The following is a 58,301-nucleotide window of genomic DNA, read 5'->3' as shown; positions in this document are numbered from 1 at the left end:
ACAGGATGGAGGCAACACAGCCAATAGAACTAGGTTCAGCCAGACCTATGTTGTCTGATTCTGGAATCTCAGCCACAAAGTTTTTTGGTTTTTGTTTTTTTAAATAAATTTATTTATTTATTTATTTTTGGCTGCATTAGGTCTTTGTTGCTGCACATGGGCTTTCTCTAGTTGCAGTGAGCAGGGGCTACTCTTCATTGCCATGCACGGTCTTCTCATTGCAGTGGCTTCTCTTGTCGTGGAGCATGGGCTCTAGGAGCATGGGCTTCACTAGTTGTGGCACAAGGGCTCAGTAATTGCGGCTCGCGGGCTCTAGAGAGCAGGCTCAGTAGTTGTGGGGCACGGGCTTAGTTGCTCCGCCGCATGTGGGATCTTCCCGGACCAGGGCTCGAACCCGTGTCCCCTGCCTTGGCAGGTGGATTCTTAACCACTGTGCCACCAGAGAAGTCCAGCCCCAAAGTTTTTGACTAAGTTGAGAACACAGAAGTTTTACTTCATATGCCTGAACTCCTAAAGCTAACCGGCTTCATCCCCCGACGTGGGGGTCTGCTCTGTCTAGTCACCTGCCCCCAGGGACATCTAGTTCAGAAGCTGGCATCCTCAGCACCAGCGCTCGGTGCCTCAGTGCCCTCTGGATGAGGCAGTCCTGCCCACCTGGATTCCCATCACCCTGTCCTGCCAGCTGGCTGGACCCACACCCTTGTCGTTCCCCCAGATACTGGCTCTTCGGGATTGCCGTTTGTCCTACGCAGGAGCTGCATGGCAACATAGTCAGGAACTACTGTGGAGTTAGAATGCCTGGATAAGAAACCCTAATCTACCACTCACTGGACAAAAGTTTAGCTTCTCTGAGCTTCAGTTTCCTTATCAGCTCTAATTCACAGGGTTATTTTGAAAATTCAAATGCTCAGTGCATGTTCACTACTATATTTTCTGCCCTGGCTTTTCCATGTCCTGGTCTTGGAACTGCAGTTTCTTCCTTAGCTGAGTCCAGCCTCCAGCACACTTCCTCCCCAGAGGACAGAGCTCGGCCCTTCCCAGGCTGCCCAGGAAGCCAGGCTGGGTTGTCTGCTGAGGGATGGAAGGTTAGGGCTCTGAAATAGGAGGAGAAGTATTCTGTCAGCTGTGGATGGTCTGTTTGTCTGTGGAGTGTCAGACAAACTCCAGAGGGGGCAACAGTGCCCACCGTGGAGGCGATCTGGCCATGAGAGAAAGGACACAGCTTGCCCCTCTCTCCGTCACCCATTTGCTCCCTCGCTTCCTCAACTGCTTGGCACTTATCTGTGGCGCTTCTCCTCCTTGCCAGGCACTGCGCTAGGCATGGGGGCAGAGCCAAGAAGAGCCAGCGGTGGCCTTGAGTGGCTCGCAGCCAGGATGGAGAGGCAAACATAAACCAGGCCTGGGACAACAATGCAGAGTGGAAAACGCCATCAAAGGGCTGAGGACAGGTGCTGTGGGAGCAGGGGAGGGCATGTCAGCATCAGGACCCCCGGCCCGCTCCCCCCACAGGGTGAGCTCCTTCACCCTCACCATCCTCTCTGTTTCTTTGTTTTTGTAGTCTTTATTTCTGGCTTTGTTTTCCCTTCTCTTTTCCAACAGAGAGTCTTTGGAAAAATTCCACCCTTGTTTCAGTTGGACTAGGGAAAAGGGCATTTGTCTACTCTTTGGCCAGGAGAACCAAGGGGTGCCAGGTTCCTGGAGAGTCCAGGTGTGGACAGTGGGGTGCCGGGGCTGCGGGAAGGGAGGCTTGGAGTGCACGAAGCACCAGGGCAGGGAATGGTGACAAGCAGGGACTGCATGCTCCCATACCCTCTTCCCAGAGCTTGCCTCATATCCCCCGTCCTCTGTCCTGATTGGAGGGGAGAGTTAAGGCCCCCATCCATCTCAGGGAGCCCTGTGAACCCCGCTTTCAGTCCTCTTTTCCCACGCAGGGTGCTTGGAAGGGCTGGGGCCCCAGGGGTAGAAGTGAGCCTTTGATATCGACAGCTCTAGAGGGCTGTGTATGTGTGCGTGTGTGCACGTGTGTGAAATTCCTTTCGCCCATTTCTCCCCCCACCCCACCCTCCATACCACACACACACACACACACACACACACACACACTCCTCTTATTGATTCCTCTTTTCCTGAGCCTCAGCACTGCATGCATTCATTGAACAAATATTTATTAAACATCCATTATGTGCCAGGAGCTGGAGATACACTCGTGGGAAAAGACTGTTATTTCAAAAGGTTGCATAGGCACCAGGAGTGCGTGTGTGTGTGTGTGCGTGCACGTGTGTGTATATGAGCAAGTGTGTGAGGGTGAGGGGAGCAGGAGGGTGAAGAATGTTAGCAGCTTAAGTTCAGGAGACAAACGGCTTGCACTTGCATTCGGATGCTACCATGTGCTGGCCTGGCGGCCTTGGGTGGGGGATATACCCTCTCCAGGCCTCCCGCTCCCATCTGCAAAGCAGGTGGCAACAGGACTCAGCCCTCGTAGTTGTTGTGAGGACCGGGCGGAGGGAGTGAGTGTGTGAGCGCAGGCCGTGCAGAGCAGCGCCTGGCGCGCAGCAGGTGTTCAGGAAGCATTAGCAATCGCCCGTGCCTCCTCCTCACCTTGCTCAGAGCTGGGTGTGGGCAAACTTGCGAACGACCTGTTCTCCAAACCTGTCTCCCGCTCACTGACTCAGAGGCAGTCACCAGGCGCTTACCACCTCCTGCCCCCGGAGGCTCATCTACAACACGCAGCCCACAGACCTCTGTCTAGCCATACCTCTGCCATCTTCTGCCCTTGATCGGTCCCACTGCCCCACCCCGGCTGCTTGTGATGGGGGAGAAGTGACGTCACACAATGGGAGCTGCCTCAGCCCCATGCCACCCTCCAGACATAGGTCTGCACCGGCAGCTCCCTCTCAGCTAGCTGGGAATGGAGGAGAGAGATGTGGGAGCACCTGCGGTGGAGCCCAGGCTCCCAGCCTTATGGGACTGGGGACCAAGGGACTTGTGGGGGGGTGGAGGGGCTTCCAGCGGAGAGGGATCTATCCACGGCCTTCCAAAGTGGGCAGCCGCTGGCACTAATCCTGGCTTTAGAAATGGCAGGGCTTCCTCCGGAGTCAGGTCTAGGCCAGCAATGGCGTTTTGGGTTCTCTGTTCTTTTTCTTCTTCTTCTTCATCTTCTCCTCTTTTTGGCCACACCACGTGGCATGCAGGATCTTAGTTTCCCGACCAGGGACCAAACCTGCACCCCCTGCAGTGGAAGCTCGGAGTCTTCAACACCGTACTGCCAGGGAAGTCCGTGGTTTCCCTGCTCCTGAGGAGCTGTGCAGCACCCTTGGCATAGGGTTTGAGAACTGGGGGAGGAGTGTGGGCTCAGCCAGGGCTAGAGAAGGGTTCAGGGAGTAGATACACACACACACACACACACACACGATCCCCCATGAGGGTGCAGATGCCTGGCTAGGAAGGAAGGAGGGAGAGGGTCTGGTGTGAACGTGTGTGGGTGTGGGAGGTAGCTTTGTGGTTGTGTGAGTGGGTCTGGGTGTGCATGCTGCCTGTGTGTTTCTCTTTTGGTGCACCCAGGTCCCTGTGTCTGCATCTCTGTTTCAGTGTGTCTCTGCATGAGTTGGATGTCAGGGTAAAGGTAGGTTTTTTGCTCCATCTCTGTCTTGTCTCTTTACTTGAGCCTCTCAGCAAGTCAGCAGAGAGAATTTCCCCTTTTGGGAGGGTGGGAAAATCTGGCTCATCGGGGCAGTATGGGTCAAGGCTTCCATAAACACACACAAATCACAGGACATTCTTGTGTGTGATCCTGAGCTCCCACCAAACTGGGATTTATACACATTTAAGAGAAAGGAAGCCAAGGACTGCGAGTGTGTCTGTGGCTCTGCTGCATGTCTAATGTCTGGTGGGTATGTGTGCTCGCTTCTGGATATGTTTGTCACTCTGTCCCCAAGGCACGGTCCGTATCCATAGAGGGGTGTCTGCACACACATGCTGGTCCACGTTTGCCTCTCAGAAGCCATTTAACAGAAGAAGCACCGGCTCCTCACTCAGACAACCCGAGGTTCAAGTCTGAGTTTGGACAGTAACTAATCCATTAACTTTGGACACGTTCCTAAACTCCTGTAAGCCTCAGCCTCCCCACAGGGGTGATAATAGCACTCACCTCACGAGGTGCTGGGAGGATTAAATGAGATCATGTTACACACCTGGCACAGGTGAGAATATGTCAACAGCCCCATCTGTGAATGTGCCTCTCTGAGAAAAATGTCTCCACGGTTGTGACTCGTAAAGTGTGACATCTCAGCCAGATTATCCATTCCTTTAGGGCGCAGCGTGGGTCTTATCTTCAAGGACTCAGGACACCACCTCAGTGCCTTGTATATATTTCATCTTAGGGGAAGTGAGTTAAATAAGCCTGGGAAACATAGGCCTGGTGTCTGATGTATGCCCACCCCTGGTGGTACAAGGAGGGCGAGTTGGCTGGTGATGGCATAGTGACAACAGCCCCCCATGATCACTACCGCCCGCTTCACTCACATCTCTGCAACCCCAGGCTCCCTCCCTTATGGCTGATGAGGCTGGCCCAAGACTCACGGAAAGGCCGCCTTCCTCCTTTCTCTGCTCACCCCACCGCAGGCATCAGCCTCGGTTCTGGGTAAGCCTGGGTGGAGTTTTTAGGGACCAGATCAGGAGGGTACAGGAGAGCTCTCCCCTCCCAATGATATATCCCTCCTCTGCAGCATGTGGGTGTGCTGTGTGTCTGTGCATCGCTCTGTTGGGGGTGTGACGCCTTTCTGTATGAAGCTTCTCTGTGTTATTGTAGGTACGTGCGTGTGCTACTGTGTGACGCGCCTCTGCCTGGGGTTTGTTCTCCTCCCCCAGTTTTCCCAGTTACATAAGCAGCTGAGGGGCTACTCAGGCCTGGGCAATGGGCTCCCCCTGCTGGCAGCCTCTGGAACTCACAACCTGGGGAGGGACACGTGCAAGAGCGGGTCTCCCAGGGCCTCATTCCCACTGGAGAGGCCAGCGCAGCCCTCAACAGCTGCCTGCCCTCGGCTCCCTCCCAGCCCCAAGCCCTAGGGTGTTCTCTGCTCCCTGAGTGGCCCTCTCATGACACTCATTCTGGGAGTTGGTTATTACTTGCTTATGGTACAACTCTCTGGCACGACTGTATGTTCCCTGAAGGAAATATTTCTGCATGTTTACCACTGCATCTCCAGTGCCCTGCACGAGGTGTGGCCCAGTCGGTATTTTTGTGTGTGCGTGTGTGCTTCCACAGCATGTCCATTTTTTGGAAAAATTTTTATTGGAGTATAATTGATTTAAAATGTTGTGTTAGTTTCTGCTGCACAGCAAAGTGAATCAGTTATACACATACATATATCTACTCTTTTTTAGACTCTTTTCCCATATAGGTCATTACGGAGTATTGAGTAGCGTTCCCTGTGCTATACAGTAGGTCCTCATTAGTCATCTATTTCCAGTCGGTATTTGTTCAATGAAAAGTTTATAGGGTGAAGAGGCTTGGGAAGAGAGACAGTGGGGTGAGGGAAGATTTGGAGTTTTGGGGACAGATAGGTCTGAGCTCGTCATACCTTGGCCACTTAAAAGCTGTGTGGCCTTGGGCAAAATGCTTAACCCCTCTGAACCTCAAGTTTCTCATCTGTTAAATGACACCATTTGGCACAATATGCTGCAAAGACTGGAAGTAATGTCCAAAAAGGCCTTATTGTACAGGCATCTGTGAAATTGAACAAAGGAAACCTAAATCAAAATGGAGTCAGGAAGTCATGAAGGGAGGTCTCTCATGCACTCATTGCTCACCACAGATTACAGATTCCAGCAGGAAGAAGGAAGGCTTCCTTTTGACCCAGCAACAAGCTGCCCACCACTTGCAGCCAATAAAAATTCCCTGCCACGGCCTGCCCTCCTCTCCTCCCATTTCTTCCTAAAACCTAGTAAAACTTGACCTTCCCTTTGTCTCCTTGGACTTGCCTGTGGTTCACCATAGTTTGCTTGTCCTGAATTGCAATTCCTGTGCTATTCATGAATAAACTTATTTTGGTTGGCTTAAGACCTTGTTTCATTTTTGTTTTATTTTTTAACATCTTTATTGGAGTATAATTGCTTTGCAATGGTGTGTTAGTTTCTGCTTTATAACAAAGTGAATCAGCTATACATATACATATATCCCCATATCTCCTCCCTCTTGCATCTCCCTCCCACCCTCCCTATCCCACCCCTCTAGGTGGTCACAAAACGCCGAGCTGATCTCCCTGTGCTACATGCAGCTGCTTCCCACTAGCTATCTGTTTTACATTTGGTAGTGTATATAAGTCCATGCCGCTCTCTCACTTCGTCCCAGCTTACCCTTCTCCCTCCCCACATCCTCAAGTCCATTTTCTACATCTGCGTCTTTATTTCTGTCCTGCCCCTAGGTTCTTCATAACCTTATTATTTTTTTTTAGATTCCATATATATGTGTTAGCATACGGTATTTGTTTTTCTCTTTCTGACTTACTTCACTCTGTATGACAGACTCTAGGTCCATCCACCTCACTACAAATAACTCAATTTCGTTTCTTTTTATGGCTGAGTAATATTCCATTGTATATATGTGCCACATCTTTATCCATTCATCTGTCGATGGACACTTAGGTTGCTTCCATGTCCTGGTTATTGTAAATACTGTTTCATCCTTAAGGGTGACACTTCATCACAACCATTAAGGGATCCGAAGGAGATGAACCCCCTGGAACTGCATGCCCTCCGCTCCTGTGAGATGTCTTCTTCTTAGAGGTTCACAAGCCTCCTCTCAGATTCGAGCTCCCTCTTTTTGGTTGAGTTCTCTGACTTTATTCAGGATCTGTTTTCCTGAAGGCATTGTCCTTTTGGTGAGTACTTGTTTGTTTTTCTGAACTTCTAAGTTAACATTATGGGATCCCATAAACACTCTCAGGATGGCCCTTCCTTTGGGACCCTGGCCCATTCTGTGTTTAAAAACCATGGTCCCTCCTCACTTGCATTTTTAATGAAATGGACTGACCTAACCAAAGATCATTTAGAACTTCAATGGCCATTATGGCGAAGCTTCAATCTCCCCAAATTTGTTTCTCTCAGAACTAAACTTGAGGACCACAACTCTAAAATACAACAAATTGAATAGGATACCTATTTCAGTTGACATCTTGAGGCTTTACAAAAAAACCTTTCTAAATTGACAGAGGTGAATAAACCATTACAAGAAGATTAAAATGCATTGGAAGACTCTTCATCCTCTTCCCCTACTGCACATACTCCACCTCCTTTGTACCCACCACATCCTCATTCCAGCCCTCCCAGTGAATTTCCCCTTTTCTCCAAACCTTTCCCAACTTTCTCTTCATCCGAACCTCTTAGAACCTGCTCCTTTAAAATCAGTCCCTCTGGGACTTCCCTGGTGGTCCAGTGGTAAAGAATCTGCCTTCCAATGAGGGGACATGGGTTCGATCCCTGGTTGGGGAACTAAGATCCCACATGCTGCGGGGCAACTATGCTCGTGTGCTACAACAAAAGAACCCACAACGAAGATCCGGCATGTTGCAACTAAGACCTGACCCAGCGAAAAGTAAATAAATAAAATTTAAAAATATTAAAAAATGTTTTTATATCAGTCCCTCTGAGGATCCTATTGCTAAGCCCCTAATTTCCTATGTCCTCTAGACTAAGGCCAAACTAAAAGCCATAGTCAAGGATTTTCCTAGAGCTACTGAAGATCCTTACAGATTTTGCAGAGGCATTTAATACAGTTACCCAGACTTACCAGTCAGGTTCCTCAGATTTATACCAGCTAGTTCACATGCTTGTTGGCAAAGGCCAAGCCCAACATTGAATGAAAACAGCTAATTGGGATAATCCTGAAAAATCTCTAGAACTGCAAATGAGAGACCTACCCCCTGCCTTGTTACAGGATCAGGCTATTACAGTCAACTCCAAATGTTTTTGAGATTTCTGGTTTCCCTCTGGATGTCCAATCCAATTGGGTAGGCTTCAAATCTGTGTTCATCAATGGGCTAAACCAGGACTTTTCTCTCTTGGTTAAGAGAACCAGAATAGAATGGGAAACCATGTCCATTGCAGACTTAGTTTGGCAAACTAATTAGCCTGCACCTTAGATGATTACACTAAGAAAAAGACCATTAAAATCCTTAATCTCTAGCTTCAGCAGATGGAAGCCTCTAAGCAAAATCCCCCCAACCTGTTGTTACTGTAAGAAGTCAGGACACTGAAAAAAAGGCTGCTATAAACTAAATGGTCCAGGAGTCTTCAGTCACCCAACCAATCTTTCCAATGTCCTTCCACATCCCAATGATGGGACCCCGAGGAATCACAGGGGCTTTCCCCAACCCTTCTCCAGGCTGGGAATGACATTCCACTGGAGCTACTATTAAACAGCCCCTGCTTCAGAATACTAAAATGGTTCATATAGTGGGGATATCTGATAAACTTCAACAAGTCAAGAGAAAAAAACCATTGCATCAAAAATGCTTAGTGCCCTTTGAACAAGAGTGAACAGACTGGTGATGAAAAAGTGAGGGAGCAGGTTGACACACTGGTTAAAGTGTTGCATATCGTGAATTTTAACACCAGGGTGCAGACTTTAATGTTGCTTTCCCAAGTATTGAATTCTCAGCAGATGATATCAGACCAGTATTATGCAGCATTGCATAGGAAGATGTTGGATCCAGGGATGATGTTTATTCCTAAAATACAACCCAGAAAAATCTGTCCTCACTGTTTCTAGGCACTTTACATTGCTTGATGGACCATGTGAGCCTTGGCAGATGGATTTCAAACAGCTTCCCCCACCTCACGGGCGTAAGTATGTCTCGGCAACGATTTGCATGTTTTCTTTCTGGACTGAAGCTTCTCCGTGTAGACAGGCTACTGACTCCTCTGTGGCTAAGAACCTATTGGAAAAGATCATTCCTACCTGAGGGGACCACCTCCAAACTTCATAGTGATAGGGGAACCCACTTTACTGGTCACGTGTGACAAGAAGTCTGTGCCATATGGCCAGTTCCACAACATTTTCACCGCAGTTATCATCCCCAGTCTCCAGGACTAGTCGAATGTACCAATGGCATCATCAAAACCCAACGGGAAAAATCTGTAGAGACCCTTCAAATACCCTGTCCAAAAGCATTGCCATTGGTCCTTCTGAACCTTAGGGCCACTCCTTTCGGAGCCCACAAACTATGCTTAACCATATATTAGAACAATCTTTCCATGGCATGCTCCCAGGACATGAAGACCTTAAGCACCGTACCTTACAACCTGGAGAGTTGTCTATTGGAAAAGACATCTCCAGAAAGACTCTCTTCAACCCCATTGGAAAGGTCACTATCAGGTACTGTTAACCAATCCTTGTGCCACGAAACTCCAAGGAATAGGCTCTTGGATCCATATATCACATCTAAAGAAAGCACCAAACCCTGACTGGACCTACACCCCAACTGGTGACCTAAAAGTAAAGATTTGCAAGAATTGAAGCATACAGTAGCTTAAGGAAACAGCTTTCCCATGATGACCGGCCTGTATATCTTTTCCCTACTCTTACTTCTTGCCTTATCTTCTCCCTCTCTTTCTTGGAAAGACCATGCTCTTACCCATATTTCCTAATCCATTGCCAAAGGGGGAAACCTTCTGACTGTTGAATATGTTACCAGAAACCTCGATATGTCCATGACAGTGGTGACCCTCTGGTATTAAGTCTGCTTGATGTAACGAAATAACCCCTCTGTTTGCAGCCTTGAGGGACAAAATCCACAGAACAGGATGGTTTCTTCTTAAATATTCCCCAAACATCATTGACTCTTGGCTCTAAAGGACCAACTGGTAAATTCCAGATAGTGGTACTGTTAATAAGTCGTATGTGCACCACCTGGCTTTAGCCTTGTCTGTGGCAAATGAAACTCTCAATGAACTTATGTATGTTTCGACAGCTGGTAAATGGAAGGCCAGTGTTTACTGGGATATTTAACCATCCCTGTTAATATCTATAATAAATCTGAAGCTTCCCACTGATCTTCCCCATTAAATCTTCGTATGGGAATTACCTGGGGCGTACATGACTCCAGGCTTGCCTCCATAGCGAGAGGCTTTCCCCCTTGGGTCAAAGTGCCAATGAGAATATGAACATAAATCTCTCCCTAACATTAGAAGAGCTAGCTGATTCTGCAGCCTAACAATGATCACTTGATTCCTTGGCTAAAGTAGTTGTTGACAATCAATAGCCTTGATTTTGAACAAGGTGGCATTAGCATATACCACCTGTTGCATATGGGTAAACGCCTCTGGAGAAGTAGGAACTCAGTTATACAAGATCAGGGAACAAGTGCACTTGCTATTTGTTCAGTTGACTACTTTAGGATCATGATTTAAAGCCATCATAGAAACAAAGTCATATTACTTTTAATTTGCTTTGTATAATCTTAAAATTTTGCACCTGTTGCCTACCCAACCTCTGCAGAAACTATACACCAAACGGAATGTTGACTCAACACGATGTTTTCAAGGACAGATTTTGATCAAAAGGGGAAAATGTGAAAATGAACAAAGGAAACTAAATCAAAATGGAGTCAGGAAGCCATGAAGAGAGGGCTCTCACACACATATCACTCACTGCAGCTTACAGATCACAGCAGGAAGAAGGGTTTCCTTCTGACTCAGCAACAACAAGCTGCTCACCAGTTGCAGCTAACGAAAAAGAAAACTGCCACAGCCCTATCCAGTTTCCTCCTAAAACCTAATGAAAGCTGACCTTCCCTTTGTCTCCTCCGACATGCCTATGGTTCACCATAGTTTGTTTCTCTCAAATTGTAATTCCTCTGCTATTCCTGAATAAACTCATTTTGGCTAGCTTAAGACCTTGTTATTTTTAAGATCAACACGTCCCATAAATTGCATCTATGATGATGATGATGATGATGATGATGATGATATTTGGCAACATCTCTCATCTCTCAAGCATCAGGAAGGCATCATGTTCACTCCAATCCCCAATAAAGGGAGAGTGGCTTTCCTCCAAAAGCTTCCCTATACATTTCAGTTTTCACACAGCTCAGTCTGGCCTGTGGATGAATTTAGATGGAATGAATCTGGAGATATCAGGCTGTAGATATGACAAAGTAGGAGGAAGAAAGCACCCTGCTGTCCTGTTCCTGGGCCAGAACTGGAAGTATTGAGAGGGGAGGGCTGGACCTCTGATTCCCTCAACTGTCCCCAGCATTCTGTCTCAGAATTTCTCCAGTTTCTTCAGGGTTCCTGAATGTGGCTTCAACTGAGCACCTCCTCTGATCTAGCCACTGTGCCAGGCTCTGGAAAGACAAAGTCAAGAAATATCTGGTCTGGCCTGTGTCACTTCCCCTCTCTGGGCCTCCATTTTCTCCTCTGTAAAAGGGAGTGAGGAGTGAGTGGGAGGGTTGGGGGAATGAGTGGGGACTGATGGAAGTTTGAGGATGAAGGTGCTAGATGAGCTCTGGGGTCACCTCCTACGGATGGCCACTTTGACAGCCTTAGCTTTGCAGACCCGGCTGTCCCTTTTCCTGGTTCTGGCTCACCCTTTCAGCTCCTCCCCACTCCCCACATTCTCCATAGTTGAGAAAGAAACAGAGTGCCTAGGAAAGATGACTTTTCCTGTCTCCAACCTCCAGGGCATGCCCCACCCCTCCGAGTGCAGAGTGTTGTCCGCTTCTCCTCACTGGAACTAGAGACTCCTTCACCTAAACCCAGGCTCACCCTTTCCTTAGGTCCTAACTAAACCTCTTAGCAAAGAGTTTAAATAACTTATCCCCCGGCCCCATCTCCTATTTAGTGTATTCTGTGCCGAGCACCTTCTGTACATTATCTCAATTAACGTCACAAAAATCCTTTGGGATAGATGTCATCCACCTCGATTTGCCAACAAGAAAACAGGTTGGAGGAGGTTAAGCAAGTTGACCAGGATCGCCAACCAGGAAGTGACAGCATCCAAACGGCCCAGGCTTCCTCTTCTTCTGGTTCTGCCCCGAGGGGGTGGCAAACAGGTCTCCAGTGACCTTGCAGAGCCCTGAAGCGCCCTTCAGACCAGATCCTCCTCGTTTCTTAACTCCTAGATCCCGCCCTTTCCCACCAGCAGGGTTTGCGGCGAGGCCTAGAGGCCCAGAGCAAATGGCTGGACTCAAAGTGAGAAGCCACAGTCACCTCGCCGACCCCAGGGCCCCTGCATCCAACTCTCAGGGAAAAGCCGGACGGTGCAGGGTACCTGTGCGCTCTGCGGAGCTGCCGGGGATTTGGCCAAGACCAGGTGCAGCCCGCCCCCGGACTGGGGTCGGGGCGGAGACAGGGCTGAGGGGGGCGGGCCTGGGTGAGGGTCGGGGCGGAGCCGGGTACTGAAGAGGGGGCGGGGCTAGGGCTGGAGTCCGGGCGGAGCCTGGAACAGGGGCGGGGGGAGCTGGGGCCAAGGTCCAGGACCCCGTCGGGGCACACCCGGGGACCTGAGCGGGGCCAAGGTCTGGAGGGGTCAGGGCGGAGTTGGGGACCGGAGTGGGGCCGGGGCCGGGGCCGGGGCCGGGAGCCCAGGGCGGGGGCGGGGCCCGGGTAAGGCGGGGCGGGAATGGTCTTCCGAGTTGCCAAGGCGGGAGGGAAAGCAGTAGGCGGAGGAGAGGAGGAGGGGAGAAGGGAGGAGGGAGGAGGGCAGAGGGAAGAGGGCAGAGGGAAGAGGGCCGTGACTTGGCAGCTCCAGCTTCGCTCAGCTTCGCTCCGCGCACCCACGCCTCGCTGCTCCGCTTCGTGCCCCCCACCCGGGCATGCGCCCCCCGAACCCCCGGCCACCCAGAGCCCGTGCCGCCCCCCAGAGCCTTCGCAGAGCCGGCTGCGCAGGATGGGCGCCCTCGGTCCCAAGCCGCCGCCGCCGCTGCTGCTGTTAATCCTGGGTAAGCCCGGCTCTGGCTCCCAGCCCCGCCCGGCAGGTGCCTGCCACCTGGTGACCAGCCCTGCCCGCCTCCCCAGCACTTCGGAGCCCCTCGCACCCCCTTCTCCGTCAGGGGCTCCCCCAGCCTCCCCGGGCCTGGCACCCAGCTGCTCTCTGTGGCCGCGCTCCGAGCCAGTCTTGGGGCGGGCGGGGGTGGGGTAGCGGTGAAGGCTCCCGAGTTCTAGGCCCCGGGCTGGGGCACAGTGAGGACCCACCGAGGTGTCGCCCCCAGGAACCGCCAGGCCCCACTTCTCAGCCGGCACACTCAGGTCCTGAGGTCGCTGCGCACAAATTCTGCGACTCCTCTCTGCCTCACTCAGCTTCAGGCCCAGCCTTGGGTGCTCGCCCTGGTGGGCAGTGCCTGTCCATCTTTATAATTGCCTAAGTTGGCTGGAGGCCCAGGGGCCGGTTCTGCCCACAATCTTTGAAGTACATCTCCCCTAATTGCACCCCCCCTACCCCCCTTCATCATCTGAAGTTGGAGGCAGTTCCATCTCCATCCTGGGCTGGGTCTTTCCCCCACTTTCCCTCTCCCAGATAGCAGCACTTGGCTCTGTAGCCTCCCACTGGTTGTCACACTCCCTTAGTCCCAGCTTCCCTGCCTCAGGAGAAACCAGGCTCCATGGAGACTGATGCTGAGATCTCCAAGCACCCTGTATCTGTTGTGGTGGGTGTTCATGGTGGGATGTTCTGGGCCACCGCTGCATGGATGCATGAGGACAGTGACAGTGGAAATGTTTTTGGCGTGAATGGGAGGGTTCCTTGTAGGGATGGTCTGGGGAGGAGTATGGTATCGAGGCAGTGAGACTGCCTGTACAGATGTTCAGGAAACTGAAACCCTTGAAATAAGAATACAGGGTGGTGAGGGGGTGGCTTTGGTGCCAGGATTTGGAGCTGCCATAGTTAAGGCAGAGGCTGACGTAGCCCCAGCCGCCTGTTTCTAGACCAGAGCTCCATCGCAGTGCCAAGGAGCCTCCATGTGTTGCATAGGTCCCTGGGCCCTGTGAGACTAGAATGAGTCCTCTCCTTGGGGCCCTGGGTGGGAGGCAGGAGGATATACAGAGGAAGGAGCTGTGAGGCCTAGCTGCCTAGTACTTGGCCCTTTTTCCCCAGTGGGCAGCATGGAGCAGAGAGGAGCCCAGGGTAAATGTGGTGCAAAGAGATAGAAGAGCTTGCCGAGATGTGAGCGCCCTGGGTGTAGGCACTTAGTTTCATTTTGAAGATGAGGAAAATGAAGTCACTTGCCCCAGAGAACATATCTAGTGAGTGTTGGGGCTTGGATTTGAAACCACTCCCATCTGACTCCAAAGCAGGTCTCCTTGCTCTCCTTTCCCTCTCCACTAACACAGAGGAGGGGACCTGGCTGGAGAGAGAGCTGCCTGGCAGCTGGTTTCCCCAGGCGGTGGGGATGACTTTCCCATGGGGATCTCCAAGCATCAGCAGTTGTGGAGCCAGGAAGATGGGAGGGGGCCCTCCTGAGCAGAGTCTGTCCAGAGCCCAGGGAAAGTGTCAGCTCGCTTGTCTCCACCATCGCTCTGATTATGAAACATCCTCGGGCAGAGCCCTGCTGAGACAGGCTCACTCACTGTCAGGGTGGAAGCTCTTAGCTGTCTTCCAGAAACTGAGGCCTGGGAATGGAAGGGGCTGGTCCAAGCGGTACAGCTGGGGATGGGGATGGGGATGGGGCTGGAACCCAACCTCCTGATCCCAGTCTGTGCTTTAACCGAGCAACCACAAGTTTTCCCTCTGACTCAGCCGCAGGAAGAAGGGAAAGGTAAGGGTAGTGCTTCTGGAGGAGCTGGAGGACAGTTCGACTACAGATTAGGTGTTTTCCTCCAGCCCCTGAAGAAAGGTGATGGTTATGCCCCTGGGAGTGACAGTCTGGTTGGTGAGGTCAGTGCCCTCAGGCCTCTCCTTGGAGTTCCCCATTGCCTCTCTGGCTTTGTCCCTCTGCAGGGGCGTGTGGAAGCTAGCCAAGGATAGTAGGAACTTGGCCAAGACATTATACTTCTTGTACCTTAACTTTCTTATCTGTAAAATGGAGGCAGAGGGCTGACCCAGCCCTTCTTACATTCTGAGGTTCTGTGATCTGGGGCTGTGGAAGGATGGAAGGAGAGAAGGAAGAAGCTGAGCCCTCCAAGGCCACCGGGAGTATCTGCGAGGGCAGGGTAGGGGTGAGGGTGGGGTGAAGAAGAGTTTTGGCCTCTCTGAGGAGAGAAAGATGGGAAGGGGCAGCTGGGGGGTTATTGCCTCCCTACTGAAAGGGAGCGGGGATGTAAATAAATGCACACCATATGCAAATGAAGGCTTCTGTTAGAGAGTTGGAGGGGGTGGGGTGAGGGTTATTTGTCAGCTGGGCCTGCCCGGGAAGATTGGCAGGCACTGGTGGGGGAGGGGAGCTTCTACCCCCAGAGGCCAGGGCATAGGCTGGTTCTTGCCCCATGAGCCTCAGCTGCCTCGGCAGCCCTCTGGGGTGGAGAAGCAATGAGCTCATGGCACAGCTGGAGTGGGGAGGGATTGTGTGGTGAGAACTGACTGGGCCTGTGCCCTGTCCTGCTCGGGCCACTGGCTCCATTGTCTGGAGTCCCCTGGCCCAGGTGACACAGCTGAGCGCACCAGCCCTTCTGATCAAGATTTTGCCAGCTCCCTTCAAACAAAGGAGGGGGACATGTGGTCTCAGGATCCCTTAGCTAGAAGGCTCAACTGGCATAAACGTGGGGAAACGGGGTGGAGGGGGGATTAGGGGACAGCCGGAATCAGGAATGGTTGAATCAGGAAGCAGATACACTCCTTTCTGACCTTAGGTGCCCTGCTTCTGGCCTGCCAGTAATGGGGTGTTTCTGGGTTCCGAGGCAAACCTGGCTCTATACCACCACCTCCTTGAGATCCAGGTGTCTTACCTCCCAGCATCCTTTGCCTGTTCTCGGAACAGGGCCCAAGTGTGTACCAACTTTCCTCAGGTTTCCTTTCCTTTCACAAGCAGAGGTCAAGAGTGATGCGGGGGTGGGGGTGGGGGTGGGGGGATGCAGTAGGGACCCAGGCATCCCTAACTTCTCCTGTCCTTCCCTATAGGAGTCGGGTGCTGTGCCCGGGAGGTGCTAGTCCCTGAGGGGCCCCTGTATCGCGTGGCTGGCACAGCCATCTCCATCTCCTGCAATGTCACTGGCTACGAGGGCCCTGCCCAGCAGGACTTCGAGTGGTTCCTGTACAGGCCTGAGGCCCCAGAGGCTGCCCTGGGCATTGTCAGTACCAGGGATACCCGATTCTCCTATGCTGTCTTTGGGCCCCGAGTGGCAGCTGGTGAGGTACAGGTGCAGCGTCTGCAGGGTGATGCCGTGGTGCTCAAGATTGCCCGCCTGCAGGCCCAGGATGCTGGCATTTACGAGTGCTACACACCCTCCACTGATGCCCACTACCTGGGCAGCTACAGCGGCAAAGTGGAACTGAGAGGTACTGGGCCCTGGGATGGGGTCAGGGCCGTGCCCTCCCAAAAGGCAGAAAGTCAGGGCCAGCAGGGACCTAAGAGGAACCTAAGGCCCAACGAGGTTAAGTGACTTGCATGAAGTCACCGAACTAGTGGCTGGCCTGAGACTCTAACCCAGAACTCTTCATTCCAGTCCACTGCTCTTATTCTGTCAAGCTACTTCCTGGGAGAGGAGAAGTGTCCTTAAGCTGTCCAGCCCTTTTCCATTCCCTGATAGGGTAGGGGAGCCTGATAGGGTGAACAGACTCCATTCCTGGAGATTCCAGGATCCAGATCTGGGGGAGTGGGGGTGGCGGGGGAAATAGAGGCAGGGTAGGAGGAGTGAGACCACTTGACATTCTTGCTCTCTTAAGTTTCTTTGTCTTCTGAGAAGGAAGACAGAGCCACTCTTCTGAGTATTTCAAACAGGGGTCAGTCTCAAATGTAAGGGTCAGTAGGCGATGGGCTGGTTCTGTGAAATTCAACACGTATTGAGTGCCTGTTTTGTGCCCAGCACTGTGCTTGGCATCATTGGGTTACAGAAGAAATAATACAGCATGAAGTCTCTGCCTTCTAGGAGCTCACAGTCTATTTAGGGAAATAGGTTGTAGGTAGGAAACAGTACCAAGTGTTAGTTACTGTACAGCTCCCAGCCCTCCCTCACTCTAGCTGTTCTCTCCAGTTCTTCCAGATATGCTGCAGGTGTCTGCTGCCCCCCCAGGGCCCCGGGGCCGTCAGGCCCCTACTTCACCCCCTCGCCTGATGGTGCACGAGGGGCAGGAGCTGGCACTGGGCTGCCTGGCACGGACGAGCACGGAGAAGCACACACACCTGGCTGTGTCCTTTGGACGAGCTGTGCCCGAGGCGCCAGTGGGGCGAGCAACTCTGCAGGAAGTGGTGGGACTCCGGCCCGACATGGCCGTGGAGGCCGGAGCTCCCTATGCTGAGCGGCTGGCAGCAGGGGAGCTGCGGCTGGGCAAGGAGGGGACTGAGCGCTACCGCATGGTGGTGGGGGGCGCCCAGGCAGACGACGCGGGCACTTACCACTGCACTGCCGCTGAGTGGATTCAGGATCCCGACGGCAGCTGGGCCCAGATCGCGGAGAAGAGGGCTGTCCTGGCCCACGTGGACGTGCAGACGCTGTGTGAGTGCCACGCGTCCCACGGCGCCAGCTGGGAGCCTTGGTATCTCAGTAGGCACCATGGCCACCATGGGCACTAGATGGCCATCGTCTGACTCCAGGGAGCCCGCCTTCCCTAGAGTGAAGTCCCATTAGTATCACTTCCTGTTAGCATCTGTACCCATGACGGGCTTTCTCTGCTCAGAAATTGGGTGTGGGGATGGGAGGGCCATGGCTGAGGGGTGAGAGCCAGGCCCCTGGGTGGCGAAGACGGGTGGCCTTGAAGTTGCTGCTCTCAAGGAAGGACAGGTGCTCTGTGCCCTCTCCTGCCTCCCTGACACCCCTTCCCCTCCTGTGTTTCAGCCAGCCAGCTGGCAGTGACAGTGGGGCCTGGGGAACGTCGGATCGGCCCAGGGGAGCCCTTGGAGCTGCTGTGCAATGTGTCAGGGGCCCTGCCCCCACCAGGCCGTCATGCCGCGTACTCCGTGGGCTGGGAGATGGCACCTGCAGGGGCACCTGGGCCCGGCCGCCTGGTTGCCCAGCTGGACACGGAGGGTGTAGGCAGCCTGGGCCCTGGCTACGAGGGCCGGCACATTGCCATGGAGAAGGTGGCTTCCAGAACCTACCGGCTACGGCTGGAGGCTGCCCGGCCTGGGGATGCGGGCACCTACCGCTGCCTCGCCAAGGCCTATGTCCGAGGGTCTGGGGCCCGGCTTCGGGAAGCCGCCAGTGCCCGCTCACGGCCCCTCCCCGTGCACGTGCGTGAGGAAGGTGAGAGGGGGCGGGTTGGCCCTGGACAGGATACGGGGTCTGCAGAACCTTTCCCTTCTGTTTCTGTGCCTCTCTGCCTCTCCATCGGCTGCCTCCGTGTCTCAGTCTCACACTCCCCTTCTAAGATTGTGGGAACACCCGGAGTTTCTGGGGTGTTGCTTTGACAGCAGTCCTAACCCCATGCCCCCTGACCTTTCACCTTCTGACCTTTGTTCTGCAGGTGTGGTGCTGGAGGCTGTGGCCTGGCTAGTGGGAGGCACAGTGTACCGCGGGGAGACGGCCTCCCTGCTCTGCAACATCTCTGTGCGGGGCGGCCCCCCCGGGCTGCGGCTGGCTGCCAGCTGGTGGGTGGAGCGGCTGGAGGAGGGGGAGCTGAGCTCTGCCCCTGCCCAGCTGGTGGGTGGCGTGGGCCAGGACGGTGTGGCAGAGCTGGGGGTCCGGCCTGGAGGAGGCCCCATCAGCGTGGAGCTGGTGGGGCCCCGAAGCCATCGGCTGAGACTGCACGGCTTGGGGCCCGAGGACGAAGGCGTGTACCACTGTGCCCCCAGCGCCTGGGTGCAGCACGCTGACTACAGCTGGTACCAGGCGGGCAGTGCCCGCTCGGGGCCTGTCACGGTCTACCCGTACACACGTGGTGAGTGGTGCCCCGCCTTGCTCATGCCCCCCCAGCCCCCCTCACCCCCATGCTCTTGTTCTCCCTTTTGCATCTCATCCTCCTGCTAGTGGTCCCTCTGGTTCCTCTTTCTCTTCCTCTTCGCTTCACACGGAAAGTCTGAAAGTCCAGCTTTCAGCCCTTCAGTGCCCGGCTGCCCCGGTGTCCTGGTGGTAGGGGCTGGCTTGAGCGCAGAGGGGGCAGGGAGCAGGCGGGGGAAAGCCGTGTGTGAACGGGAGGAGGTGGTGTGGACAGCCTGACCGAGAAGGTACTGGCATATGGGTGGGGACGTGGGTGGAGGGCAGTGACACCCCAGGCTGAACACAGCTATCCTCTCTCGCCCAGCCCTGGACACCCTGTTTGTGCCCATGCTGGTGGGTGCAGGGGCTGCCCTAGCCACCGGAGCCATCATCCTGGGCTCCATCACCTGCTGCTTCATGAAGAGGCTGCGGAAACGGTGATCCCTCACACCCCAGGTGAGGGGCAAGGACCCCCAGTCCCAGCTCTGTCTTCCCTTGTCCTGAGATGAGCAGCTTCCTCCCTGGTCCCAGCTGGAGAAGGAGAAGCCCGTCTCAGCCCCTCTCAGCTCTGCGGGCCAGGGCCAGGAGGAAGTCACACTCTCCTTAGCCCCCTCCATGTGCGTTCTCCCGTTCCTGCAGGTGTGACTATCTTCCAGCCCAGCTGCAAGCCCGCCTCTGGTGTCTGAATATCCTCTCCCTCTGCCTGCCCTTCCTTTAATTTATTTGACCTACTCCCGCCCAGAGTGGGGGACACGGCCCCCATGCCCCACTCCTTCCTTCCCAAGCTCCTCCCTCTGGCCTTCTGTTCATGATCTCATACATAGCCCAAAGGGAGGCCGTTCCCTGTCCTAGAATTAGTTTTTGTAAAATGTGAATAAACTTGTTTTATAAAATCCAGGGCTGGCTGTGTCTTCCCCGCTATGAGGCTCTAAGAGGCAGGGGCGCGTGGCAGGTGGGCTACTGGGGGCTGACAGCCTCTTCTGGATGACCCGCTCCTCTCTTCCCCCCCAGAAACACCATCTGGCCTCCGTGGGCCGTGCCACCCACCCCGGGAGGGGAAACCTGGGTCCCATCTGCTGTCTGAGCTGTCAGTGCAGAGCCAGTTCCTGTTGGGATTCCTCCTTGGGGTGGGGAGAGAGAAAGGGGGATGAGTTCCAGTTGAGCACGGCCTGTGCCCCTAGACTTCTCCTAGGTTGCAGGGCAGGGGCTTCCAGGGCCCGGTGCCCTTTTCTGAGCCCCCACACTATTCCGCAGTCTCATTCTCTTGGTCAGGCTAATCTTGGACCTGACTCCTCCCCCCAGGCCCTGGGGCCTCAGCCTTTCTGCTCCTGATCTTCATTATTCTGCCTGACAGCAGCAGAATGGAAGGCCCAGAACACAGCCACCTGGGCAACGGGGACGCCAGCAGTCAGAGGGGCCCCTGCATACACCCGCCCCACTGCCTGCGCGCGTGCCCCCTTGCTTCACCCATCCTCCCGTGCCCCCGGGGCTCCCTGCATTTGTCTCTGCCTAAGGATTCTCAGATCCTAGAATTCTTAGCTGCACTGCACCTCGAGAGGCACGCAGTCTCCCTCTTTCAACTCAGTTATTTAAACATTTATTGAGCATTACCAGTTTACCAAGTGTTGTTTTTACAGATAGGGAAACTGAGGCCCAGAGAAGTGATGCGACTTGCCCAGAGTCATAGAACTAATTCGTGACAGTGTCAGGACTAGAACCCAGGTCCCCAGACTCCTTGCACTGCACACAGTGGGGCCCTGAGTGGTCGCTGAGTGGCAAGGAGAGGGGTGGCGGGGTCTCAATGCCTTCCATCCAGCCTCAGTTCCTCTACGGTGGGTTCACTTGCAATGGGTGAACTACCGCGTGAGTGAGTGTGGACACCCAGAGCCCGCTCCCTCCTGTCCAGACTCCAGATGTTTCAGCAAATTAAACCAGAACTGCTCCTCATCCCATGCCCCAACATTTGTTCTTTGGGAACAGCCAGCATCAGGGCTCAGGGACCTCATCTTTGGGTGATGGTGACCCAAGTCACCCTGTGACCTGAGGCAAAGATGTTCTCTCCGAGCGGACCCAAGCTGGCATGGGCTCCCTCTGCAGCCCTCTTTCCTGCTTCCAGGAGGCACGGCATCCCCCAGGACCCCAGCTTCCCAGCCTGGAATGCAGCACACTAGGGTGCTTCCCTGCAAAGGGCTCAGACTTTTGTTAAAGAACAGAAATGGGGTGCAGCCAGGGCCAAGGGCTGGAGGTCACTGCTGGGCCCGTGTGGCGGAGCATGTGCCTGCCTGTGTGTACACACGTCTCTCCCAGAGGCAGGTCCCCCTACCTCTGCCCCCTCTTGACTCGCCATTGCTCCTCCTTCACAATCCTGGAGTGGGGGGTGTCCCTGGTGACTGCGATGACACCAGGAAGGGGGTGCACGTGGCCACCTCTCCAGGGGCTCCTGCCCCAGCTGGGCAGACAGCAGGTCACAGTCATATCCAGATATTTGGACTCCCGTTTGTCTCTCACATCTCCCGCATTTAATCCTGCCTCTTAAGTCCTACGTGGGATTCTATCCTTTGCCACAGGTGCCCTTCCTACTTCAGCTCACCACCACCTTGCCAGCACCTCCCCTGAAGCCCTCCCGACTGCTTTGTCCCATCTATCTTGCCTACTCATCTTGCCCAAACACCATCTCTAGCTTGTCACAGCCCTATTTCCACTGACGGGTGAGTCCCTAGGCCCAGAGTCAGACTCTTCAGCCTTGGTTTCATGGTCTCCTTTCCCCCCACCACAGTTCTCCATACCCATTATATTTCAGTCTCCTCCCCAAGGACCCTCAGCTACTCCTCAGCTTGATGCCCACCTCCTGACAGGACCCCCAAGTCTGCTTAGGGAAGGGCTTCTCAGAGCGTGGTCCCTGTTCCAGCAGCGTCAGCAGAACCTGGGACTTGTTAGAAATGCAAAGTTTTGGTCTCTACCCCAGACCCATTAAGTCAGAAACTCTGGGAGTGGGGCTCAGCCATATGCGTTCCCAAGCCCTCCAGGGGACCCTGATGCCCACCCAAGTTCATGACTGCTGGCTCAGGTCACTCTCCAGGCCTGACTTAATCCCTAGCTTTCTGATTACCAAGCCCTTCCACCTCCTGCTCGGAGAGATCGCCCAGGTTCTCAGTTTGAAACAGTTGCCACAGGCATATTTCTCTGTTTTTCCCACGTGTACTGTATCCCCAGAATAGGAATTGGGTCTCTGACTGTCCTCCCCACACACATGCCCGGGTCAGTGCTCTGGACCCAATGGGCACCCAGTGAACCACGTGAATGACTCCCTTTCACTGTGCCCTAAGACTGATTCTGCTTTCCTGAGGACCCCGTGTCCCAGCTCTAGTGAACTCATGTTTCTCCATCTCTCCCCGGCCCTTCTTCCTCCTCAGAACCTCTCTATCCCCTCCTGCCCCTGCAGTGGTACTCATGAGACCTCACTTCACTGTCAGAAAATAGCCATCCCTTGTTCGCCTTTCCTAGGCCCTGCCCCAGGGCCCCAGCTCTGGCATCTCCCCCATCGCCGGTTTCCCTGCACACATGGACAAGGTCATTCACACCCTGCTGAGGTGCCCTGCAGCCTTTCACCCTCCCTCTCAGCCTGTCACAATGGCAGGAGTGGAGCTGGGAGGGCACCCGCCTCATCTCTGCCCGCCTCCGTCCAGCTTTCTCACCTCTGGGTCAGCTTGGGCTACTGTGTCCAGTGAGACACGTGCGCCAGACTCAGGGAAGCTGGCTGAGGAGGTGAGTGGGGACTAAAATCCAGCCCACACTCTGCTCCCCAAGCCATGCACCCTAGTTTGGGGTAGTGTCAGTCTGGAGGAAAAGGGCGCCTTTTTAGAATTTGCACCAAGATGCTCTATGAGTTAGCGGCAGCCCTGAGCACACCACCTGTCTGTTGGTCTGTTGGCCCATTCACCTGTCCACTGGCTGGCTGTCTCTCTCTGTTTCCACCTTCTCATCCAACCCGCATAGGTCCATCCTTCTGTCCATCCATCCACGCGTGAACAGAAGTGAAGGTCAAACACAGACAGGCTGGCAAGTTTACCCATTCCCCACCCTCCATTCTCCTGAAATCAGGATCTCTCCCATCCATGTTGGATCCCAGACCTGAGATTCTGAGGAGGCTCCCCAGCTTTAGTGCATTCCCAGGGACCTTGCCTGCGCCCTCCTCCACCTTCCATAACCAGCTCCCCAGTTACTTGTGTCTGGCCCTGCCACAGGGGTCTGGAGGAAACTGGTCACACCTTGGACTCACTCTCCAGGGGTGGCAGGCAGCCATTCTGCTCTTTGTCAGCCCCAGCCTCTTCGCCCGCCCCCTCCCCCAGCCCCTCCTCCTCCACCTTCTCGTCCAGCCGGCTGGGGATGGACCAGTAGAGATGGGCGTCAAGGCGGGCTGCGGCCTCAGCCAGCTCCCGGGCGCTGCATGAGGGTGTGGGCACCTCAAAGGTCTGGTGGAAGCTGGCATAGTCCACCTCGTAGAAGCCATCCTCCAGGGTCAGCACTGACGTGAAGCGGTGACCCCACAGCACCTCATCCACCAGGTAGGAGCTCCGAGCTTGGCATGTCATTCCTGGGGGTAAGGTCATGGGTCAAGGGAGATCCCAGCCCCAGCCTTCCCACCCCTGCCTCATTCCACAACCCTATACCTAGAACTCTTCCCTGGAGCTCTCCTCAAGGACCCCCACCCACCCGCTTTGGTCCAGCCTGCTTTCTCTTCCTTCCCAACTCTTGTACTCGTCCAGCTCCCCCGCCTCCTCTCCATTTGCCCCAACTCCTCTTAACCTCCAGCCCACATTCTCCCCTCCTCTCCACTGGAGATGCCAATCAGAGAAGCTTAACCTTGAAACTGACCTTGGGGATCATCTAGCCCAATTTTCCTCTCCATACAGGGCTCCCCACTGGAGCATTCCCAATAATGGGCAACTAGCTTGCACTTGATTACAGGATTGAGAGCTCACCACCTCACAAGGAGCCCACTCCTTTGTGTGACGGCTCTAATATTTGGGTTGTTCTTTATACAGAGCTAAAATCTGCCACCCTTATTTTCATTCTCCTGCTGTATGACACCCCTTCAGATATCTGAAAGCAGGAGTCTCAGTTTTCATCATGTCTTCTCTCCTTCAGGCTGAACATCCCTGTCTCCCTCCACCATTCCTGATGTGACCTGGCTTCCAAAAGTTTTACTTTCTTGACTGCAAACCAGAATGGCCAAGGAGGATCCTTTAAGCACTCTGAGTATGATAAATACTCCAACTGTGGCCTGATCCATGCATAAGAGGGGGCTCGTCACCTCTCTCTTCTGGCCATGATGCTTTAGCTAATAGGGCCCAAGATTACATTACGTAAACATTTTTGGAAGCTGTATCACATTGCCTGTGGCCAACTAAAACCCACAATTCTTTTTTCACCAGAGCTCTTCCATGCTGTGCTTACATAAGTGATTTTTTAAAGCCTAAATGTAGAACTTTATATTTATTCGTTTTAAATGTCATCTTGTTGGATTTTGGCTCATTATACTTGCCTTTCAGAAGCATTTTGGATACTGACTCTCTCACCCAAAATATTACCATCCTTTCCAGCTCTGTCTCTCTAGAAAAATCCAACAAGCTCCCCTCCCTATCTCCTCCACCCCACCCTCCCCTGTCCTCCTTGCTGTGGGCCTGTGTCCTGTTTTCCCTGTGGGGTGGGCACACCCACCGGGGTAAGTGATTTTCCTTCTACCCTGAGATCTCTCATATTCCCCTCAGCTCATATCCACCTCCGAACAAGGGGGAACAGAAGAGTGAACATTAGCTAACCAGAGACTGGCTCTCAACATTGAAAGCCCTGCCCTGAGCAAACCTGGGGACATTGGTATTCTTCATTCCTTTGCTGAAGACTGGCATATGTCCGGTAGAGGAGGGGAAGAAGAGGCAAAAGGGACACTGGGGAGAGGGGCTGCAAGGAAGAAAGGGAAGGGCTGGAGGTACAAAGGGAGAAGAGGGTTGGGCAGGGACTTCTCAGGTACCAGCAAAAATGTGCCAGCCGGTGAGATGAGAGGAAAGGAAGCAGGGTGAGTGGGGGAAGGGGAAGGAGTTAGGGGAGTATGGGGGTGGGGAGAAGGAGTGGGGAACACTGAGGCAGAGAGCGGTGAAGTAGAGGCTCAGCATGAAGGGCCAGGAAAAGGGTTTGATGGCACCAGTCTGGGAGAAGCCAGCAGAGGGCAATACTGGCAACAGTGGCAGGAACTGCAGGGCCCCCTGGTGGGCCTTTGGTTATCCCACTTGCAGTTTTCTTCTCCACTTCCGGATCTCAAGTCCCAAAGGACTCATTTGCTGCCCCTGCACTGGTCTTATCCTACCTGCTCCCAGACCTTTCACTGTATAAGCCTGAGTTGGAGGTTCTGACATCACAGGTACATTGCTAGTTCCTTCTGGAAAGGGGCTTGAAATGTGCAGATCATCTATCCTTTGTCAGTGGAAACCGAATCTTCTGATGGATGGGGAAACTGAGGCAGAAGTGAGCTCAGCCATCAACCTCTCCCTAAGGTCCAGCCTAGGAATAACTCAGACCATGGGAAACCTGCACCATCACATTCCAGGGGCCTGGACCTCTCAGTATTGAGAAAAACCTGGAACCTAACCCCTCCTTCCTACTCTGCACCCTAAATGCTGAAGCCAGACTGCCTGGGTCCAATCCAGACGTGGCCGCTTATTTAGCCTGTGACTCTGGACAACTTAACCTTTCTCTGGGGCAATTTCCTCCCTGAAAAATGAGCACAGTAAGAAGAAATTACCTTCATGGGGCACCGATTAAATAAACCAGGAGGTGTAAAGTGCTTTGGAACCGTGCAGGGCACGGAGTAAGCACTGGGTGTTGTCTATTATCATTACTCTCTCCTATTCCCAGTGACACAGACCTCTCAGCCCAGGGCCCCCGGCCAGGGCCATTTCGGAGGATTCCTCCCAGCTTTCTCTCGGCTCTCTGGGGGGGGGGGTCACTCTTTTCATACACCCCTCCCAACCCATCTCATCTCAGCCTCTCATCCTCCTCCAGCCTCTCCATCCCCCCACCCCCACCCCCACCCCGCTTCCTCCGCCCTGACCCCAATTCCCCGCCCACCCGCTCCCCTCCTCCCCCTGCTCTTCCTCCTCTCCCTTCTCCTTCGGCCCGCCCGCACCCGTGGCTTCCACCATGCCCTCGAGGATGACGACGATCTCGAAGTCGTCCCTCTCGAGGGCGCGGCGCGACGCCTCCCAGAAGGGGCTGGCGGCGTCGATCTCGTGGCTGATGACGAGCGGTGAGACGAGGAAGAGGCGGTCGTCGCCCGTGTCAAAGCCCACGCTGAGGTCGGTCTGGTGCAGCGGGATGAACTCGCCCTCGAGCGTCTGGCGCGAGCGGATGAGCTTGGCGCGGATGGAAGCCTCGACTATGTGCGACGAGCGCAGGTCGCCCACGCGGAACATGAGGCAGAGGCGCCCGTCGCGCAGCGACACCACGGCGTGCGAGGAGAAGACGAGCGTGGCGGCGCGCTTGTTGGGCTGCGAGATCTTGACGAACATGCAGCCCACCATGAAGGCGTTCACCATGGAGCCCAGGATGGCCTGCAGCAGCAGCAGCACGATGCCCTCGGGGCACTGGTCGGTGATGACGCGGTGCCCGTAGCCGATGGTGGTCTCCGTCTCGATGGAGAAGAGGAAGGCGGCCACGAAGCCGTTGAGGTTGTTGACGCACGGCGTCCACGTCGTGTCCTCCAGGTGCTCCAGGTCGCCGCGGCCGTAGGCGATTAGCCACCAGATGGCGCCGAAGAAGAGCCAGGTGAGCGCGTAGGCCAGCACGAAGAAGAGCAGGCTCAGGCGCCACTGCAGGTCCACGAGCGTGGTGAACAGGTCGGTCAGGTAGCGGTACGTCTCGCGCACGTTGCCCTGCTGCACGTTGCAGCGGCCGTCCTTCTCCACGTAGCGCTGGCGGCCGCGGCGCCGCGGCTGCTCCTCAGGCCCCGGCGAGAAGGCGGCGTTCTCCTGCGCCATGGCCGTGGCCGCGGCGGGGAGGTCACGGCCCGGGCGGTGGCGCGGGGCCTGGAGGGGCTGAGAGGTGGGCCAGATTAGCGGAACCGCGGGAGAGGCCGAGACGTCCAGGCCTGCGCCCAGGGGCCGGGTGGCCCAGAGCGAGTCCCTTGCTGTCTCAGCCTCAGCTTTCAGCATCGGTAGAATGGGAACAGTACACACAACCCTAGCCGCCCCCACGCCCAGCTCACAACACCGTGAAGATCAAATGGGATAGTGTGTATGAACTGGATCACACTCTGCACGGCTGAGTATTTTCAGGGAAACGGGGTACCAGAGGTCTTGGTCCTACTGCTCTAACTGGGCTGTGCAGCACCTCACGGCCACCCCCAGACGAGAGGCCCAGGCAAGGAGGGAGTTTTCTGAAACGCTTAGACTGTGGGTTCCTTCGAGGCAGGTGCTTAATCTTCCTCTCCTGTGCAGAGCCCTCCCTGCCCGAAGGTCACCCCCGCTCCACTCCGCCCTGGCTAATATCAGGCAGTCCCCTAATCCCTGTCTCCGCAATTCAACCTGCTGTCTAACCAGGCTCTTTGGAAGTTCACCTGGAGACTGACACAAAGTCTTTCCCGTTCCTCCTTCCTTGGACCTCGCTTACTCTACCCCCTCCCACATCTTCTTCCTCTCAACAAGCTTACAAAGGAGAAATGAAAGTGGTGGAAAACGAGTGAAAAATCTCCAGTGGGCAAGGGTTGAACCTTCCCACCTTGGGAAATTCCCACTGGAAATCCTGCCTGAGGACTGACCATGATCATTTCGGCTGTAGCGTCAGCCCCATTTCCCCTAGGTTATTTCCACAGTGGAGACAGCCTGCAAATGGGCAGGAGGACGGGAGAATATGAGATCAACACGGACAGCCGGGGTAAAGGAAGCACAAAGTTCAAGGTAGGCTTGTAGCCCTCTGGTATCCTATTCTTCATGAGCCATTAAATTAGATAAGTGATTTAAGCACACACCTTTACCTCCTTCCTCCCTTCAGTTCGCCCCTCCCTCCCCAGCCTCCCACCTCCCTTGACTACCCTTAAACAGCCCCCCTCCATATGCCGCAAAGCTCACATTCCAAGGGAAGCCTACCTGATTTTGCTTTAAGTTCTTCCCCGTGAGGAGCTCTCTGAGCTGCAGGCTGCCCTGAGAGAGAGAGACCCAGAACCCTTCCCTAGGCACCCAGGGGCCCCTAGGTGGTATGGCTCGTATGAGGAAAGGTTAAGAATTCAGGACTTTTCAGCTTTCCCTTCTTCTTGGGAATCATCCTCTTTCCCCACTCCAAGGAAACCTGGGCTGGCTCGGGTGGGGTGATGGAGGGGAAGAGTGTGACATAAGGACCACAGATGGCCTGGACGTTTGACCAGGTCCTGGGGAGAAACTGCCTGGGTATGTAACTCCAAACCCAGCACTCTCGAATTTAAGTTCTGGAGTGAGGTGTTCTGCAGCCAGACCTTTGAAGGCTGTGTGTGTGTGTGTGTGTGTGTGTGTGTGTGTGCTGGGGTAGAGGGCAGGAGGAAAAACCAAAATGAGATGGCTTGGAGCTTAGGGGCATCCCCTACATTTCCAGGAGGAATCAGAGGACACAGGATCCAGGAACCCCAATGCAATGGCAGATTAGGGTCTTCCCCTCCCCCAACCATGAGCTTGCTTTTTCTCTTCCTGCAGCCCACAATGTCCTCGATTGGCTTAGAGATCACAGGTCATTCAGAGAAGTACCTGGGCCCACTTATTCCAGCTTCTGCCAAGGTGGGCTTTCAGATGTTCTCTCAGGGTCTTAGGTAATCTGACCCCCAATCTGCCTGCTGAGGCAGATTTCTCTGCCCAGGTGTGGGGGAGAAACGCCAGAGTCTGATGGCCCCCAGAACTCTCTCACCCGCCATTGCCCTGGGAATCTAGGTGAGCCTCACTTTGATTGTGTTTTATCTCCTGTCTTTGGGCTGCACTTTCTCAATGGGTAAGGAAAGGTGTGAAATTGTTGCCTCTATCTCAAGAGCAAAGACTCGATTTCTACACCTTCCCTCCAAAGAGTCCTGTTCCTCCAGCCTATTCCTCCTTATTTCATGTGCATGCTGTGCCCCCTTTCCAGAAGACCCCAGTGCTGCATTTTCCTGGATATCCCTTTCTCTGGCCAGAGAGTGCTGGCCAGCAAGGGGGCTTATTTTTTGGAAGGGGATCTGGCAAAAACTCCCTCAGGAACCAGCTCTTCCCAAACCCCCACTTGCCTGGGAATAGGGGCCCAAACCCAAGTCCCCTGGAACTCAACTCACAGCGTGTGGAGAGGAGAGTAGCCGGCAGCAGAGACCCCTGGGGGTGTAGCGTCCATGCCCCTGACACCGCCTCCCCCCAACCCCAGCCCCCTTGGAGGGTGGGAGCCGCAGGCACCGCTGTTTCTCCTAAATGTAGCGGCAGCTCTGACTAGGACTTGCTATCTGTGTCATCCGCACTTCCCAGGCTCCCCTGCTCCTCTCCTGTTTCCACAGCAACCAGTCTGGCGACAGCTCTAGAGCATCCCCCTCCCCTTCCCAGTCCTGGGTACCACTAGAGGCTGATCCATACGCCATGGCTATTTTTAGCCAAAGTTCCTCCTCCTGGACAACTCAGAGCTCGCCTCTTCACCCCCTCAGGAAAAAAAAAAAAAAAAGAAAAGCTAGCATGCTGACTCTTTCCTAAGAAGCTCCTTGCTCTGGGAAAATACAGGCCTTGATGTGTTTGGGAATAAGGCATTTGGTTTCCTAGGGATTCACCTCCAGCCGGGCTTCTGGGTGCATGTGCTGCTCTTGGGTCAGGCCTGCCATCACAGTCTCTGTTTTTGGAGAGGTCACCCTGATCCAGAAGAAGGTAGCTAGAGGGAAAAGAGATCCACCCAAGGAAGGGAGGTAGGGTCAGAGGTTCTAACCTTTGTCACTGATTTGCGATGTGACCCATAGGAATCACTTCACTTCCCTCAGCCACAGTCGCTCCATCTTTCACAAGATGTGGATATGTGCAAATAGCCCTTTCTGCCTACTTTACAGGGTGTGCAGATCGAAAGAGGGAATATAAATAGAAGGGCTTTGAGGAGTAGTTTCTTAACAGCAAAAGGTCTAGAAACAACCCAAATGTCCAACAGAGAGAAAAGGCTAGTTTAGGGCTTACTAACTCTTCATTCAACAAATTTTTGTGGAGCCCACATGCCAGGTAATGTGCTAGGTGGAGCTGGTTACAGAAATGGATAAGTCCCTGCCCACCAGGAGCTCATGGTCCAGTGGGGGAGAAAGATACATAAGCACAGAATACTAACACTACTACTAAAAATTGATTGAGCATCAGCTCTGAGCTAGACACACACCTTATTCAACAACCCTGGGCAATACCCTATGAGACAGGTATTATTTTCTCTATTTATAGATGAGAAAATTAAAACTGAAGAAGGTTAAGTGATTTGCCAAATGTCACAGAGTTGGACATCGGCAGAGAAGTAGTCACACTCATACACCTGTGTCACACCCCCATGCTCTGTTCCCTTGGTAATGCAATATTTGTGGCAAAGCGATATAATCAGTTACTATGTTCATATATGTAAATGTGCATGCAGGCACACACACTGTTACATAAAAAACAGAACATGGGGCTTCCCTGGTGGCGCAGTGGTTGGGAGTCCACCTGCCGATGCAGGGGACGTGGGTTCATGCCCCGGTCTGGGAAGATCCCACATGCCGTGGAGCGGCTGGGCCCGTGAGCCATGGCCGTTGAGCCTGCGTGTCCAGAGCCTGTGCTCTGCAACGTGAGAGGCCACAACAGTGAGAGGCCCACATGCCGCAAAAAACAAAACAACAACAAAAAAAAACGAGAACATGAAAGTATTCCTTCTTATTTTGGGCCACAGCACCACATGTCTTACAGGAACATGTCTTACAGGATCCCAGTTCCCCAACCAGCGATCAAACCTGTGCCCCCTGCAGTGGAAGCATGGAGTCCTAACCATGGATCGCCAGAGAATTCCCCAAAGTATTCTTATAAACTGATCATAACTGTATAGAAATAGCTTTAGGAACACTGATAAAAATCGGGAAAAAAACTGGAGAAATGGAAATACTTCAATGTTTATTTTCCTCAGGGAAATAGTTAAAAGCAGAGAGTGGTAGACGAATGCCAGGTGTTGCTAGTCTCAGCATTATTATACCCAAGATATTGATCAGTTCTCCAGCTGCCTTAAAGTTGGACAGGAAGGTGTGAGCTAGAGAAGCAGGACGATGTAGAAACGGATACCAGCAGGTTAGAAGTTCCTGGAATGGCCTGGCAAGGTGCAAAAGGTGGTGCTGAGTAATACAGTCTCAGGAGGCAGTGTCCTGGGTTCAAGTCCCAACTCTGTCCCCTATTAGCTGGGTGACTTTGAGCAAGTTACTTAAGCACTCTGACCAGTTTCTTCATCTAAGAACTGAGAACAGCTGTATTATCCATCTTTGGGGGATTGTCATGAGGAATTTATTAGGCAGTGGTGGCACATTGTAAGTACTCAGTAGATGCTAGCTGTGGTCTTCCTTCTTATCATCATCGTCTTCATCCCAGGCATCTCCTGAAATCTCCACCTACCCTGTGCCGCCTTCCTCTGTGCTGGTGCCACCCAGTGAGACCTGCAGGGGGCACTCCTGGTACACTGCCCTCCTCTCCCAGCCCTCTCGCCTGTGTTTCTTGTTCCAAGTGGAAATATCGAGTTTTCAGCCTGAGATTGGCATCAGGAGGGCTGTTAAAGCCCCAGTCAACATCCCCGTCTCCTGGGCCTGGCCCTGTCACCTGAGCCTTGGGACTGCTAGCCTGCCCTTCTCTGTCCTGCCAAGCAGCTGCTCACATTGGTTCCACTGTGCCAGGAGCTCAGAGAGAAGAAACCAAACTCCTGGGCAAGAACGTATTTGCATAGAACTGGCCCCATTTCCTGGAGGGGGAAATCACAGGGCTGGCAGGGTCCTCCGGAAGATGTATCAGCCAGCCCCCTGCCTCAGTGCAGGCTGCCTTGAGCATGGCCTTCCTGACAAAGGAGAACACCACCCCCTCCCCTGCTTTATGGATCCGGCAGGTCCTGGACTTTACCTGGTATCTAACCTCAATTCTTTGTTTATCATTGAACTTGAACAGAGTGAGGGAAAAAAATGTTTTCTTAGGTACCAGGATACAGAAAAATAAGCAGGATCCTAGCTTTCAGGTATTATGAGGTAAAGAAAGCAACTTTACAAGGAGTCAATTAAATATGTCAGTACAGTTGTGACGATGGGAGATTGGGTTTGGAACTGGAGAATGTTGAGGGCAGGAGGGGCACAGCTGGGGCCACATTGCTGGTCTATAAAGAAACTTGGTACAAAATAGAAAAAAGGAACCCCCTCTGGGCAGATGCACTCCTTACGGCATGTAGCAAGTGGTACTTCGGCGTAAAAAAATAAAAGGGGAATCCCTCCGGTGGACACGGCTCCAAGCCACGATGCAAGGAATGGCCAACTGAACGTGGTTCAATCCTCAGTTTGCCCCCTCAGTGGGTGCCTTTATGCAGTGCACAAACTGTACAACTGTATGTGGCAGCCTTGGGCTCAACCAATCTGGGAAGATTTCCTTGAGCAATATCATGAGACTTCTTAGGTAAAAGGTTGGAGGTGGGAGAGGAAGCGTGATGGGGAATACAGGAGATGGCTGAGGATATGAACTTAATGGAGTAGGGAGGCTAATCAGATAGATTATAACAATTTCTATAAATTCAAGGGAGATGGGGCCCTAGAAAACTCAGAGCAGAAGGAGCATAGGTTTGCAGGAGTGAAATGTGGCTGGATATTAGAGTGAAATGGGGAGAAGCAGAGCACAGATCCAGGACACATGCAGCCCCACTGGGCTCCTGAGGCTGAGGGCTTTGCTGGTCTTCTGGCTGAGTTCAGGACAGCAGGAGGATCAGAACCTTCTCATACACAGGTCTATCTTGCTTTATAGGACTGGAGGAAGTAGACCAGGATTTCAAAGTCATGGACTTTAGAGGCAGTCCAGAATTAATCCTCACTTTACAGGTAAGGGATGGGTCCCAAGCACTTTACAGACAAGGATGGGTCCCAAGTAATTTACAGGTCAGGGATGGGCCCCAAGAGCATAGACAGAACTAAGACCCAGGCCTCCTGGCTCCTGGTCCCTGGTTGTTTCTTTATTCCCTGTTGCCTCCCTCCTACCACAGTATATTGGGTGTTTTAATAGAATTTCTCTCCATTGGACCCAATTAGAAAGGTACTAGAGAAACCACCTAGTTAAAGAAATTCTGGATAGAACCCTTTGGTATTGTGATTAAACATCCCCTAACTTATGTCTTATAAATGTGAGTTCTTGTAAATCGCATTTACTGAAAGGAGGTGGTATACCTAAATAATGATCCATTCATGACTTGGTAGGGGGGTGTAGCTCAGTCCCTCTCTTGGATTTCTCCTCTGTGGTCTGGATGATCCAGCTATTAGGTGCCCTACTACTAATGGAAATTGTTCAGCCTTGTGGGGCCCAAACACTAAAATGCCCCTTGGAATCCTGTGGTGGGCGTTGTCAGTATCTCTATTTCCAGCCGATCCCTCTGACTGTGATATGGTGCCTATTCTGAGCCTCCTCATGCCTCCTGACCCAAAGCTTCCCTCATCCCTTCCGTCCGCACTGGCTTTTCCCAGCAGAAGCCCCTCATACTGCTGCCCACTTGTGGATTTTCCTTCCCAAACAAGTTACTCACCCCTCCTGTCCTCTGTGCTCTGAAGGAGCCCCTGCCCTATTACGAATGAGGTAAAAGAAGAGATGAGGCCAAAGTTGGGAGGAGTGAGTTAGAGAGGAGCAACTGAGAATAAGAAAGACAGAACTTGTGGGCTTCCCTGGTGGCGCAGTGGTTGAGGGTCCGCCTGCCGATGCAGGGGACACGGGTTCGTGCCCCGGTCCGGGAAGATCCCACATGCCGCGGAGTGGCTGGGACCGTGAGCCATGGCCGCTGAGCCTGCGCGTCCGGAGCCTGTGCTCCGCAAAGGGAGAGGCCACAACAGTGAGAGGCCCGCGTACCGCTAAAAAAAAAAAAAAAAAAAAGACAGAACTTGCTAAAGTGAGGAAACAGAGGGGTGTCCTTAAAAAAAGATGGTTCCCCTAACTGCCATTTTGTGTGGGAACACTGGACATCGCAACCCTGGCAAATTTTTCATACCAATGTGTGCTCATATTGACAAGTTTATGTTTCAACCATGCAAAATCACTCTAGTATTACCTCGAGACAAGCTTTGGAGTTCAACGTACGTGGATTCAAATTCCAAATCGAATACTTTCTAGCTGTGTTACCATAGGCGAGCTGCTGAAACTCTCTGAACCACAGTTTCTCCATCTCAAGTAATATGTATATCTTGCATAGTCAACACTCACAAATATGAATTTCCTATGCCGTTTATTATTGATTCCCTATTGGGCTCCTAGTGACAGTTCTAGGACTTCTTTCTTTTGTAAAAAGACTTGGAAATTAAAAACTGACATTTGATATGTACAAAGGAATGTATACAGGATGGATATCTGTGTGTATGCTATAAAACATAATTTAAGAACAAAAACTCAATTTAAATCACTCTTGTAAAATTAGAAACTTACAGTGCCATTCAAGCTATCTGTGTCTTTTTCCACAACCTCTGCACACCTGCTGTCCTGGAACTTCTAAATGCTTTCTAATTGCTCAGTCCCATCGCCACCCTGAGTTTCAGTAAATGACTTTTCTGAACTACAGAAAAGTGAAAACCATTTGGAAGGAACTTCTGCAGAGACTTCTTCACCACCAGGTATCACTTTCTGCTCCTGCCCTTTGATTCTTTCTTCCCTCCTCTCTCAGAGGAGTACTCCAAATGTCGAGCTGAGGAGTGTGGACTGTGACCTGCAAGCAAGGGCCACCAGTTTGGGGTTTTGATCCAAGGGCACAGGGACTGACATTGTGAATACAGGTTACCTCTTCCTTTGAGACTAGAGAGAAGGGTGAAGGGTGGGTCAAGGTCCTGGGCTGCTAGTGACCTTCCTGATCCTGATAGTAGGCATGAAATGAGAAAGGATATCCTAGAGAGATAGAACAAAGGGAGACTTGACAGAATTTGGTGGTTTTGTTGACATGTCAATGGATGGAACATAGGGTAAGGGTGAAGAGTGAAGATGATTTTTAGCTTTTTGATCAACTGGGAGGAACACAGAAGTAAGGAAGGAAGTCATGAGAACTCCCAGCCTTGAGGAGGAAGAGGATGAGTTCAGTTTGGGGCCTGTCCAGTTGGAGTGGAAATCCCCTGCCAGCCACTGGAACTGTGGAGGTAATGCTCTAAAGAGAGCCTAAGGCTGAAGGTAGAGATTTGGGTATAACTCAGGAACGATAGTTGGAGCCATGTAAGTGACGAAGGGTCCAGGAGCATGACATGGAAAGAGAACATAAGACTGAAACTTGGGTATTGGAGGAAGAAACAGCAGTATGTTGGGGTATGTAGGGGCAGTGGAAGAAGATGAGGCTGGAATGGCACCAGGTCCAGGTCATAAGAGGCCTTCTGTTCCATGGTTAGGAATTTGGACTTTACTTATAGACAATGGGCAGTCTATGGAAAGCTTAAATCGGGAAGTGACACAGATTGGTGTTTCAGAGAGATTGGTGTTTCTTCTTAAGTGAAGGATTTCATGATCTGACAGATTATTAGAATGGAGAAAGACTAGAGGTAGGCATTAGAAGGCTGCTGTAGTAATCCTGGTGAGAGGTGATGGGGTCCTGGACCACTGGCATGATGATGTGATAGAGAGGAAGGGAGTGGGATTTATGTGATTTAGAAAGTATATGCATTGATTAGATAAGGGAGATGGGGTGAGGAAGAATGAAGTCTAGGATTGCTGCCATGTTTCCTCTTGAGTCAAACCATTTTGTTCACCTGCAGATTATTATTATTATCGTTTTTTTCTTTTGCAGTACGCAGGCCTCTCACTGCTGCGGCCTCTCCCGTTGCGGAGCACAGGCTCTGGATGCACAGGCTCAGCGGCCATGGCTCACGGGCCCAGCCACTCCACGGCATGTGGGGTCTTCCCGGACCGGGGCACGAACCCGTGTCCCCTGCATCGGCAGGCGGACTCTCAACCACTGCGCCACCAGGAAAGCCCTCCCCTGCAGATTAGTGTTCCTAAAATTCTGCTCTACCTTTGTCTCCCCTGTGCTCAAGAAAACTTCATTTACTCTCCATTGCCTTCAGAGCTGACCATGAATGGGCACAGCTCTATATTTACTCCAGGTCTTCTCCCACCACAAACGCTATGCTTATCTTCAGCCCATTGCCCCCCACCCCCGCCATGGGGGCTATTTGAAATGGACATTTACCCATCATAGGGCGTTTAGAGGCTGAACTGAACTAAAATGTCAAGTGCCTTTCCTCTTTTTTCCCCCACTATGTATATCAATTCAATATGGTAATACTGGTTACTGATTAGTAGTTAAATATCTACGGTGAGCAAAAATGGGGAAATAAATGTTTTCTTCCTTAATACATGCCAAGAGTGGGAGATTGTGGATAAAAACCTCTCAAAACATGGATTCAGATAATGAAAGAAGTCCTTCGTGATGAAAAGGTTGAGAACCACCACTCCGTATTCTGGTCCAGTGGACCATTTTGCTGCTGTTTCCCAAGCAGACTTGTATTTTTCCTGTCCTCCCAGGACTTTGTGAGTGCAGTTACCTCTGCCTTAAAAGCCCTCCCCACCGTCTCCCCGTACCTGAATCCTCTGCATTCTTTAGGGGCCTTATCGGATGGATGTCACGTCTGTCCTCCCACATCTGCAGGACCCCCTAAGTAGAGTCATCTTTCCCTTTCTGCTGCCTCCAGCACCTCCTGGGCACTTGGGCTGCGTGTTCTGCCCTCTCTCAGACCAAGACACTGCAAGTGGGAATGATGTCTGCGCATTTCGCATCCAGGACCTCACCCAGCACTTAGAAAATGGCAAACAGCACGGAAATGGTGCTGAAGGATATTACCCCGTAGTCCCCTGAGCCCGCCCCTTCGGCGCTGCTTGCCGGGCCACTGGGCCGGTCCTGAATTCATTTCCACCTCATTAACTCGGCCCCAGGTCCGCCCCCGCCTGCTCCCGCTCTCGTTCCCCATCCCTGACACGACGGCCTCCTTTCTCTTCCTTCTCTCTTCCCCTGCCATCTTGCCAGCTCGGCTTCTATCGCTTCGCCTATCGTCTCTCTATCTATTTCTCCCTGAGTCTGTCTGGGTCTCTGTCTTTGGGTGTTGCTCTCTGTCCTGCTCCTCCAGCTGTCTGGGGCTCTGCTTCGTAGCTCCTACGCCCCACCCCCTGCCCAGTCCCCTCCAATCCCGGCAGCTCGGGCCTGGCGCTCCACATTCCCATTGGCCTGTCCGGAGCCCCCCCGCCCCCGCCCGCCCGGCCCCTCCAGGTCCCTCAGTTCACGCAAAGTTTGGCTCTGCGCTGCGGAGGGAGGGGGCGGCCCGGCCCGGCCCAGCTCTGCCCCCGGCCGGCCCGACCCCGGCCCCGGCCCCAGGACCAGCCCTTATCTGATCCCAGCTCCGGGTTTAAGAGTCCTGGCCCTGCCCGTCGCACAGCTCCGTTCCTCACGCCTGCCCGCCCCGTCTGTCCGTCTGTCCCGCTGCCCATCCGAGGGGCCACTCCACCCCGGACCCAAGGTAAGACCCTGGCCCTGATGAAGGAGTGCTGCCGCCGCAGCCGGGGTCCTGTCCACCTCACTCTCCAGAGATACCGGGCCCCCCAGCCCCTAGGTCCCTACCCTGACTGGCCTCAGTGGTACAGTCCTATTCCCCAGCCTCCCACCTTGGGCGACCCCAAACGGAGCCTTATAGGAAGGGCTCACCAAGAAGGAAACTTTCCCAAACTGGTCACCTCAGCACTTTCAGCTAAGAAAGGGGCTTTCCTAATGCTCCTTCCTATTGGGCAGACCTGCAGTTGCATCACAGCCCTCCAACTAAATACAGTGACCACCACATATAACCATGCACCCTCACAGGCACTGCAGACAGTGCCCCCTCTTCCCGGGATCATCAGGTTACTCCCACCCCCATGCCCAGCCCCTTTTCCCCCTCCCCATGCTGTGACAGTCACATATTGACACCCACTGATCACTAGTTCACACGGGGAGAAAACACCTACAGCTCAGGTTAGGGAGATGTAGTAGCCTGGTGTGACTGGGACCCCTGCCCGCCCAGTTTCTTCCCTTCATTCCAACTTGCCTCCCACTTCAAGACACCTCTCCCCATTACAACCCTCCTCCCCTCGCCACAGCTGTTTCACACTGAGATCACCTGGAGGAGAGCAGCAGGGCCACCTCTGCTAGAGTAAGAAGGGCAGATTGGGTTCCATAACATCCACCCTCCAGGTGAGATGCCCCTTCCCCATCCCATCCCTTCTCCCCATCAGGAACTAACCAAGGGCACCTGCATTAGAAAAGAGACAGGTTGGAACTTCCTGATTTGAGGGAGAAGAGTTGAGCCCCAGGATGCATGGAAGGACAAAACTGGGGACAAGTGGGAGCAGGACCTCTTGTATCTTGAGATCTCATGCTTGTTAATGAAGGGCTCCAGGCAGAGTGAGGCAGATGGGGAAGTGGGGGTGGTGAAGAAGCCAGTACAGATTTGGACCCCAAAGGAAGCCTAGGCTTAAAGCCTGATTCTGTTGCTTATCGATACACATTCTGGCTAAAGATTTCTGGCCCGTCTGCCTTGGCCACGATGCTTGAATTTTTTTTTCCTCACCAGGACTGCTTTAGGCATTTCTGGGTGGGAGGGAGATGATGATGGGAGACTTGGTGCCCTTCTGTGAGGAGTGACACTTGTTTAGGCGTGACGAGGGCCTGGAGTGGGTATCAGGAAACCAGTCTGAGAAGGGACCAGAAGCTACCACTGAATTCCATTCAGTTTCATCTTGAAACGCTGTTCCTAATCTCCAAGGATTTCTGTTCTGTTACGTGTTCCTGGCATGATGGTGGGCACCATCCTGTGCAGGGCTTGTTAATTCCTCATGGTATAGGCTGGGTACGGGGGACCAAGTGTAGAAGCAACCAAGTGTCCTGGCTTATAGCTGGTTCTTCAGGGAGGAGGAAACGAGGGAGGAGGGGGAGGGAAGGCATCATGCCAGGGAGAGGGGCCAGGCCTGGTCTGCAGAGGCAATAGGCATGGCCCAGGCAGTGCCAACTCCTCTTCCCCGCCCTCCAGTCCTTTGGTGGTGGTGGCGAGGGAGGGAGAGAGGGGGTGTTGGGGGGTGATCTGGGCCAGTCCAGCCTCCCAAAGCCCTTGCCAACCTGGGTCCTGAAAGAAGCTGCTGTTTTCTGAGCCATCCCCCCGCCCCCCACCCCGAGCTGAGCAGCCAACTTGTCTCAGTGAATATCAAATGGCAACGACTCCACTAAGTGGAGAGGGCTGGCGGGGGCAGGGTTAGGGTCCCAATCCTTCTGTGGTTCTAATGCAGAATCCCACTGCTGCCCCCTACCCTGAGGGAAAAAAATCTGTCTGCCCAACATCTGCCCTACATGCGGTCTGTGGACACACGTTTGCGTGGGAGGGTTAGTTGTCCGACTCCTGGCATCCCTCACCTCCTCCCCGTGCCCCACTGAACGGCTCCCCATCCCCACACTTGCACCTCCTCTGTGCACGAGCTCGTTTATAACTCCAACCTGGTTGGCTTGGGCTAGAAGGGAAGGGCGTGGCAGAAGACCCAGGGGCTTCCGTCCCTGGTCCTCCCTAGGGACCAGAGAGGCTGGGACACTTGGATCTGAGTGGGCTTAGATCAAGTCCTCTGGGGTCATGCCCGGATTGATGGAATAAGGGGTTTAAGGGCTCTGGGGGGCAGGGGTTGAGTCATGCAGAAAGACCCACTTCTACAAAGGAGAAAAGACCCCCTGCATCTTTTAGCAAAATGCTTGGTTTCTGCACACAAGATGGAAGATAGGCCGAACCTCCTGGCATCAGTGGGGAGGGAAAGAGATGTTGGGCAATGGAGCCCCTCAACTTTCCTGCCAAGGGTTATTTAGGACGGAAGGAAAAAAGCTCCAGTCTCCCTCCCCTCCCCGGCCTAGATTCTTCTCTTGCCTGACTGGTCAGTGCTACTGTCCGGGTTAATGCCAAACTGTCCAGGATGGTGGTGAGGCCCTGGAAGGGGCAGAGAGAAGGGATAGTCCAAGCCACACTGCTAAGATGAAACTGCAGAAAGATTAGAGAGATGGGAGATCTGGAATCCAAGTGTTTTAGCACCCAGTGAAGGCTGGTTGGCAGGGGAGGCTCTTGGGAATCAGAGCTTTCTGAGTTTACCGCATCACCCTGTCTCTTCCATAGGCTGCGTTCAATGCTTTTCTCCCTTCATCCAAGTTTAATATACGTGTTGCCACCATTTTCATGGAGACAGTGCATCTGAGTGGCCCCTCTTCATCCCCTCCCCACATCAGAAGCTTGAAAGGGCACAGAGAAAGGGATTATGGGAAAAACTCTCCCGTGGGTGTCTGCCAGCTGGGAGCTGGATTTGAGGTGGGGGAGAAGGGAGGGGCTGGCTCTGGAATTCAGGAGAGAAGTGAAAACTGAACTGGGTGGCCTGGAGAAAGAGGCTGGAGAAGCATGGGCTTCAGAGGACTGAATTAGCACTTCAGGCCCCTAAAAAGGTGTAGCACAGAAGGAGTGGATATGGCCATTCTGCTCTCCTTCCAATGGCAGAAGACCTGGGGAAAGGATTGGGGCTGCAGCTTGAAGGACTTAGGCTAGATTTCAGGAAACAGGTTCATAAAAGGAAAGAGATCTGAAATGGAGTTTGGGAAAGAGAGGCAGACCACCTTCTGGATCCAAACAAAAACAAACCCACCCCCAACAAAAAAGCCCATCATCGGGGGCTTCCCTGGTGGCGCAGTGGTTGAGAGTCCGCCTGCCGATGCAGGGGACACGGGTTCGTGTCCCGGTCCGGGAAGATCCCACATGCCGCGGAGCGGCTGGGCCCGTGAGCCATGGCCGCTGAGCCTGCGTGTCCGGAGCCTGTGCTCTGCAACGGGAAAGGCCACAGCAGTGAGAGGCTCGTGTACCGCAAAAAAAAAAAAAAAAAAAAAAAAAAGCCCATCATTAAGGCTTGTGAGGGGGAGCTGTGAAGCTCAGAGAAGCGCATGGATTATTGCAACAGTTGTCAAGAGTCCTCTTCTGGAGGGAAAGTGCGACCCCACAGTGCTGTCTCAGGGCTCCTTTCTGTTGTCTGAGAGGCAGAGGCGTAGTGGTTAAGAGCACAGCCTTGGAGTCAGACTTCCTGGGTTTAAAATCCTGCTTTCACTGCTTAGTAGCTACAAATGTCTCCTCAGCCTTACAATGGGGCTAATTATAGTTGTGTATTAAAAGACTCGATATTTGTAAAGGGCTTTGAGTGGTGCTCAACATGTTAAAAATAAAAAGTGCAGTTGTTGGCTGTTATGGTTCTCCCACCTCTGTGACTCTTTCTTCTCCGTCATCTTGCCTGGCTCCTGGGCCCGCTGCAGCCCTTCTCTGTGGCTTTTCTGAGGTCTGTCCTAGGTCTCTGTCTCTCCGCCCTTCTAGAGTTTGGGAAGGTGGGAGAATTATCAAGTCGTTTAAGATGAGGTTTCTGTCTTCATTCCAACAAGACCCAAGCGTTGCCTGGGTCTCCACGCTCCTGGGCCCTTCTTTCCATGAGTTTTCACCAAGCAGATGTGCTGTCTCCAACTTGGATTCGATCAATGTAACCGAGCTGCTGGGCTTCCCTTAAACAGTCTCTTTCCCCGTCTGAGTGACATATCTTCCAGCCGAAGACGCCGGCTTCTCTCTACCCCGACATCTCGCCCCTGTCCCTCCATGGCCCTGCCTCTTCCCTCCCTGCCCACATTTCCCCCACAACTCCCCTCAGGTGTGTGAGTCCGCCTCTTCTCTGCCCCCTGATCAGCCTGTTTGGCCCCCTGTTCAAGGAGGCCAAAGCGGCCTCCTTGATGATCTTCCTAACTTCCACCTTTCTTTCTCCTTGATTCCCTCTTTACTCCACACACAATTATCCCTGGAACTGTCATCATGAAGCACCAGTTTTATCTTGCCCCTTTGCTACTCAGACGTCTCTGTGGGTTTTCAGATGAAAACTCCCAATCACAGTCTTCAAGCTACTTTATATCAGCCTTTCTCCCATCCCCTCCAGTTCCCCTATCTTCTGGGACCCCCATCGATTCAGACCCTGTTCTGGGGGAGCATATCCCATGGCAATCCCTGAGCCACACCCGTTCCACCCTGGGCCCTCACACAGGCCTACCCCTCCAAGTCCTGCCCCTCCTACAAATCTCCATCCTTCTGTTTCCCTATCTACTCTGTCATCTTGTACCCCTTCTCCTCAGCATCCTGCCTGTTCCTTGTCCTTCGTGTCTATGAATTTGCCCAGGATGACCTGGGCAGTGGTAATGTTGGAGGGGACATCCTGTCTCCTACCATAACAGGAGCTCCTCTAGGGTGGGGCCTACACCCCTGCCAGATTGTCGACTCCCTGAAGCAAAGGCATCTCTTCCCTCCCCGGACCCCTCTGTTCCCAGGGCACAGACTGTCTACTGACCAGCTTGACTCTAGGTAGGAAACCTTTCTGGTTGCTAATTCTGGGGGAGGACCCTGACGTCAGAGGTTTAGGAGTGTCCTAGACCAGGGTATATGTAAGACTCTATTATCCAACTCTCTAGGGAACCTCCAGAGAAACTCCTCTCCTACTAAGCTCCCCATCCTGTGGAGACAGTTTTACCCTAAGATTATAAGCAGCAGATTAAGCGCTGCTGGCCCAAACACAAAAATCCACGTGGGTATCCACAGAACCTTTCTCTCCTCGCCAGGGAGGTCTGCTCCTGCCTGATGCTGGGCTTGTCAGTGGGCGTCTGGAGTGGGAAAGGGGCAAGGGCCAGAGTCCAGTCTGGGCCAGCCCCGTTGTCTGCAGCATACCTCCGGGTGGGAGCCTGCAAGCTGGGAGACATGTGGGCATAGCTCTCAAGTCGGGTTAGGCCTGACCTTTTAGCGTTATATCCTCAGCTCCACCCCCATCCTAGCTCCAACCACAAGACCCAGGCACACACCTTCTTCCCACGTCTAAATCTCCCTGGTTGACCCTCTGTAAAAAAGACATGGGCAATGGCAAGAGGAAAGGGCGAGGATGTCTGAGTCTAGGGCAGTGGTTCTCAAACTTTTTGGTCTCAGGACCCCTTCACATCTCAAAAATGATTGAAGACTGCAAAGAGCTTTTGTTAATGTGGATTACATTGATAGGTTAGAAATGAGAGGAACCTTAAAATATGCATTAATTCATTTAAAAATAACAGCAATAAACCCGTTTTGCATGTCAATTTAGACGACATTTTTTTTTTTTTTTTTTTTTTTTTTTTTTTTTTTTTTTCCGGTACACAGGCCTCTCACTGTTGTGGCCTCTCCCGTTGCGGAGCACAGGCTCCAGACGCGCAGGCTCAGCAGCCATGGCTCACGGGCCCAGCCGCTCCGCGGCATGTGGGATCTTCCCGGACCGGGGCACGAACCCGTGTCCCCTGCATCGGCAGGCGGACTCTCAACCACTGCGCCACCAGGGAAGCCCTAGATGACATATTTTTAATGAAAAAATAGCTATATTTAAAAACAGACAAACAAAAGTTTAGTAAGTGGCATTGTCTCACATTTTCACAAATCTTTTCAATATCTGGCTTAATAGAAGACAGTTGGTGTTTCATATCTGCTTCTGCATTCAATATGTTACAAAATCATATTGCAATGTAGCTTCTGGAAAACTCCACTGAACACTCATGAGAGAATGAAAGTGAAAAGAAGCAAATAACATATTAGTATTATTATGAAGATAGGTTTGACCTCATAGAGCCTCTGAAAGGGTCTCAGGAGCCCCCAGGGTCCCTGGACCACAGTTTGAGAATTACTAGTCCAGAGGAACGTCAGAAAATAGTTTGGAAAAGCCCCAGGTGATTTGAACATCCTAAGGTTGATCTCCCTTAGCTGCCCATGGTCTTTTGAATGTTTTCACTAGGGAGGCAGTATGGGGTAGTGGTTAATCATGTGGGTCCTGGGGACAGACTATCTACTTGAGCTTGAATCTCAGTTCTACCACTCACTAGCTGTGTGACTTTGGGCAGATTATTAACATCTCTGTGCTTCAGTTGTCTCGTCTATAAAATGCAGCTTTTAAAAAGTGGCTACTTTTTAGAATTGTTGAGAATTAGATGATGTAACGCTAGAAAAGGGCCTAGCATAGTGCTGGATAATATGAGCTCTTATTAAATACCAGAGCCTTGCCCCTGAATCCACTGCCCATGGGCCCAGAAGGCAGTGCGATGCAGAAGTGACCTTTCCCAAATTGCAGATGTGGGCTTCTTGAACCAGAGAGGAAAAGTGACTTGTGTGAGGTCCCAGGAAAAGTTAACAGGGTTGTTGGGCCCTGAGCCCAGGAGTTATAACTCTTAGCCCTACACTTTCCCCACCAGACTTTTTCAGTGGGGGAAAAAAACCCAACCAAGGTCGTGAGAGGAGGGGAGCAGAACTTACCTTTCCCCCAGCAATCCCAAGTGTGCCATCCAGGGCCAATAGCAGTATAGCAGGAAGCCTTGAGTTGAGGGCGGGTAGCAGGGAGGGACTTCCTGACCTCAACAGCAACTGAAAAAGGAGAAAGCAAGCCAGGAGAAGACATTGCTAAGCCCAGAAGGTTTTTCCATCTTGCCTTGTGGGGAGCAGTTCTGTAAAGTGGCCCCAGCCCTCTCTCCTAAGGGTTCCTGGCCCAGGGCAGAGGAAGTCTGTGATCGGGCAACACTGCTTCTCCTGGGGTGTCCCTTTTCTGCTCACTGCCTGCAGCCCCTTCCTCCTCTCAGTCTCCCAGCACTCCAGGCTCTGGGTCCCTTTCCCGGTGGCTCCTGACCCTGCCCTTTGTGCTGTGGTGCCACGGGCAGTACACGCACCTTGGGAAGGGTGCCAGTGGGGGTGGGGATGAGGCAGATGGGGAGACAGACAAACACACAAGGGGCAGGGGTGGGAGGAGCCAGCCCTGGCTCTTTGGCCTGTCAGCCAAATCCCCCTGAGCTGGGCTGCAGGCACCACCTTGTCAGAAGCCTAAATACCCAAACCCCAAGCACACACCCTGAGCAGAAGCATTCTGGAGGGTCAGATCCCACCAGCAGCCCCCCGAGCCTGAGGAGTCGGGGCGGGCTTATGTTTGAGACCTTGCTGTCTATTGCTCAGTTTTTCCTCTGCCACCCACACAGTTCCCTAGAATAGATGGGAAAACTGAGGCCAAAAGTGGGTGGGCTCAGACTGTCCACGTGCTTCTTTCCAGAGTCCAGTTGGGAGGAAGGGGCCTGGCTTCCCACAGCCCCTCCTCCCCCATCCCTCCCAGTCCCCCTGGTTTTTTCCATTTGGAAAGCCCTTTCTGGCTCGTGGCAGGTTTGGGGGCCCTGGTCTAGTCTCCCTCCCCTGTCTCCTGGGCAGTGTCCCCAGGGGAGCCCCCGGGGGCTGAGATCTCTTCAGTCTCAGCCCTGCCCCACCCCCTGCCTCCACCCGCGAGGCCAGCATCCCCCCAGCCCCCGCCCCTGGGCTGTGGGACAGGGAGAGGGCCGAGGGGCTGGCTCTGCATACTAATGTCCTGCCCATTGTCAAAGCCCCTTTGTGCCCCAGAGCTCCATTGAGGCGCCTCCGGGGCGGGCACAATGGGGGCTCTGTCCCCGAGTTCCCCCAAACAGTCACCTGCTTTCAGAGCCTCCCCCCGCTCCCACCCCGACCCGCCCCAGTGTCCGGAGGGCCCAGCGAGCTTGGGGGAGTGGGGCCAGAGCCAGGGGGGATGGGCAGGAGGCGACCCCTCCCCCCCTCCTCCCCGGGCAGGCTGGGGAGATGGGCCCAAGGCCGGGAGAGGCCCCGGCTTACAGGGGGCGGGGGCGGGGCAGTCTGTGGATGGACTTGGAATGCAGGTTCCGTGAGGCCGGCCAAGGGGAAGGGGCACTCAGCCTGCCCACTCCTCGGTTCCACATGCCCAGCCGCCGCGGCCCGTGCCTTCCCGCCTCTCCTCCTCCTCCCACCAGGAGGCTCATATATGCAGAGACACACAGGCACACGGTCTTGCATGCGGCCCCAAACACGGCTCCCGGACGCACGCTGGAGCGGATGTGCCCAGACCCAGCAGGCCGACTCAGGTACACAGACCCGCACCGGCCACTCGCATATGCACCAGCACACCCGCCCTCCATCCCCTCTGTACCCCTTCCGCCAGCCTCCAGCCTCGAGCGGCTCAGCACCAGCGCCCCAGCCCCCGACCACCCCCCACCCCGTGCCCTCGCTGCCCCCTGCTGCTCCAACACAGGTTATAACAAGTTTGCACTTGTTGTGACCTCAAGAATGTGGCCCTGGGGCGGGGAATGTCCCGCTGCTCCAGACCGCACTCGCTTATACGTTAACCACGGACACGGTCTCTGCTGAACCGTGAGCACGCCCGCCCCTCCCCCCGTCCCCCTTCCCACAGACCACAGAGAGGTTTGGTGAGCCAGGACCCCAGCCCCAGGGCGGAGCCAAACACACTGAATGGAATGATGCGCGAATGACCAACCCCAGCCTGCCCCAGCACCGGCCCAGGGCCACCAGCCCTTGCATCTGCCCAGTGCACTCAGGGTCACGGCTTCTCACCACCCTGTGAGGTAGATGGCCTCGTTATCATTTCCCCGTTTTATAGTAGGGCTCTGACAGGTGACATGACATATCCAGGTGGCAAGACTGGGACTCCATTCTAGAATGGAAGTCTCTTGCTGCTGGGTGTTTTTCTGGGTTGTATTTTGCGGGGGAAGGGTCACTATCTGCCTCTTGGCTTCACTCAGATGACCCAACCCATGTGGAATTTTCACAGAATTAGCTTTTGCCCACCTTCTTTGGGAAGAGTGGGGGCATGTTGGGGTTGGAGTGGGGAGAACAATGGGTACAGGGACCTTAAACAGGATTCTGCGTCCAGAAACTCAAAAGTTCACCTTGACCCTTGACTGCCTCTAGGCAGGGTGAGCCTACCTCCTTTCGTTTCCTACATTCCCATGGGCCCCATTCCCACTGCTGACGGATCACTGGAGAGAGGAGCCCCATGGCCTTCTTGGCCAGGGTTTGGAGTTTGAGATCTCTGTTGATTATAAGTCCTTCACGACACCTGGCTCTGACCTTCCCTGTTAATATCCTATGTCTGTATAAGGATCTATAGGGTGTGTCTATGCCTCTCCTACTATTCTGGTCTGGGGCATCCTCTGGAAGCCTGGAGCAGGTACCCTAAAAAGGGAAGAGATAATAATAAAAGATTTTAAAAAAAAAAAAGGGAAGAGATGGCGAGCTTACCAGGACCAGGACCCTGAGGATTTGAGGGCTGATCGCGCGATGGTGTGCTGGGACCTGGGGTGGTTGATGGGGTCACAGTTGCAGAAACCCCATTAGATGGAGAACTAAGCTGATGTTGGTTTGCTCATCTGCAAATGTTATCGAATGCCGATCTCCATGATGTTTCCCTTACATCAGAATTGCAAAGACCCTTGCAGGACCCTTCTATGCCTTAACCCCACTGCTCACCTAGAATGCTCCCTGGCTGGCTGCCAGATTCTGCTGAAGCTGCATCATCCATCTGTCTTCCATGCAGGAACACTCCTCTCCCAGCCCTTATTCTCTGGTGTATTCTTCTGACTCCAAGTGCCCTTCCAAATGTCCCCTGTTGGAGACAGGCTTCTCTGTGTGAGGGTCAGAGGTTGCTCTTCAAATGTGGAACCTGAGAAGGAAAGGGAGTGGTGAGGGCCCCTGTCGGGGAAGGTGGCTCAATTCCCTGAATATGCATCAGAAGCACAGGGTGCCTATGGGTCTCCATCTCCACCAAGGGTAAAAATAAGAACAAATTCCTTAGGCAGCAACAAGTAAACTTTGACTTAGCAGGAAGCATTTCCTGGGTATAAGGGATTACCAGGCAAAGGGGAAGGATGGAAAGAGGTGGAGGACTCACTCCCCCTGATGAGAAAGAGAGGCCCAGCTTAGCCGCCTATTGAATAGAGGTTGGGTGGCCTAGGAGACATTTCCAAAGGGGCTCAGAGCCCTTGTGGGCCATGGACTTCCAGCTGTCTCAGATAACTCCCTTGATCATTTCCACAGCCCCTAGCAGAGAACATCATTGAATGTGCCCCTTCCCAATGGGCCCGCTATCTGCTGTTTCTTCTAGCTCTTCTTGTTGTCATATTTCTGGGCCAGCTGCTGTGGGGCAAGGAGATTCCTGAGGCCTGCTGATGGGAGGGGCACACTGGACACCCCTAGGCTGGGGCTTTGGTTGGAGGGGAAGAGCTCAGTGGATAATGCTCCCAGGTTGGCCCTTCAGGACCCCGGGGTTAAGAAAAGATCTTGTAGGAAGAGAGAGCTTGGGATGAAGAAGAAAGCCAAGGTTATTGCTCTGATTCTGGTGCTATGAGCCGGCTGTGTGATTGTGGAAAATTTACTCAACTTTTCTAAACCTTGGCTTCCTCTTCAGTGAAGTGAAGGGGTTGAACAGGATGACCATGTGGGCCTCCCAGCGCCGACATGCCATGATGGTATGGTGGCCAGATGAAAAGTGCAGTTTAAGTGGGCCTGGGTTCAACTTGCAGTCACCTCTTCCTTACTAGTGGTCCTTCTGGACAAGTCAGCTAACCTTTCTGAGTCTGGTTTCCACACATTCACATGAAGGCAATGGCATTACCCACCTCCCAGGGAGGATAGGATGACGCGGTACGCGGAAACCCAGCACAAGGGCTGAGGTGGGGAAGTCCACAGCCCATGGGGACACAGAGGGGCAGCAACTCACATTGGGGCTGTGGGCGTCTGGAAGGGCTTCTTAGAGAAAGTGACATCTAAGCCGAGGCTTGAAGGAAGGGTAGAGATCGACCAAGTGGAGTGGGGAGGGGAAGAGTGCTTCACGGAAGAGGCCCCATTGTTTGCCGAGAACTGTTGGTAAGAGAAAGCATGGCCCATTCAAGCACTGGGAGAAACTTAGCGTAGCTGGAGGGCAGAGGCTGTGTGTGAGGGGTGGGTGGAGGACCGAGAATGCTGATGCTGGAGAGGCCAGCTTATTACATACTCTGACCCACCTGTTGTTCTAGGGGCTTGCGAGTTGGGATCCTTCCATTTCCCCTCCATCTTCCTTTTCCTACTTTTCTTTCTCCCAAGCTCAGTCCTCTTGTCTTTGGTCACGTGGGCACCAGGAAGCACTGGGCTTCCCAGGAGGACCTGGTCAGTCCAGGGAGAAACTCTATCCACAGTTGCCCGACTCTGGACCAGTTTGGGGTCCAGGTCTGGAGTTTTCCGCCTCTCTCCTTTCCCACGATGAAAGAGGGATCTGCCTCCTGCAGAAGACTCTGGATTTCTGGCATTGAGGCTCCATGCTAAGCACTGCGTACCCACTGTGGGCCCTCCCCAACCTGGCCTCTCATGAGAGAGAGACACCAGAGTGTTGATGGCAGTGGGCTGAGGGCAGTGTGGAGTGAGAACTGAGGGAAACTAGAGAGAAGACAGCTCTTCAGCCTGGAGTAAAGGCAGATGGAGAGACCAAGTCAGTGCGCGCAGCTGTCTGAAGGTTGACGCTTTAATGGGAAGCTCGGAGGAAGGACTTCCCAAGGATGAAGCAGGTCACATACCAAAAAGGGAGCCTGAGGGAGGGAAAAGAAATGTACAATATCAATGCTATGGGGCTCTTTTAAGCCAAGAAATACTCAGACAAAGCTCTATACTAGGCACTGAGGAGGTCACAAAGATGAACAAAACACAGGCTAGGAAGCAGTTCAGAAATGATTCTCCTGATTGACAGGAGAATCATTGACAGGAGGGGGTAACTCTCCTGCCTCCCCGCCGCCTACACTGCCTCTCGGACCCTCCACCGACTAGGTCCAAGACCTCCCTCATCACAGCCACACAGCTTCTAAGATCACAGGCGAGAAAGGTATAGAGAAGGGAGCTTCAGCCGGAAGGTAGGTCAGCCTCCCTCTCTTCTCTCAGGTGGGGAGCCCCACTGGTTCCAGGACCCTAAGGAACCGGTCCCATCAGGTTGGCCTCTCTCTGGTTTCTCAGATTCTGGTGGCAGATCTGGTGACAGCTCAGTGGCTCCCTGGCCTCCACCCCAAAAACCTTATCTTCTGGGGCCTGGCCATCCTGGGCTCTTTAAAAAATTAATCTTTTTTTTTTTTATCATTTCTTAGTGAGTTATTCTCTTAAGCCTCCATCAGCAGGTGGAATGGAAGACCCCTCCCATCCTGATGCCTTGGGTAACCAAAGCATTTTCCTCCTTCAGTTCCTGCTCTGTCTGGAGGACCCGCACATCAATGCCTTGTTTCCTGAGGTACTCCACAGTTGATGAGGGTATCTTCGAGGCCTCACTCATCCCCTGGCCAATAACAAGGGTCAGCACGCCTTTCTCGACAGCTTCCTGCACGTCTGTAGGCTGCACACCAGGAGAACACTCAGTTCTTGTTTCTCTCCAGTCCCAAGCCTGACTTCCCCCTGGCCACACTTTGCAGGCCTTACAGATTTTAGTAGAGCCTGGTACTTTCATTTGCCCCCTATGAGAGGGAAACAATTTCAGGGGAAGAAGAAACTTAACTGAACTCCAATGCCCTCTCTTTTCAGAGTTGCGATCCCAAACGTCTCCATGTTTTACCCTTCATCCTGGGCTTTGAGCAGCCTGCCAGCTGGCTGGAGCCACCAAGGGGAAGCAGGAGGGCAAGAGGCCAAAGGGCATGATGTAGGAACTGAGTTCTATGTGTCATCCCTCACTAAACACCTTTCCTACCTCTTGGCAGGTTGAATGGGTTTTGGAGGGAGCTTCACCTTGGGAATTATGATGGAATTATAGGGAGGTAGGATGAAGGAGGTGGACTGGAAACCTCCTCCAATTCCAGGGCTGTAGTAAGTCCTACTGCATGAATCACTGTTACCCTGGAGAAAGGACAAATAAGGCAGGAGGTAGCTGGAGCATCATCAAGCCCACATGGGTGTGGAGAGGCAACATGAGTGAAGGTCCACGGGACTTGGAGACAGAGGGTCCGGCTTTGCCATTAAATAAACATCAGCAAGTTACTTTACCTCTCTGAGCCTTAATTTCTCTAATTTGGTAGATATTTTTCTTTCATCTGCAAAGTAGGCTAAAGTAGGCTAATAATAATATCCTATATTTGCATACAGGCCTTACAGATTTCACATACTTTATTTCCTGTAATCCCAACCAAACAATGGAAGGTTTTATTGCCTCCTTAGGTGAGGAAACTGAGCCCTAGAGAGATGAAGAGATTGACTGAAGTTCCCATAGCAAGTAGATGGCACAGATCTGGATGGCAAATAGTGGGAAAGAAGGATAGATAGGGACCTTTGGCTATGACCCAGACCTGCCAGGATAACAAATAGGTTTCGTTTGTAAGGCTAACTGCATTGGATTGAAAATGGCTCTCTGTATCACCATGCTGAGAAAGATTCTGAGGTTCAGTGAGGGAAAAAGTACTGTGATGAATTAGTGATACCTGTTAAGGGCAGGAGGTGAGGTAAATGACGGCCCAGATGCAACGTGGTTGGCACCCCTAGCCTGGAATCAGACCAGGGATTTCATGTCTAAGTCTTTCCTCTATACTAATCAATTAGGTTAAATTCAAAGGCACCAGCTTGAAAAGAGAACTAAGGTGTAGTCTCTGCCTTCAAAGAGCTCACCATCTCTCAAGGACAGAGGAGTGCTACATCGATGATGTGGCAAAATGTCCCAGGAACGTAGAGAGAGTAATGAGGGCATTTTAGGCAGAGAGACCTGTTTGGTAAAAGCATGGGCCCGTGCACGTGGGGTGCAGACTGCATTTGAAGAGCCAATGACAATTCTATATGGCTAGAAGATGGGGTCCATAGGGAAAAGTACCAAAAGGAGAGGCTGTGGAAATCAAGGTGGCATCAGATGGTGAAGGGTTCTGAATGCTATGTCTAGAAGTTTGGGTTTTACTACAGAAGCTGTGGAACTCCTTGAAGGATTGAAAGCCAGAGCGATGGGATGTAATTGTGTTGTTGAAAGGCACTGTGGCTGCTGAGGGGGTGGAGGTGAGGGAGGCGAGGCTGGGTGTGGGAAGACAGGAGGTCATTGCAGCACTTCAGGTGAAAGAGAACTAGGGCAGCCTCAAAGGAGTTGGAGAGAAGCCCACAAAGGCAGGATTGATAAGACCCAGTGACCCGCTGGATGAGGGGCAAGAGAGAAACCGAGGGCGACTCTAAGGTTTCCAACCTGGGCACTGAATGGATGGTGTTGCTGGGAACAAGAGGGGAAGCACAGGAGAGACTCCCTTCTGAGTAGAGAGGACATCAGTCTGAACACGTTAAAACTAGACTGTCCAGTTAGAGGGAGCCTGTAAGTGTTGGTTTTACAGGGCAGAGGTGAGAGGAATCTGTGGGAGTGGTTGAAACAGCCAAGGAAGGGAGAGCAGAGTGGTTAGAGATGCCAAGGGGAATCCCTGAGAAACACCAACAATTCAGGGCCCATGGGAGACCACAGCAAGAGAGATGGACCAGACGTAAAGAGACAGGGAGGAGGGCCTCCCTGGTGGCGCAGTGGTTGAGAGTCCGCCTGCCGATGCAGGGGATACGGGTTCGTGCCCCGGTCTGGGAGGATCCCATATGCCGCGGAGCGGCTGAGCCCGTGAGCCATGGCCGCTGGGCCTGCGCATCCGGAGCCTGTGCTCCGCAACGGGAGAGGCCACAACAGTGAGAGGCCCGCATACCGCAAAAAAAAAAAAAAAAAAAAAGAGACAGGGAGGAGAGAGCCTGGAGGACCATGTCAGAGAGTGATGATGAGACTGCACCCTGTTAATGCTGACCCCACCAAGTGCTCTTGGTACATCTGTGCACTTATCTAATTCTCCCAACACTCTGGTGAGGTAGATATCATTAGGCCCCTTTTTTTTTGCAGGTAAAGGAAAAGGAAACTCAAAGAGTTTAAGTGATTTTCTCCAAATCCCAAAGCCTAGAAGTGGCAGGGCCACTAAAGAGCTAATCAAGGGCTCCAAAATCAGTGGATCCCCACCACATCTCAATAAGAACCAAAGGAGAGAGTGTCCAGAACAGACAGGCTGGCCATCAGTCTCACATGACGCAGAGAGACTGCTGGGGTCGAGGACTGAGAAAACGCCCTTGGATTTGATGATTGGAAGGTTAGCTGTGACCTTGGAGAGAGATTCTTGCGGCTCTAACTGCCACCAGCTGGCTGTGCGGATCAAGCGGAATTGCTTCTAATGTGCTTCATATAATGCAGAGTCTGGTAGTCTGAAGGAGGCTGATGCTGTTATTTTTATTGTTATTAAATATTGGTAAATTGGACCACTTGATATTGCTGACATGGGACCCATTCTTTAAAACTCGTAATTTCATATGGTTCAACCTAACAGTAAAAGGGGGGTGGGCTGGGGTCGGTGGGCAGGAGAAGGCAGGAGAAGGCAAGCCGCCAGGGCAAGGGCAGTCCCATGGGGCTGGGGAACCCTGCCCCCTGGTGGTGGGGAGGTAATCTTCAGCACCAGGCTGAGGATAGGTGAGGCTTGAAGTTTGCAGGAGTCCCTCTCATCTCCTCCGCTCCCCTCCAGCCATCTGTAGTCTTGCCAGCACCCTCTCCACTAAGTCCAGCTGGGCATGGGGGTGAACTCTCCCTAGGGGGCTCTGTCTAGAAGAATACTTCTAACCTCTCAACTAGGGTGATCCTCTCAACCAGTATCTTAGGGGATCAGTTGGGTTCTCCCCTATGGAGAATCCAGGAGCCTAGGCCAGGTGGTGACGGATTAAATAGTCAGAGCAGGCTGACACACGAATAAGAGGTCTTCAACAGACCCCTTGGTCATCGCCAGCCCAGCCCCTCTGAAATCTCCCCCAGTATGCTTGGGAACCCTTTCAGTGTCGCAGGTCTTACCGATAACAGTAGAATAACAATGACAACAGAAGTTATTTGTACTAATGCCATTGCTTCCAGCTGTGTCTTAGCACCTGGACTGATTTTTCTGGCTCTTCGGTCAGGGTGAGGAGGGATGGGTTAATATCTCTGAGATGTTCCTCTGGGGTGAGGACCCAGGTGGGGCCAGGCCTGCAGGCTCTTGGGGTGGCTGGAGCTGGGGCTGAGGAGGCAGTGGTGCATTCTTTGTCCTCAGCTGAACTCTGCACAGTGCCAAGCTTTTCTGACAGGACCAGGATGTGCAGCCCTGCGGCCCCACACAATGGGTAGGCGCAGGCGCTGTGGTGACTCAGAGAGGGAGCGTGCTGGGGGGGGCGGGGGGGGGCTGGAGGGTGAGGAGGCAGGTGCATCAAAGAGGCAGTCCCCATGGGCTGCGTGTGTCAGGAAGTCATCCTCCCTCTCCAGCTGGGGAAAGGGGGGTCCCTGAGGTACCCCACTCTGAGCAGTTCTCTGCAGGAACGCTGTTCCCTTCTCGCAGGGGACAGAAGGCACTGCCTGGGGATTGGGGCGGAAGAAGGGGCAGTGGTCCCAATCAGCCCACACTGACAGGACGGGTGGTGTCTGGACAGAGGCGAACATCTGACATGACCCCATCTCTGTGTTCTTCCCTCTCTTGACCGGAAAACACACAGCGGGGTCAGAAGGGCCAGATGGAGGTCACAGGCTCCCAGGAAACGCTTTGAAGGCTTTTATCCTTTCTTTTGATCAGTCTATGAGAACTTTCCAAACGTTGACACAAGGGAAGAAAAGCCTATTCTTCCTTGGGCCAGGGCCTTGTGTCAGGCCGAGGCTAGAGGATGGGAGGGAAGGGGAAGGAGACTGGAGGGTGAGAGGCAGAGGCAGCAGTGACTCAGCTGGCAAGGCAGGCCCCCGACACACACACGGCCCTTTTTTTCCCCACCTCAAGATTTGTGTGCATCTGGCTCTGTTTCTATTTGTTTGTTTTCTTTGGGGCAGGACAGAAGGGAGATTAATGAACAAAGACATCAAGTTTAAAAAGAACCCCAAACCCGACTCCATTCTTCTCCCAACCTCGAGGGCTTACATAATCCCGCAGTGCTTTTCTTCCAGGCCTTCCTTGACACCCGTCTCCTTTCTCCTCTCTTCCCCCCTCTCTCATTAAGAACACTTGAGAGGCTTCCCTGGTGGCGCAGTGGTTGAGAATCCGCCTGCCAATGCAGGACACACGGGTTCGAGCCCTGGTCTGGGAAGATCCCACATGCCAGGGAGCAGCTGGCCCTGTGAGCCATAATTACTGAGCCTGTGCGTCTGGAGCCTGTGCTCCGCAACAAGGGAGGCCGCGATAGTGAGAGGCCCACGCACCGCGATGAGGAGTGGCCCCCACTTGCCACAACTAGAGAAAGCCCTCGCACAAGAAACGAAGACCCAACACAGCAAAAATAAATAAATAAAAAATTTAAAAAATTAAAAAAAAAAAAAAAAGAACACTTGAAAGCCCAGAAATGCTTCTTTTCAGTCCCCAGTGCAGCTGATCTCCTCCTGGAGGCCTCCAAGGCCTCTATTCAAGTTGGAGTTGGTATCCAAAACAGAGATAATATGGTTGGTGAGAGGAGGCTGAGTAGCAGTCTCCTGTCTCCACCAAGGCCAGTGGGAGGGATGAGATGAATCTGCACTGGGAGGGACACAGGCTGGACATGGACTTTTAAAGCAGGAAATGACCTTGATAACCCTCAAGCACAGAGCCTCCCAAACTGACCCAGAAACAGGTTGTGAAGGACAGAGGGAATTTTACCCCAGAAGACACAGGGATGGGCCATAAGCTCCCACACACTGGACATCCTTGAAATCTGTTTTGTCTTTTGAATTATGTAAATTTTTCATTCTACTCCATCATATATCGTTTGTTTAATATTAAAATAAGATTTTCCCTCAAAACCTTTGAGTAAAATCGATAGCTCAGGAAAATACGTTAAATTTAATCCTGTGGTTCCGAGCACCTCCTGGCACACTAGTTTGAGAAGTGTGGAGCTAATCTAATGACCTTTTTCCACAATTAAAGATATAATGGCTGAAGAGGTTTAGACACTTACCCAAGGTCACTTTTAGTCAGAGGCAGAGTTGAGGCTGACACCTAAGTCTCTTGCTTCCCAGTCGAGCCCACTTTCCACCAGGTAATGCTGCCTTCTTAGTTCTATCTCCAGTATGCTAGGCTTGGACACGTACCTAGCTCAGCGGTCTAAGATGAGTGTGGGCTTAGAGGCCAGCCCAGCCTCAGGCCCGGAGGCCGATCGTGCTTACAACCCCTCTGTGCACAGGGCTCTCTCAAAACGTAGCACTTGAGCATGATGGGCAGTTACTGGGACAGAGAATGAGCTGGTACTACCACTTTCTATTTCTATCTATACCCCACAGTGACTAGTTCAGGTATTCCTGTACCTTCAAACCTAAAATAATTGGATTAGTTCATAGCTAGAGTGGGAACTACTCCTGTCTTCCTAGAAACTGCCTCCCTTTCTAATCCTGTTTCCAAACCCCTAAATCAAGAAGCTCTTTTCTAGAGGGAAGAAGCAGGGAGAATAGAAGGTTGTAGGACTTAGAATGCCTCTCCTAATGTGGGCACCTAGGCTTCGGGTTATGGGTGGAGATACAGTGTGACGCAGAATTTGAAGGTCAGAGCTGTGATTTGATGGATAGCATAGTATTCTTCCGTATCACCATCTTCCAAAATCAGATTTCTAGGAGGCTGAAGAAACTCTTAGGGGAAGAAGGGATGATCCAGACAGATGTGCAGGGAGTGAAAAGACAAAGAGGACAGTGAAAAGGAGGATAGAATCAGGGAGACACATTTTGGTAACAGCCAGCATGAAATATGAGCAGGGCAGTGTAGATGATAGAAGAGATGAGAAGAGAGTTGGGAACAGAGCCCAAGAGAAGGAAATGGGGAGGATAAAGACCTGCCATGCAAACCTAGGAGAGGGGCACTGGGATGGAACAATCATAAAAAAGGAGTATCACCGCTAACCATCAGGTGCACCCTGGGTGTCATTCCTGGTGAATTCTTCACACCTGGCTGGTTCCTGCTAGACCCCTATCATGCGCTAGGTGTCCATCTTCTCTGCTTGTTGAGCGTGGAATTTGCTCATCAAAGGCAAATTCAGTATATAGTATTAACCTGAAGCTATAGTGGAAAGGACTTTGTAATGCAGCCAGAACTAGGTACTAATCTCAGCTCTGCTACTTATATGTTGCATTGCCTGGGCTCTCTGAACCCCAGTTTCATAAGTAACTGTGAAGATAAAAACTCTGTTCCCCAGAGTTGTTGCAAAGATGAAATGTGAAGTGCTGGTCTAAACTAGGCTTTCAGTAAATGATAGTTGCTCTCCTTCTCTCTTCTTCCATATCCTTGAACCAAACATCAGGAAGAAGTACTCCATGGTCAAAAGAGAAAACTCACCCAGTGGCTCTGTGAAAGGGTATGCGGCTAGAGCACCATGAAGAGGAAGCCAAGTCCCTGCATCTGATCCCTGTGGGAGGCATGGGGCTCCACACCCATGCCATGTGGCTCTCACCCTTCATTCTAGTGGCCACAAGGCAGGAGGGTGTTGTGGGATCAGAGCCCATCATTGTTTTCCCAATTTGTCCTGTTAAGTCTTTCACGTACTCCCAACACTTCAACCAAAATGATTGGCTCCTATCCCCTGCTGGCCCTGAATCTACTCAATGCTATACCTTTTGCTTGTACTGCTCCCTTCCCTGGAGGTGCCTTCTCTTTGACACCCCCAAACTCCAGTCTCCAAGGGTCCAAATCTTGCCTATCCTTCAGGCCCAGTCCCAATGCCACCTTCCTCTATAAAATCTTCCCTGAGTGAGACAGTCAGGTATGGAGGAAAAAACTCAACTCCTGGTTGTTTCTTACTCATAACAACCTGGTAATAAATGGGGATAATAAATAGGGATAATAACATTCCTACAGGGTTGTTTGAGGAATTATATGAGCTAACATTAAAATATCCCCAGCAACTTAGCCCAGTGCCTAGCACCTAACAGGTTCTCAATCAGTACACGTTCATTACCTTCTCAGCCCCACCCCCTTCAGCTAGATGTCACCTTTCCCTTTGCAGTCCCTCAGCACTTCATGGATCCCTGTTCCATGACACTTATCACTTCTTGCCTGTTATGTGGTTGTCTCCCTTAATAGATTGTAAGGTCCTTAAGGCCATAATCCACACCTAATTCACCTCCATAAGTCAAGTGTCTTGTTTAGAATCTGGCACCCTGTAAATGTTTATTGTATAAATGCTTGAAAACACAACTGAGACTGCATGG

At 52.8% G+C, this 58,301-nt stretch overlaps 2 protein-coding genes and 1 pseudogene across 3 annotated transcripts; 1 reads left to right on the top strand and 2 right to left on the bottom strand.

Moving 5' to 3' along the window:
- Positions 1-12,444: 12,444 nt before the first annotated feature.
- IGSF8 (immunoglobulin superfamily member 8) lies at positions 12,445-19,895 on the top strand. Its single transcript, XM_082612028.1, has 8 exons — positions 12,445-12,515; positions 12,861-12,938; positions 16,049-16,426; positions 17,122-17,583; positions 17,923-18,330; positions 18,551-18,964; positions 19,328-19,458; positions 19,642-19,895. Exons 2-7 carry the CDS (start codon positions 12,887-12,889, stop codon positions 19,441-19,443), a joined length of 1,830 nt encoding a protein of 609 aa, XP_082468154.1. The 5' UTR covers positions 12,445-12,515; positions 12,861-12,886; the 3' UTR covers positions 19,444-19,458; positions 19,642-19,895.
- A 3,267-nt stretch (positions 19,896-23,162) lies between these two features.
- On the bottom strand, positions 23,163-27,035 carry KCNJ9 (potassium inwardly rectifying channel subfamily J member 9; the record flags this gene model as incomplete). Its single annotated transcript, XM_082614727.1, has 2 exons — positions 23,163-23,596; positions 26,186-27,035. 2 exons carry the CDS (start codon positions 27,033-27,035, stop codon positions 23,265-23,267), a joined length of 1,182 nt encoding a protein of 393 aa, XP_082470853.1. The 3' UTR covers positions 23,163-23,264.
- Positions 27,036-50,120: 23,085 nt separating this feature from the next.
- Positions 50,121-54,608, bottom strand: LOC309799227 (mth938 domain-containing protein-like; annotated as a pseudogene). Its single transcript has 3 exons — positions 54,447-54,608; positions 54,229-54,319; positions 50,121-50,648 (listed from the first exon to the last, which is right to left on the bottom strand). The product of its transcript is annotated as a mth938 domain-containing protein-like (transcript).
- Positions 54,609-58,301: the final 3,693 nt, after the last annotated feature.

Source organism: Mesoplodon mirus, assembly GCF_964341445.2.
Source record: "Mesoplodon mirus genome assembly, chromosome: 3".
Lineage (NCBI taxonomy): Eukaryota > Metazoa > Chordata > Mammalia > Artiodactyla > Ziphiidae > Mesoplodon > Mesoplodon mirus.
The sequence above is the reverse complement of the archived record's forward strand: the minus strand, read 5'-3'. Positions and strand labels throughout refer to the sequence as shown.

Excerpts from the sequence above, each read along its gene's own strand:
- IGSF8 (XM_082612028.1), top strand. The coding sequence starts at position 12,887 with ATGGGCGCCCTCGGTCCCAAGCCGCCGCCGCCGCTGCTGCTGTTAATC. Across the intron at positions 17,584-17,922 it reads CGTGGACGTGCAGACGCTGT|CCAGCCAGCTGGCAGTGACA; the intron begins GTGAGTGCCACG and ends CCTGTGTTTCAG. Across the intron at positions 18,331-18,550 it reads CGTGCACGTGCGTGAGGAAG|GTGTGGTGCTGGAGGCTGTG; the intron begins GTGAGAGGGGGC and ends TTTGTTCTGCAG.